The sequence below is a fragment of the Choristoneura fumiferana genome, chromosome 13 (genome assembly GCF_025370935.1).
Source record: "Choristoneura fumiferana chromosome 13, NRCan_CFum_1, whole genome shotgun sequence".
NCBI classification, from domain to species: domain Eukaryota; kingdom Metazoa; phylum Arthropoda; class Insecta; order Lepidoptera; family Tortricidae; genus Choristoneura; species Choristoneura fumiferana.
The window spans coordinates 18,791,757-18,863,845 of record NC_133484.1 but is presented as its reverse complement, the minus strand read 5'-3'; the positions used below and the strand labels follow the sequence as shown (position 1 = coordinate 18,863,845).

At 38.2% G+C, this 72,089-nt stretch overlaps 3 protein-coding genes across 4 annotated transcripts; 2 read left to right on the top strand and 1 right to left on the bottom strand.

The window, feature by feature from the left end:
* The first annotated feature begins 15,760 nt into the window (after positions 1-15,760).
* LOC141434243 (putative carbonic anhydrase 5) lies at positions 15,761-34,064 on the top strand. Its single transcript, XM_074096626.1, has 8 exons — positions 15,761-15,989; positions 22,723-22,755; positions 26,736-26,903; positions 27,070-27,193; positions 27,782-27,884; positions 28,514-28,623; positions 30,290-30,413; positions 33,035-34,064. Exons 1-8 carry the CDS (start codon positions 15,956-15,958, stop codon positions 33,296-33,298), a joined length of 960 nt encoding a protein of 319 aa, XP_073952727.1. The 5' UTR covers positions 15,761-15,955; the 3' UTR covers positions 33,299-34,064.
* An 8,659-nt stretch (positions 34,065-42,723) lies between these two features.
* Positions 42,724-55,329, top strand: LOC141434414 (carbonic anhydrase 1-like). 2 transcript variants are annotated; one of them, XM_074096834.1, is made up of 9 exons: positions 42,724-42,791; positions 43,989-44,045; positions 44,835-45,008; positions 46,838-46,964; positions 47,468-47,570; positions 48,719-48,834; positions 50,432-50,552; positions 52,289-52,458; positions 53,583-55,329. In XM_074096834.1, exons 1-9 carry the CDS (start codon positions 42,755-42,757, stop codon positions 53,611-53,613), a joined length of 936 nt encoding a protein of 311 aa, XP_073952935.1. In that variant the 5' UTR covers positions 42,724-42,754; the 3' UTR covers positions 53,614-55,329. The 2 variants fall into 2 exon arrangements, with proteins under 2 accessions (XP_073952935.1, XP_073952932.1); XM_074096831.1 differs by having other exon boundaries at positions 52,289-52,464.
* A 219-nt stretch (positions 55,330-55,548) lies between these two features.
* On the bottom strand, positions 55,549-66,914 carry LOC141434242 (FAST kinase domain-containing protein 4). The gene is made up of 11 exons (XM_074096625.1): positions 66,779-66,914; positions 66,407-66,575; positions 65,590-65,777; positions 64,988-65,215; positions 64,566-64,738; positions 63,860-64,085; positions 62,029-62,179; positions 61,260-61,487; positions 60,879-60,945; positions 60,489-60,594; positions 55,549-59,832 (listed from the first exon to the last, which is right to left on the bottom strand). Exons 2-11 carry the CDS (start codon positions 66,573-66,575, stop codon positions 59,713-59,715), a joined length of 1,656 nt encoding a protein of 551 aa, XP_073952726.1. The 5' UTR covers positions 66,779-66,914; the 3' UTR covers positions 55,549-59,712.
* Positions 66,915-72,089: the final 5,175 nt, after the last annotated feature.

The following is a 72,089-nucleotide window of genomic DNA, read 5'->3' as shown; positions in this document are numbered from 1 at the left end:
TAGGTCCTGGTCCAGGTCTGATGGTCCATCAGTGGTGTAGCGGTATAGCACGCGGAACGGATTACCGAGGACCTGGGTTCGATTCCCAGTGATGGTCTTATTTTTCTGTTTTTTCTGTGCATCTATATTTCAGTTTGTATTTTCAAAATAAACTTATTTAAAATGGGTGTATATATTGCGAATAAGTATTATATTAGAAGTTGTTATATATTATAATAGTACCTCTGGCCGAGCGTACTTTCAAGAATTTTCGACGTTTCGATATTCCGACTTTCATTCCTGCGCCTGCTGCCATTGATTATAATACTTGATCTTTTGAGCAAAAATTTGATCAGACATATGTGAACACGACTCTATTAGAAATGGCGTAGAAGAGTGTTCAGATATTTTTAATAGAATTTTTGCTCAGAAGTATACAAACTCGATTGTAAGTACGTTCGCATCAAACATACGTATGTTACGCTATCTTAGAAGTCGAAATGCTCGCATTAAATGATATCGTAATGGATAACTCACGTCTTAAATCAAGTTTAGTTCGACATGTTTCGGGCTATTCCGTAGCCCTTCTTCATAGGAGCACGCGACAGTTATCCATTACAATATCATTATGAGTGAGTCACACGTCACACGATAGTTTCATGTTCAAAATGCTCGCCATGACAGAAATCGATCGGATCAATCATATTCACTATTGTTTTTCAATTTCTGCTGAGGCGATAACACATCGAAAACATCAAAAAAACAAATTGGGTATGTGGACTGAAATCTATCCCTTAGTAAACAAAATAGATAAAAATAAAATAATAGAAATAATATAGAATACATATTTACAGCTTTTGCTGTTGAAACTTTGGGTCCATCGGACGCTCACAAACTTTTTTTTTTTTATTCGACTGGATGGCAAACGAGCAAGTGGGTCTCCTGATGATAAAAGATCACCACCGCCCATAAACATCTGCAACACCAGGGGTATTGCAGATGCGACGAATAAAAAAAAATATTCGAAATTACCAATGACCATAGAATCGATTAATGATCTTTAAGTTTTCCTTTCCTGTTTAGGTTAGCTTGAAAAGATCCCTTTTAGGGATAAGTTCACCTTTGTACTCTTTTGTTTTGTTGTTTTCTTTTTGTATTATTTTTGTGTTTTATGTACAATAAAGTATTTACATTCATACATACCATAGGGCTGGTGCATTTCTCGGCCAACGTATTGGAATCACGATCCAGCGCGAAAATGCAGCCAGCCTTATGGGCACTCTTCCTCAGGGACAAGACTTGGGGGAACTGTATATATAGTTAATTTATTTTTAGGATAGTTTAGTGTAACTTCAATTTTACCTTTTTAATTTAAAATAAATATACTTAAGTACATATAGAAATATAAATAGAAAACATTTATTCGCATTTCGCAAATTACATAAACACAAAATAAACAAATATAAAGTAGGTAAATATTAGTGAAAGTATTTGCGAAATCGCGAAACGGTCTCAGCTCAGCATAGTGCTGGGCGTAGAGGCCAACGCTGGTCTTCCGCTGAGACCGCTTGGCGACTTCACGGAAGGCGACATAAATTCACAAAAAGTAAATCTAAAAAGAAACAAACAAAAGTAATAGAATTTAGATAAAATAATAACAATAATGAAAACAAACAGAACACAAAACCAGACAAAAGACACGTGTACAATAATAATTTTTATCTACATGCATATCATAACTTCCCTATTATATGTTCAGAAACGACTATCAAATGGCCTTTATTAAGAAACCTGGTATCTGCGGGTGCATCTTAATGTTCACATTAAAGCACAGTGCATCTTAATGTTTACATTAAAGTATCAGTAATACTTTTTTTTAACAATGCATATCTGTACATATTGTAGAAAACTTATGACATGCATATAGATAATAATTATTATTATAAATAAAACTATGGTTTTTTATTATCTGTTTTATTTAAGCTAGGTACATCAAACTAGTTATCAGTAAAACTAACTCAAAAATACAGGCCATATCTGAACATATTATAGAAAACTTATGATATGCATGTAGGTAGATAAAGTTATGTATGCGGCTATACATAATTAGGCATTAAAACACTCGTGTGATCTTATTTTGAACTCGCCTTCGGCTCGTTTCATAAAACCACACTCGTACTTTAATGCCTCTCATTATGCACCAGCCACATAAATAACTAATAAACAACACAGTAAAACAGTCGACACACCACTCAACCATCCATATACCACAGACGTCGATATGCACAATCTGTCAGTTGTCATGTCATATCACATCTGTGGCCTATGCCGAAATAAACAAATAAATATAAAAACTTCGATGCTATTAATTCAATAATACCTTCATACTTGAATGAGATGTGAGAGTCTCTTATTTAATAAAATACAACCAGACAACTCACGTCTAAAATCGAATTTAGCTCGACATGTTTCGGGCTAACTCGTACTCCTTCCACCGTTTTTGCGTTTTGCAGCAGAGCCTCTATTTAAATCGTGTCGCGTACACTGTACACTTGTGAAGCTCCTGAAACATCGCGAGATAAGTACATCAGGCGCAACTTTTTAATATTCGTTTATTTATCACACAAGCGCCGAAGCTCGATAAGTCGATACTTTAAAGCTAGAACATGTTTATTTAAAATACATGTTTTTAATATATTGATTGGACGGAACTATTTGCTACTGCAGCTCTGTTCTTAAATTAGTCTAGTAATAATTATAAATTATACTCGGCTAACATAAGAACAGTTAACGAAAAACAATTGGGATGTCCCAATTTTTGACAACATAATAATAAATCGCGGAAAAAAATCATGTGCGGAATTACATTTGAAATTTACCACGAGCTTTACGGTGAAGGAAAACATCGTGAGGAAACCTGCACAACAAACCTGCGAAGCAATTCAACGTTTCTCAAGCCATAGGTACAATGTTTCTTTTTTTCATTGTGAATCGATAACTTATTTGTAATATTTTCTGTAAAATAACAGTAGGTCAACTAAACATCGAAGTTGAGTTATTCAAAGACTACGTCTAACAAATAAATTTAATGGGGGGGGGGTGATATGTCCAACAGTGGACGTCCTATGGCTGAGATGATGATGATGAACAAATGAACATAAGTGTTTATATTTAATAAAATTGTTTTCAATCAACCAATTTCGTTTCATCAAGACGTCGGCTTTTTAAGCAAAAACTTTGTGATGATTTTTATTTCAATTTATCAAGATGCATTTAAATATAAAGCCTTTATCTAAAGCCTACATTTTGATAATCTAGACATAAAGATTGATTGATTGCAAAAATGATCGGGTTATAACAGGAAATAGGAATAAACTGATTAATAGTCACATGTATTATTTAAGATTGTTTAACAAGTTTAAGATGTTAAAAAAGCAGTAGTAAAGAAGTTGATGGACGTACACCCTCAGATAAAGTACCTCAGATAAACTTGGTTCCCAGACGTTTAGCGTTTAGTGAAATTATCCTTACTTTTGTAAAATTATCACTTAAGTCTACGGAGATTATGAGTTTGCCTACCTATCTCTTTAAAAGCAGCTTTCGATTACAATTTATCTCGACTAAACACCTGTAAACTAAACAACAATGAAGTCAGCCGTGACTCAGGTAACAAATATAGCAAGAGAGAAGGAAAATAGGTTTCCAGAAATAGATTAATCGTATCAGTTTAAAAAAAAAAGATCCTATCTCGGATTACATTAGCAGTAGGTATAATTAAACAAGTATTATGATATGGATGTCGCATCTCTACAATTTTTTGATTGTCATTTATCTATAAATTATGGCGAAATTTCACTTGATATTCGCGTGATTATGCCGTGATATTGACATGGTAATTGCCATAGATACATTTTTATTTGGCGATACGAAGATAGTCGAAAGCTGAGCGCAATATTTACCAAAAAATATACAGCTGAAAGTTCATAGTAGTCGGCTTAACTTTGTATACTTACGAGTGTAATTTTTTTACAACAATGAGGGTTTCTGTAAGGTCCATTTGTCAACTTTGACATTTGTGCCACGTTTGTGATTGGCTACATAACTAAATGGGCCAATCGCGATCAAGACTAAACATTGGCGGAATCATCGATAGTACCTATCGATGGAGCTTTTTGAAATGAAATGAAATGAAATGAAATGAAATGAAACGAAACGAAACGAAACGAAACGAACGAAACGAAACTAAACTAAACTAAACGAAACGAAACGAACGAAACGAAACGAAACGAAACGAAACGAAACGAAACGAAACGAAACGAAACGAAACGAAATGAAATGAAATGAAATGAAATGAAATGAAATGAAATGAAATGAAATGAAATTTATTGCGTATGAATTAAGGTTTTAGATTGCAGTTACATATGCTTAAACTTAAGCATATTTTTGCTTTTTTTGCTTTACTTTCAAGAATTGAATTGAATTGAACAAGACTAACATCAAGCTGACCTTACGACAGTAAAGCCATCTAAACTTGGTTTGGATAGGTATTTAACTAAATGTGACAAACTTCATCGGCCAGATTTGGTACATTCAAGTTTTTTATACATTTTACTTATCATCATCATCAGGCCTACGCGTCTGTTCCAGCCGAATTTTGGCGTGTTGCCTGTGCACAACGTCTTTGGTGGCTGACTAGAGTAGACCGATGCGAGAGCCCATCGCCCACAGACCAGACAGGAGAAGTCTCAGTCAGTGGTCGGATTGACTTAAAATTGGTCATATTGATGTCAATCTGGTAGTGGCATCCTAGTAGTCCAGCCAGGATTGCCTCCGCAGGACGGAGCTCCTCAACGGTTAATATGGCATCGACTTGAAATTTGATAAAGAAATGTAATTTAGATTACAATGCTAGTACAGTCAGCAAAAAAGCTTGTATTAAAACGAATTTCTCAACAAAAACGTATTAAAAAACATCTTGCAGAATTTATAAAAATACGTAATGTTCAGTCAATACGTAAATCTATATGTATATCAATACGTATCTCTGGCACAATTAAAACTACACCCGTCCACTGGCTGCCTACGTTGAGCCACATAGCTCCGCCGTCACTCCGCCGAAGCCAGGCCCTGAAGAAGGAAGCCCCAAAAATCACCAGTAACCCAGCGATGCCGGCTCACGATGAATTTTTCCATCCGCCCCCGCAGTGGTTGAAGTCTCGAGCCCCCCCGTTTATCGCAGCCCAAAGCCTTGACACGTTTGACCTTGTGGATAGCTGGAAAAAACAATGGGCTGTGGACTGGACACAGCAGGAAGAAGTGCCCGGAACATTGATCCGACCGCCAAACCGCCGCCACAGCCTTAACAGGCTGAGAACTGGGCACGGCCGCTGCAACTATCACCTGCACAAGTGGGGGTGGCGGGAGTCTCCACTCTGCGAGTGCGGGGAAGAGGAACAGACAATGGAACACATCATCATGCGCTGCCCCTTACACTCCTATCCTGGACCCGCCGAATACTTGGATTCACTAACGCCTGATGCAGTCGCGTGGCTTAGTAGTTTAAGTGTTTTGCTCTAATGCCTATATTTGTAATATGCCATACGATTAAATAAATAAATAATACGTAAATACGTCATGATGTGTCTCGTGTCCAAGTCACATGTATCGAATAAAACTTATCGGGTGTTTGAGCGATTAAGATCGCATTTATCCAACTCATTAACCTGCAGATATCACGTAACACGAAACACTAAGCTCATATAGATTTTAGGATAACGAGGGATGTTCTTAAAATTGGTTGTAACTTTAATTAACAACGAACCCAACACATGCTGTTTGGTCAAGTGCTCATTTTAGCTTTGAAATTGTAGTTTCAAGATGTTCGCATTTCGTTTTTGTGATATTTTAGTTGGATTTGTCAGTCAAAGTTACAATTTATATCTTTATTCATTTAGGCTAAGTATTGCAAGCATGTGTAAATGTCCCATTAGGTTTCTACAAACCTGTGTCGAGAAGAATCCAGCGAAACTCAACAAGGTATACTTTTTATCTACAACAATAAAAAGTAAGTACTTAAACTTAAATAAAACTGTCGTTAAATATAAAAGATAATTACTTAACTAATAACTAAACAAAAACTAGAAAAAAATAGCTTATCATCAGCAATTTTGTAATATTCTTCTTGACAATTAATTTGAATGTGTATCAAATTATATCGAATTGGAGGCGGGAGGGGGTCTCTTACGGAAAGCACGTAGGTAATTGAGTATTTTTTTTTATACGACTGTATGGCAAACGAGCAAGTGGGTCTCCTTATGGTAAGAGATCACCACCGCCCATTAACATCGTCAACACCAGGGGTATTGCAGACGCGTTGCCAACCTAGAGCCCTAAGATGGGATACCTCAAGTGCCAGTAATTTCACCGGCTGTCTTACTCTCCACGCCGAAACACAACAGTGCAAGCACTGCTGCTTTACGGCAGGATTAGCGAGCAAGATGGTGGTAGCAATCCGGGCGGACCTTGCACAAGGTCCTACCACCTGCAAAACAAATTGTGAGGAACAAATTGTAATTTCGTAACTACATCGAAACTTTCTATTGGATCCAACAACAAAGATTATCTGACTTTTTATCACCTTTACGAAAAAGTTTTGTATATATTTAAACACAATTATTACTTACTTTTGTGTTGAAATAGCGTCAGGAAATATATTTTTTTATAAGTGGACAACTGAAAATTGAAAACTTCTTGAGAAATAGTCAATTATATCTGATAAAAGCGTAGCTAGCTGTCTTGCTTGTGAGGTAGCGGCAAAGTCTTACACTGTGGTAGCGGAGAATCACGATAAGGGTACCTGTCCACTGAAGCGAAGCGAGGCAGTGCGTAATGGCAGGGGGTAATGCGGAGCGAGGTTGCGGACTGTCTCTCTCCACAGGCGCGGAGCTAGAATAGCAGAGCGGGACAAGAAATTAAGGAGTAGCGGACTGTTTCGGCAGACTGTTTGGACAGGTTCTGGCAGAATATCGGCGTTGCGAATTTGTGACATTGTGCTGGGCCAGATTCCCTTTCTGTGTCCATTTTGATCTTTCCGCTTTTGCTTTGTTTGTTTTTGTATGTATAAATGTGACCAAATAAATATATTTTCTTTCTTTCTTTCTTTTTCTATTCGTGGAGCTTCCTCACTTCCCCACTCCCCTTCTTCGCTCCGCATCGTTGCTCTTTTTCCCAGTTTTGTATGATTTTTAAAGCTAATCACCAACTTCCTGTCCACAGAGTAGAAGCGGAGATTTCATGCAATTGTGTTAATAATAATATCTTGGGACAAATCACACCAATCGACCTAGCCACCAACTAAGCAAAGCTTGTACTATGAGTGCTAGACAACAGATAGATATAGATAAATATACAGCGTGTATTTCTGATACTACCTCAAACTGTAACCAGTCGAAGATTTAAGTGCCGTGAACCGATATCAAAACAAATTGTTAATTTAAAATTAACTAGTACCAGAGCGTAATTAATTTTTGAAATATTTTCGAGCAGCAATGTCATGCGTATAATAATTTGATACGAGAGAGAAGCGTTCTGTGACAGCTGTCACGTCAACAAGTGCGACGTTTTGAATAAAAAACAAAGTAGTATCACGTAGTGATACATTGCGTGCTAATTAATTTTATAAGGAAAATGATATGTTTAATTTTTTTACTAAAACATAATAAGGGCCTTCACTAACTACCCTTAAAGGTAGTATCAAAAATACACGCATACTTAATTAATTACATACAAACATTCAAGACTCAAGTACAAATATTCATATTCATCATACAAATATTGCCCTATCGTGGATTTTTATCTCGCTTACCAATCTGCTGCCTCGCTCCGTTCCAGTGGACAGGCAGCCTAAAAGGTACAATACAATACAATACAAATACTCATTATTGTAAACCAGAAATAGTAAGCGATACAGAAAACAGATACACAGAGAAAAAAATTACAATGTAAACAATAGGCAGCCTTATCGCAATTTGCAATTTTTAAGATAATTCGTAGATTCGCAACATCCAGAATTAACACTTGTAAGAATCCTGTCTGCGTGCACAGACCTTAATGCAACAACGACGAATACTTCGCGAGGTTAAGTACCAATTAGTTGTCCATTTCACTAGCTTCTATCCACTTTGATCCACTTATAACTACCAAGTTAAACCAGTAGTTATTCCTGGCTTTGTGGTGGAGGAATTGTACGTAAGTTAGCGCTAGTTGACTGTAAAGATAATTTTGTGAAGGTGTATAATCAGACTCGTCCGGTGCGATGCGGATAGATTTGCTTAATACCATGCTAACATTGTTGAGTTCGATGCACGGTTCTTTGTCTATGGAAAAAGGTGAAATAGGAGTCTAACATGTCTGGAGTATTAGAAGATAAATCAAAAACAATAAATCGTCACTACTTCGAAAAAATCTCGTATCTAAAATCAACATGTCAACAAAATTGAACCTTGACATAATGTGCATAAAGTTCACTTGGAAAAATTATCTATTTTGAGTTACGAGTTTTTTTTAAAGTAGTGACGAAATAAATAAATAATAATAAATATCATGGGACACTTGACACCAATTGACCTAGTCCCAAACTAAGCAAAGCTTGTAATATGGTTAGGTACACTAGGCAACGGATAAACATACTTAGGTATATTATATAGATAAATACATACTTAAATACGAGTACATATTAAACATCCATGACCCGAGAACAAACATTCGTATTATTCATACAAATATCTGCCCCGGCCGGGAATCGAACCCAGAACCTCAAGCTTCGTAGTCAGGTTCTCTAATCACTTGGCCATCCGGTCGTCAATATGCGAAAATGGTAGCCAAGTTAAGCCGTGGTGGCCTAGTGGTTTTACCTATCGCCTCTCAAGCAGAGGGTCGTGGGTTCAAACCCCGGCTCGCACCTCTGAGTTTTTCGAAATTCATGTGCGGAATTACATTTGAAATTTACCACGAGCTTTACGGTGAAGGAAAACATCGTGAGGAAACCTGCACAACCTGCGAAGCAATTCAATGGTGTGTGTGAAGTTCCCAATCCGCACTGGGCCCGCGTGGGAACTACGGCCCTAGCCCTCTCATTCTGAGAGGAGGCCTGTGCCCAGCAGTGGGACGTATATAGGCTGGGATGATGATGGTAGATCTCGGGACACGTGTCACCAACCTCCCCCGATCAGGGATCGAATCCAAGACCTCAAGCTTCATAATCTCTCTAACCGCTGGGCTGTCTGGTCTAATCGTCTATTACTGCGCTGACAAAACGGTTAAGATCTGAATAGGTTTAAAGTTTTGTAGATAATCCTGACCCTATTTACAAGAGCATACAAATATGAAACTACCGTGAGACTCACTCATATTAAATATAATGACCCGGATAACTCACGTCTTAAAATGATGATGAAAACGCGGGTAGTTGTGTGCCGGTGTCAGTTTCGTCGGGTAGTCGCGCAGTGCGCGTGTTGCAGCAGCCGCTGAGTCGCGTTGCTACGAAGACGAAGGGCTACGGATTAGCCCGAAACATGTCGAGCTAAACTCGATTTAAGACGTGAGTTATAGGTTTAAAGTTTTTTAGATAATCCTGACCCTATTTATAAGAGCATACAAATATTCTAAAATTAATTTAAAACTGAATTTCTTCTTATTTTTTTCTTCTACAACCATTATATTACATGAAACTACCGTGAGATTCACTCATATTAAATATAATGACCCGGATAACTCACGTCTTAAATCGAGTTTAGCTCGACATGGTTCGGGCTAATCCGTAGCCCTTCGTCTTCGGAGCAACGCCCCGAACACGATTAGAACGAAACATGTCGAGCTAAACTCGATTTAAGACGTGAGTTATCCGGGTCATTATATTTATTATATTACATGTTTGCTTTTTAAAAATATGTCTAAATAATGTTTAAAATAACTGAAAACCTGAAATTAGTTTGTTCAGAATCGAGAGGAATGTTGATTACACTGTACTTAACTAGGTTGCCTTTTTTTAAATCTCTCTTTTAACCCCCGACCCAAAAAGAGGGGTGTTATAAGTTTGACCGCTATGTGTGTCTGTCTGTGGCACCGTAGCTCTTAAACGGGTGGACCATTTGAATGCGGGTTTTTATTTGAAATCAGGTTTTCTAGCGGTGGTTCTTAGACATGTTTTGTTAGTTAAATACTTAATAAAAAAAACAGTTGGGATGGTACACAGACAGTTTAGTGGGTTAAACTGGAGGCAGGCTATATACATTAAATAGGTACCCTCTTGAGGCAGTCGGGTAAGTATCATAGTTCATCGGCATATTTAGCTTTGAACGATAAGTGATAAGGCTCACTGATATTCAAGTTATCATTTTGATTTATATAGTTTGTCACCGAAATTGTAAAACGCTTAGAGGCATTGACTTTGGAGTTACGAACAATTAACCTACGTGCATGCGTTTTTTCCAGAAAACCGTGATTTGACTGAAATATGTATTTACACATCTAATTGTTGTCATCATGTACCTACCATGGTAAAGTTTTTTTCATCACACTTGCTCGTAAACAGTGTCGTAACATGCAGGCTACCTTGGTTGCAACCTCCCAAATAAAACCCTCGACCTTAATGTGCTTGTCATGAAACCCGTGGTCGGTAAATGAGTCATTGCGCGTACAAATTTTCTTGTCATGAAGCCCAAGGTCGGTCAATGAGTCAATGTCCGTACTGATGGTGCTGCGCGCTGCTGCAGGACCACACGCACACGCACGTTGCGGCGGAGAGCGGCGCTACAAGACCCCAGCCTAAGGTATCGCCAATATTTGGAAGAATTATATTTTTTCTTTTAGAAGTATAAAATTTTACTCGCAAATGAGATGATAAACATTGTATGTCGCACGGGCGGTACTAGAATTACGAACATCGACTCATTAAAGCCCTCAGTCTTCGACTTCGGGCTTCTAATAAACTCTCGTTCGTAATTCCTTATTTACCGCCCTTAAGACACAAAATGTACTATTATATTTTAAAGAAGAAAGAAAAGAAAGATAATATTCGTGTCATTGACTTACAGTACAGACAATTACAAAAAACCGGCCAAGAGCGTGTTGGACACGCCCAAAATAGGGTTTCGTAGTACTTAATATTTTTCTAAGGATTTCGTATTTTATACGGAATCTTCCATAGTTTAGGTATATTTTATACCTTAGGCTGCTATTTAAACTACTAATAATTCTCAAGCAAACTTAGCCGTTATTTTTCCTTGTAAGTTTGATATACTTACTACACTCCTGAATTATTTCAATTTTTTTCAGTTTAGATTTTAGAGGGGGGGACGCTCGATTTTAATGAAAATTTGCACTTTAAAGTTAAATGTTTCGCAAACAAATCACTGAATCGAAAAATCGTCTTAGCAAACCCCTAATGGCTTTAAAAGACCTATTCAACGATACCCCACAGTATAGGGTTAGATGAGAAAAAAAATCACCCCCACTTTACGTCTATGGGAGGTACCCTAAGTTTTTATTTTATTTATTATAGTACCATTTTGTCGGCATAAGTAGTTTACATATATATCCGTGCAAAAATACAGCTTTATAGCATTGATAGTCCCTGAGAAAAGCCGCGGACGGACAGACAAACAGACAGACATAGCGAAACTATAAGGGTTCTGTTTTTGCCATTTTGGCTCCGGAACCCTAAAAAACTGTCGTTCTAGTACGAAGAATTATTGGTGTAAATATAGGACTTAAGCACGGTTTCCACCGCGAACGAACTTAACTAATCTAACTTACATCGACCAACTTCGTAGAGGTTCGGTTTACAAGTACCTACTTTCATGCAACCGATCGTCGTACAATAAACTGAGTCCATACCAGAGTCCGCTCCGCTCGCGGTGTAAATTGAGCTTTGGGCGCTCTACACTTAGTCGCGGATCACGGCGCGATTTCGCGGAGCGAACTTGCCGCGAATTTAACGACTCTACATCGCAATGGTTCGCGGTATTTTCACAGTTATGTTAAGAATTATTGGTTGTAAATAGGACTTAAGCACGGTTTCCACCGCGAACGAACTTAACTAATCTAACTTACATCGACCAACTTCGTAGAGGTTCGGTTTACAAGTACCTACTTTCATGCAACCGATCGTCGTACAATAAACTGAGTCCATACCAGAGTCCGCTCCGCTCGCGGTGTAAATTGAGCTTTAAGGTGATTTTCCACCGGCAAGACGAGGCGAGACGAGAATTGAAATTTGTATGGCACCGCCCGCGGCGGCTCGCGGCGGGCGCGCGAGAATGCATACAAATTTCAATTCTCGTCTCGCCTCGCCGGTGGAAAATCACCACTAAAGTCTCGTTAGCTTGAGGCTCAGGCTACCTATACGAAATTCGAAAATCGAAGTTCGCCTAGTACCGTCCCTATCACTCTCGTATTAAATAATAATAATAATAATACGGCACGACACGACCTTCGATTTTCGAATTTCGTAGTAGCCCCTCAGGTTACGGTCGTCAGTGAAACACCACCGCGTATGAGCGTTGACCGGCATTGTGACAATTATTCTATAAAAAGCTCGTATTCGTTACTGGCAGGAATCACGTCCTTACAGGAGGGTAAAGTGCCCTGTTATTGACACTTTAATATTTATTTCTTTATTAAAGTCTGAGACTGTAGTGTCTCTTATGCTGTAGATAAGAAAAAGTTCTCGAATGGAGACCACAGCGTAGAACGTCTACCAACAAGATGAACGGTTACCTAGTTAAACCGGCTGGTTCACGGTGGATGCAACCCGCTTCCAATCGAAGCAACTGGAGGTCTATTTGGGGAGGCCATGTCCAACAGTGGACGTCCTACTGCTGAGATGATGATGGATGATGATACTGAAGATAAGCCGCGTTCACACTTAGCGATGTGTAAGGGCGCTTTCACACTATCCGATCCGACATCGGTGTCGGGCTTAATACGGTGTTGGCGCAAGTATCGGATCCGATTTCTTCTATGCGATCGGATATCTGAGAGGCAGTTATATAATTAGTACATTTTACTTGCTCCAGCATTGTATAATGTCCGTGTTCAAACTGGTATTTGTCAGATAATGTAATTACGCTCAAATATCAAGTTAGTATTATAATTTCCGAACTTTTTAATTAAGTCGCGCTTTGTGGTCGCGATCAATTATATCATCAAAATATCTTTAAAATAGGTTTAATATTTTAATAATATTTAGCCCCTTTCAGTGCAGATAATGAAAGATGGTTTTGTAAGTTGAAAAAAATATATAAACACGCAACCACCTTACTTTCTTTTTGGGTAAAAAGCTATTGTAGTAGGTTTAAATTTTCCTTAGTCCAATCAATACGCACGTGATTGGTTTTTAATTACAATTTTTTATTTATCATATACTAATGAACATGAATGAAGATAATTCGTAGGGGTGTGACTTATCTGTACAGCTTAGACGTTGGTCATTTCTATTTATATAGGTACTTAATGACATTACGTAACTATTAGCAATTTCTTTTACTTTTAGAGGGTAAGATGTTAACTTATAATTAAACCGAGCTATATCTCTTATGTCAAAATATACGCTATGAACGGTTGTATCTGTAGAGCCTTGATTCTAAGTAAAACCTACGCAATGTGAGATAATTCTATATTTTGATTGTTTGACGCCCCTAAATTATCATTTTATTTTTATTTTATTCTTTTAGTTGTAGCGATGATAGAAATACATACATGTTATTTATTTTTAACATGAAACTACCGTGAGACTCACTCATATTATATGATATTCTAACGGTTAACTCACGTCTTAAATCGAGTTTAATCGTAGCCTTTCCTCCTAGGAGGTAAGGTATTGCTCCTAGGAGGAAGGACTACGAATTAGCCCGAAACATGTCGAGCTAAACTTGATTTAAGACGTGAGTGATCAATATCATTTAATATGTTATTAATTTTCAGCTGTTTATCTACGGACCTATAACGGTGCTTGAGATATTATCCTGTGACAAACGGACAGTGTAATGATACGTTTCACTTTGGGTACGGAATTCTAAAAAGACAAACTTAAAAAAAAACGATTTACTAAAATAAAAACCTGAATAGGCTGGCAATAAATATCACAAAAAAAACAATTATCCGAGATTTTTTAACAGCTATTTTTGTATGTAGTATTTTTTGTAGCTTCTACAGGCTATGTCTTTAAACCTTAGTGAATTATCGTACAAGATTTTTGTTATACACAATATAACTACATAAGTTTTAAGGTCCATATTCGCGACAGTTACCCTAACTTCCTGAATATGATCTTTATTTATAAATTAGATCCTGCGCGCGCCGCTGCATGCGAACAACGCGCACGCCACGTTCGACGAACAGAAGACAGCAATGAACTAAAAATAATTACTTTGCTTACCCGCGACCTTATGAATCTTATGATAGCTGCGTCTATAAAACAAATTTAAACGAAGTTATTGTTTTGAACATGAAACTACCGTGAGACTCACGCATAAGTCGGTAGGCCTCCAACAAGATGGAGCGACGACCTGGTTAAGATCACAAGACCGGTCTGAGTGGAGAGCCTTGGGGAATGCCTATGTCCAGCAGTGGACGTCTTTCGGCTGACATGATGATGATGATGATGATGTCGAGCTAAACTCGATTTAAGACGTGAGTTATTTATTCGTTACTATCATTTAATATGAAGTTATTGTTTTTAGTTCATTGATACCGACCTCCGCAAAGTAACGCCTGGCCCTATACTACAAAGTGCAAAATTCTAACTTCGTATCGTATCTCGCCGTCCCGCTGTCACATATTATTTAAATAAATAAATAAATAAAATCACGGGACAATTCACACCAAATTGACCTAGTCCCAAAGTAAGCTTAGCAAAGCTTGTGTTATGGGTACTAAGCAACGGATAAATTATAATTATATGGATAGATACATACTGAAATACATATTAAACACCCAAGACCCGAGAACAAACATTCGTATTTTTCATACAAATATCTGCCCCGACGCGGGAATCGAACCCGGGACCTCAAGCTTCGTAGTCAGGTTCTCTAACCACTAGGCCATCTGGTCGTCAAATTTAATACAAGAGTGAGAGGGACGGTACGATACGAACTTCGATTTTCGAATTGCGTAGTAGCCCCCCAGTTATGATGGGAGACGGTCATCCATACGAAAGAGTAGAAAACAGTAGAAAGAAATATATAGAAATATTATATTAAGAAATATTTTATTATAATTATGTATGGATTATTTTGACCCTTTTTGACCTCGTACACATTCATTTTTTTCAATTAGATACAGTTAAGTACATATTGTAAACAACAGCACAACTTAGACCTTACAGAAATAAAATGAGGATGTCCACGTACAGCACAATTACACAACACAGAATTTTTATGTACACCATAATTACTCTTATTGCTTAATTTCTAATTACGAACTTGTATACAGCATATGTAAGGGCATTAGGATTTGCCGGTCTCCCCTCTCCTCTTGTTAGGTAGAATTTTATATGGTTTTAGAAAAATAACAATTGCAAATAAGCTCATTGATATCCCCCGACATCTTTGTTCTTCGTCACTCTCTTAATATCTTAGCGAGACAGCTGTATACGCTGTCAGCTCTTCATCCATGGCTATAGCACTCACGCTATTGTAAGACCCAACCTAATTCTGCTCGGTGCGTACAAAACCATCATTGTGTGACGCTCTACGCGCCTGTATGTCTCCATACAACAAATTCTCTGCTATCTTCGCGCAGACTACAGCGCGCGTAGCCGCCTGCGATAGACTTTAAAAAAACACATAAAATGTATAAAAAGTTGACAGTGTTTTGTGACACCTCAGTTGGTGTGGACCCGTGTCCATATGTGCATGTGCGAATTCTGATTTAAATATAGTAACGTGTGTGAATAGTTTTGTTTTTTTTTTTCAAAATGAAGGCGGTTTTTTTAATTGTTTGTTTGATCGGTAAGTGTTATTAAAATATTTTCTTAATTAGAATTTAATTATTGGTATCAAAAATACTTCACAAAACAATGTAAAACAAAACTTTAAATAAACATAACAAACCATTGTAAAATATAAACAATTAATAAGTACCTATAAGCTAAATATTTTTGTAAACCTAGGTTCGAATCTAAAGCTGTCTATATTCATTCAGATCCGGTTATCTTTTTATTTATTTCATGCTCTATTCAATGCGCCTAACTTGAAAACATAGGTTCTAAGTTTAACTGTAAAAGTTAATAATCCTAAGAGTAATTTTACTGAATATTAAATGTTTTACAATATTTTTAATTTGTGCACATTGAAAGTAAACAATTTTTAAAAAAGAGTACCTCTTGCCCACAACTTTGTCGGCGAAGAATTTGAATTTTGGTATCTCGCTCTCGCAGAAACTATTTATTTTCCAGGATAAAAACTATCCTATTCCCTTTCCTTTAAACTGTCTCCACCAAATTTCGTATAAACGGTTCCGACGTTATTAAATGAGTAACAAACGTAAAAATATAAGTAAAAAAAAAATTTTCTCCACCATAAAGTACAGTAACATGCAATTTGACAAATCAATTCAACTAATGTAGATAGAGGAACTGTGTGGCGGGGACCGGTGCCTGAACTAGGGGAACCTGTATCAGGTCACCAGGCCACCGACCCCCAGACTATAACTACAGTAAATTATTTACTATCACATTTGCGGATAATTTAAGTGTCTCTACAATCTGTCTCATTTTTAATATTAGTAGGATATTTATGTCGCCCATGTTAAGAGTAAAAGAAATAAATGTAGAGATAATAAATTATAAGTAGGTATAAAAAATAACACAGCTAAATAGGTAGAAAGAAAAGAAACATTGTTCGGAAAGAAGCAAAAAGAGCCATACTTGCCATAACTTAACCTTTTAATTTAAAACTAAACTTAAGAAAGCAATATATTACTAAGCAAGATTCCTATAAGCTGCTTGCGTATCCTCATTCTATGGGAATCCTAAGACGTCGGACGAGGTAAGAGCTTGCCCTATGGTCACCTGTGCACCAAACCAGCTTTCTTTGTATCAATTTAAAAGCATTTTAAACTTCAAATCGATAGAATACAAGTAAAGTAGCTTCCCTTGTAATAATCGTTTTTGGTGACGATATTTGCTATTGCATTATCATTTCTTAATTATATTCCTTCAGTCAAAAGCAAAAACATGTAGCTATTCAAACCACTCAAAAATACATTACCGCGACCTTATTATGTAAGTCTGTGGTACAAATTTTGAAGTGTAGGATATGTTCTTATTTTACACTCAACTGTACAAAATTTCAAGCCAATCGGACCAAAGTTAACTTATAAATTTTTATATCTTTATTTATTAAAAACCAAAACACAAACAGGTACAAAATATGTGTTAATCCTTAATTGTAACAAATTTGGAAAAGTTAATGAAAAGTACGTGATTGATATCTAAATTGCACCAACTGCTAAAGTGTATACCTAACTTCTTTCTATTGTAAAGGTTGACTATTAAAAGATAATAGCTCTGAGGCGATAAGGCCACACACTGGAAATACCTTGGGAACGTAGGAAATTCTTCTCTATGTGTCTCTGTTTCCTGTGCTGCTTACCATATTGTGGGGTTAAATAAAGTGACAATCTTCGTATTGACACATGACTATTGCCAAGGTAATAAGAGACTGTGTAGATCATTTGAGCACCACAACTGTCCATCTACTTTTTGACTGTACAAGCATGTAAACCATGTTCTATATTCAGTTTTAGCCTATTTACATAAAATATCTTATTTCTTATTAGTTTTAACCACAATTACTACCTGGAAAGACAACTTTTATATCTAAACCAAACGGGTTATAGGTATTATTATAAATAAATCTTCTTAAATTACCAAATCGATAATATGAATATTATTGATGTTCACATAAAACAATTAATTCAATCATGATAATTGACCGAAGTCTATACTCCTACCTACGAAGAAAACCAATTTTTCTTGCTTGCTAATTATTAAATTATTTGTACTAATGAGCACTATGAACACTAGCTGAGACAAATAAAAAATCGATGTACCGTAAACTGCTTCAACTTTGCCCTCTGGCCCCAACATTGCCCGAGTTGATTTAGAGTCGATAACTTAGCACTCTTATAGGTTTTAAACTTTTATCTACACGGGAATTATTATTACGGGGGGATAAGTTTTAAAACCTAAAGGGTGCTAAGTTATCGACTCTAAATGGAATCAGGCAATGTTGGGGCCAGAGGGCAAAGTTGAAGCAGTTTACGGTATGTAGCGTTTCTCAAACTTTAGAAGAGTCAAAATGTGCAGTTTAAGAATAGGACAGAACTTAATTCTCTTCCCGTAGATGTCGTAAAAGGCAAGTAGGGACCTGATGTAGGAGCGGCACTCACTATTGCCAACTACGAACTCCGGGCTCCAGCTCTGCGGTGTTGAAGGCCAGGGAAGATCACCACTATTTTCCTAAGAAAATCGGCATGAATGTTCTTTACCGATCCTCAAGCAATCACGACTTCTTTATCAATCAATCTTTTTTTTCGAATTCCCAAAGATATTCGCAAACTTTTTAAAGTGCACTTGCATAACAAAAATTGACAATAATGTCATTGAATTAGGCAGTTCCAAGCAAATAAACAATTTACAAACTGAAACCAAATATTGTGTATCCATGTATGCTGCGCGTATTTATTTAAAGAAAACAATTCAAAGTAGCAACATTGAAAAATTAAATTCATACAAATAATAAATCAGTGTAATCAAGGCGCCTTATCAGAAGCCAAATATTTAGGAGACACCTTTAGGAATCTTTTATTATTGATATAAATTCGCCTTGAAAGTTACGTAGAACTCTATACCTAACCTAGTTAGAACTGGTAATAATCATTAAACTGCTATTTAAAGGAAAATTATTTGTAATAAGTGAAAATATTAAGAATGAATGACATGACACGGACAAAGTTGCAAAAATATGTATCCACGACCTTAAAGTGCATAGTCGTGTATACATATTTTTGTAACTTTGGCCGTGTCGATATTTTTGCCCTTGACTGTACATACACATCCAGTAAATAATGTTTTGCGATCGTAACTCTTATTTATCTTACTTTCTAACTTTGGTAAGGTAGATGTTCGGACAAAATACGTGTTGGACATATAGGATCATAAGCTTCCTTTACAGTGTCTCAAACGACTTAAGTGACATTGATTGATAGAGTATCTGTCAATTTTTATTTTATTAATTTGGTACTTCGCTTCCGCCTCTCTTCCCTTATGGACGCTGCTCGCTACCGTACGTGTGCTTTAGACTGTTGATAAACCTATTTTCATCTCTAGTATATAAGTAATATTCATTGTGTACTATATGCTGAGACATTATACAGCGGTGAATATAAACGTGTGGAGTTTAATTTCAATCCAATCAAGAAATCCTGTTGGCAATAACTTCTTACATCTACTGCACCGATCCAGGCTCTAACAATACGATGGTGAAACATTATTTACTGTCATTTAATGATTTATTTACTGGTTGACTGGTAGAGATCCCTTAAAGGGATAAGTCCGCCTTTGTACGAGCATCTCAAAGTTTGTCAATTGTATTTTGTTTATTTTCTTTTGTACAATAAACAGTTTACATACATACATTACACATTATTCACAATAACTGTAAGTGACTTGAATAGTAAATCGAAGTGACTTTATATTTCACTTTTGTGCATTATTTTATACATTCTCATAAAGATGATATTCTACTATCATAATATTATACATGCGAAAGTTTGTGAGTGATTGAGTGAGTATGTTTGTTACTCCTTCACGCTGAAACGGCTGGACGGATTTGGATGAAATTTGGTATGTAGATAGCTGGACATCTGGAATAAAGCATAGGCTACTTTTTATCCCGATATTCCCACGGGATAGGGATAAAATCTCGAAATAACAACCGCTGAGATTAGAGTAATGAAATTTGAGATGGTTGTTTTTAATGCAACGTCAATGAAAACCACAACGTAATTTTCGGGAATTCCCGCGGGAATTTTGTTAAATCCCAGAATCTCAATTCAACCGCTGTATCTAATGATTTACTCGTGCGAAGTGATAAATATTCGAACTAAATAACTTGCATGCTTGCTTGCATGCTTGCTTGCATGCTTGCTTGCATCCTTGCTTGAATGCTTGCTTGCATGCTTGCTTGCAAGCTTGATTGCAAGCTTGATTACAGTCTTGAATGCATGCTTGCTTGCGCTATTTCTTGCATAATTACATGCTCACTTGCATGCTTGCTTAATTGCTTGCTTCTTTGAAATGTTTATGGTTCACGCGAGCAAAGCCGCGGGTAAAAGCTAGTCATAATAATAAATTAATAAGGTTAAAGTAATTAAGCGATAATATAAACATTAATAATACTTAAGGCAGGTAAGTAGTGTACGGACCTACCTGGTCATTGCACTATGCAGGCCTATACCACAAACGTTACAAAGGCTACAATCCTACTTCCTACTATCTATCTATCTTCTAATACCTTTAAAGGAGCAGTTCTTGTATTATATATATTTCGGGGATTTCGGAAATAACTCCAACGATTTTGATGAAATTTTCGGGGACGAAAAATCGATTTAGCTTGGTCGATATTTGTATTAATAATACGAATCTTTGTTCTCGGGTCTTGGATGTCTAATATGTATTTAAGTATGTATGTATCTATATAATTACCTATGTTAATCCATTGCCTTGTATCCATAGTACAAGCTTTGCTTAGTTTGGAACTAGGTCAATGTGGTGCCAGTGCCCCATGATATTTATTTGTTATTTATGTATTTATTTATTATTTTTCATGGATTTAACGATCCATTAAAAAACATGTGCCATTTAGGAAACTATATTTATATTATATCTACTTACCCATCATCCCATTTCCTATATTTATTTTAGACGTGTATAATAATAATATGTACGATAATGTGTAGATTGTTAATGCACCACCTGCTGTGAACTAGTCCTTCCTTCTTTCTGTAAAAAGTTTGCCTAGAAGAGATCATCATAAGATCATTGTAATTTTCTCCGTGTACCTGCTTTCTGTATCGCTTACTATTTCTGGTGTACAATAAAGAGTAATTGTATTGTATTGTATTGTAAGTTACATAACTGAATCGCTTTAATCAATGAAGTATAATGCACTATTGTGACCAACGGACAACCTTGATACTCGTCTCTTTGATGTATGATGTATAGAGTTGGCATAATAGAGATTGATACTATTAACGTCTGTCTGTACGGTTACTAGCTTAAGCAGAGGCGTAGAGGCAAAATAATAATTGAGTATAAAAATCCTAGGTAAAAAAAAATATTTAGCTCGATAGTTTCATTTTCAGATAATATGGAACAAGTATTTTTTTACCCGACTGCCCGAAGGAGGGTTACGTGTTTCGAGCGTATGTATGTATGTCCATTTCTTTGGTCCTCGTTGCAGCCTAAACGGCAGAACGGATTTAAACATATGATATGAGGTATCATCCGTGTCATTGGATTCGTCCTAACTGTCGGAGTGACATAAGGTATATATAAGATATTTCAATATGGCGCCTGCGAAAAAAAATATGGCGGAGGAATGAAAAAAAAATGTATTGTAACAATAAGGGTATCAAATGAAAGCTAATAATTAGTCCATTCTGATTATTTATATATGGGTTATAATACTTTTAATCAACCATTTTCACAAAAATATCAAAGCAAAATATGAACTAAATTCGGGTTTTGTTCCGCATACCTTGATTTTACCGAAGCTCGATATTTCGGCATGCATGCGCTATGATCACGAGACCACACGAGACGACTGGGGAATTGCGGGTATGCTGGTACAACTGTCAGTAAAAAAAAAATCGGACGTTATTGTTTAATATCAAAAAAGTTTAAAATAAAACATTACATTTTAAAAAACAAAAAAACCGACTGCCTCAAAAACTAAAAGGAAGAAAATAAGTCTATTGGTCTAGGACCCTGTTAAGTACGTTATTTAAAGTTCAACAGTCGGGACCCCATTTAAATCGTGACCAGCTCAAAAAATTGGGTCCATATCGGCTCGCTTACTCATTGAAAGTCCGAATGTAATGTTTATCAGAATGATCGTTTGTCATAACACTTTTTTCTCAGAATTCAATAATTGTTCACATTTGTTATAAAACAAACGTAACCTAATACCTACCTAGTTTTCTATACCTAGTTTTCTATAGGATGACCATTTAAAATTTTCAGAAAAATTTAAGGTTTCAGTGGGAAAAAAATTATGACAAACGATGATTCGGACAAAAATTACGGTATGACTGCGAAGAGCATGCGAACTTTGGCGCTCCCCAAAAAATTCATAGCAAAGGGTCCCGACTGATGAACTTTAAATCAGCTACTTCTGGACCACTAGACTTATTTTCTTCCTTTTAGTGTTTAAGGCAGTCGGGATTTTAGATATTTAAATTTTGTTTCGTTTAATTTTTTTTTGTTCAATTGATAAAATAAAAATATATATTCGATACTTTTTGAAATCTAGCGTATTGTATCTTGGAGAATTGTCCAATTTTGGCTAACTTTTACAAGACAAGTATTAAAATTTATTTCAAATGGTCGGTGAGGAAAAATTTGAAAGGTCTTGATGTTCATTTATGTAATGTTAATAAAGTATACTTTTGTTACAGGTTCGAGCTACCAGGCTGAATGGGCTTATGATAGTGAGTATCCTACTAAAATTATACTTAAATGTGAAAGTTTGTGAGTGAATGAGTATGTTTGTTACTTCTTCACGCTGAAACTGAAATTTGGATGAAATATGGTAAAAAGTTAGTGTTGGTATATCCTGGATCAATTGTTATGCTGATATTCCCGCGGGATAGGGATACAATTTCTAAATAACATCCGCTGGGCTTAGTCATGAAATTTGGTATGTAGGTAGCTGGACGTGTGGAATAACACATAGGCTACTTTTTATCCCGATATTCTCACGGGATAAAGTCAAATTCAAAGTCAAAATATCTTTATTCAATTTAGGCTATAACAAGCACTTATGAATGTCAAAAAAAATCTACCACCGGTACCTACCGATAGGGATAAAATCTCGAAATAACAACCGCTGGGCATAGATACATGAAATTTGGAATGTTTTTTTTTATTTAACGTCAATGAAAACCACGATGTAATTTTAGGGATTTCCCACGAGAATTTAATAAAATCCCGGACTTTCAATTCAACCGCTGTATCTAATGATTAACGCGTGCGAAGCCGCGGGTAAACGCTAGTTATTAAATTATTTGTTGAATCAGGCGTTACTTTGCGGAGGTCCATATTAAGTAAAGAAGAGAAGAAGCAGAAGTGAAGTGACGAAGTGTGAAGTGGCAGTGGGCGGGGCACATTGCTCGCAGGACTGATGGCCGATGGGGTCAAAAGGTTCTCGAATGGCGTCCGCGGACCGGGAGACGAGCTGTCGGCAGGCCTCCAACAAGATGGAGCGACGACCTGGTTAAGATCGCGGGATCGCGGTGGATCCGAAAAGCACAAGACCGGTCTAAGGGAGAGCCTTGGGCCTATGTCCAGCAGTGGACGTCTTTCGGCTGACATGATGATGATGATGATATTAAGTAAAAACAATTAGTGCTCACCCGCGAGCTTACGATAGCTACGTATATGGAATAAAGTGTGTTCATGCAGCTCCTCCGCCTCCACACTGTAAGAACACACAGACCACACAAACCCAGCTATCACCACCACCACAATACACTGACGCGTTTCAAACAAATTGTGTATAATAATATTTTACAATAAAAAAAAACGTTGACGGAGAATGGTTATACTCGTAGATTATTACATCTTGCACTATTACCTAGTTAATCACTCTGGACTCAAAGAGATGCAAGAAAGCTCTTAACCTTAAACCTGGTTTAGGCAGAGGCAAGAAAAATTATGTAAGTTGCATTACATTGCGAGGCCGTAAAGCCAACGAGTTTGTAGAGGTCAACCGCAATGTAGTTAATGCAATTTGCACGATTTTGGTCTAAACTGGGCTTTCGATAAGCCTAAAAAAACCCGACTGCCTTAAAAAAACTAAAAAATAGGAAAAGACCTCTCAGTTAAGTAACTTACTCCCAAGTAAAATGAACACGAATAACCTGGCTGATCATTGATAAGCTTTTACAGCTTTCTAGATACAATTGAAGTCTAAATATAACTTGATCGCGATAAAATTTATCGTTGATTAAATGATAGAACAGTAGTCCTTGATTAAGGTACAAGATTAAGTTCAATGCTACATTTATCATGGTTGTAATCTTCCCGAATAAAAAGTATCCTATGTATTTATCTAGATTGTAAACTATGTGCAAAATTTCATTAAAATCTACACGGAAAAAAGGATGTCTTAAAGATTAAGACAATATACCCTTGGTCAAGAGTCTTGACTTGTCTTGACTCACGGCAAGGCAATAATAGGTATTTCGTATATAGCCGGACGCTATATTGGATGAAGACAAATTGTCTTGGGTTAAAACTATTATCTTACTTAAAAAATAAATACTTGGATTTAAACAATATTCCTGAGACAATGAAAATGATTGGTCAAAGAATTCCTTTTTTCATTGATGGAGTATCAAACATCAAAAGATTCAAACATTCGCAATTTCTAATTTTAGTTCATGTTACGTTGAACTATGTATTGGACACGTATTTTTCTTTTTTTCAATTAAATAAAAAGAAATGGAGATACAGAGAGATACAGCCAGTTAAAGTTCCGCGTAACTTCCCGCCGTGCCACACGTTTTAACACGACGTGACGCACATACCTTATCGATATACACGAAAAGAGCGCTTTAAAGCGCATCGCGCATTTAGGTCCGACAAAACTTTGACCGTGGATCAAACTTTTTACACGCAAGGTAGGTAAACTCTTAAGGTCTATCTCGATATAAAGTCTGTGGACGTGACGTCACGCGGTATTACTCCCGAACTTTGAAGCGCTTCATTGATATTTTTGTTTGATTAACAAAAGAAAAAGACGTATCTGGGGGCAAGCAAAACAAAAACAAAGGCACGGCCGTACGATACTTTTCTCGAAGCCATTCAGGCTATAAATAGAAAATTTTCATCATCCATTTTTTTCTGATATATGTAACTGGCGGACTAAATAGTATTTATATTTTTTTCCAGGAATCTACCTAATTATAAATTAGGTAGTATTAAGCCGAGTTTAGACTTGCAAGAAAAATCGTGCAAGTTTCATTACATTGCAGCGCTCGATGGACCACTACAAACTCGTTGGCTTTACGGCCAAGTAATGTAAGTCTAAACTCGGCTTTAGGTTCAATTAACTTGTAGTGTAGCTTGACGTCGTAACGTCGCCTGAGTTACGGGACAGGGTTACATACAGTTAAAAGTTGATTGACCCATTAGGATAGGATTCATCATCGCAGCCTATATACGTCCCACTGCTGGGCACAGGCCTCCTCTCAGATGAGAGCTTGGGCAGTAGTTCCCACGCGGGCCCATTGCGGATTGGGAACTTCACACACACCATTGAATTGCTGTACAGGTTTCCTCACGATGTTTTCCTTCACCGTAAAGCTTGTGGTAAATTCCAAAAGTAGTTCCGCACACGAATTTTGCAAAACTCAGTGGTGCGAGCTGGGGTTTAAACCCACGATCCTCTGCTTGAGAGGCCATAGGACAAACCACCCGGCCACCACGGCTTGTCACGGCTGGGGCTTAGGATAGGATTATTTTGGATTAAAAGTAGACACTGGTTTCATGGTACAAAAAATGTATAATAAAATAAAGTCAGAAATCCCAAGGGCGGATATCCACCGTTGTTGGCACAATGGGCAAGATCATAACCCTAATAGACTGTGATAACACACTTTCCCGGTCTATTGAGATGCTAGGATGGCCTGTCTTGATTTTTTTTATACGACTGGATGGCAAACGATCAAGTGGGTCTCCTGATGGTAAGAGATCACCACCGCCCATAAACATCTGCAACACCAGGGGTATTGCCGACGCGTTGCCAACCAAGAGGCCAAAGATGTCCTCACGTGCCAGTAATTTCACCGGCTGTCTTACTCTCCACGCCGAAACACAACAGTGCAAGCACTGCTGCTTCACGGCAGGATTAGCGAGCAAGATGGTGGTAGCAATCCGGGCGGGCCTTGCACAAGGCCCTAGTCCTACCACCTGCAGAATGAATGATGCGCGGAAAAAGGGAAATCAAATTCAAAAGTCGTTCATGCACGAGTTCGTGATTGTTCATGGGCGAGTTCATGCTCCGACTCACACTTGACCGATTTTCGGGTGGCTGCAACCACCACCTTTTTTGAGGGCTGGATCCGCGCCTGAAATCCATACACAATAAAAAAATATGAAAAACTAAGGGGCTGTTTCATGGTGTTGTTGTGACATATAACTGTTAGTTAACACTAATCAGTTAACTGACAGTTATATGTGATGCCGTCTCCGTCTATTCGAACAAAACAAATACGACATCACATTTAACCGTCAGTTAACACTAATCAATGGATGGTGAAACAGCCCCTAAGACTCTAAAAAATTGTGCAATCTTGCACAAGGATAGTAGGATCATCTATGACTTGAGGTGGTTTCTATTGTGAATTTTAGTTCAGCTTGAATATCACTTAACAAAATACCTATCTAACTTGGCCCTCTTCCTCAGTGGAGTACCGGTGGCCAGGGGTCTGCAGTTCTGGCACCCAGCAGTCCCCCATAGACATCAACACTCGACAGGCAGTCCTGGACAGGCACCATGCCCACATCAGAGGACCTCTGGTGTTCCGAGGGTACGGCCACGTCACTGTCACTGCTGAAAACAACGGGCACACTTGTGAGTACATTGATAAAAATTCTGTTGTAACAGATAGTAGAGGAAATAGAGTTACTAGGTAGGAACTTATAAAAAAATACACTTTCTCTTTTTTTAGGTCTGGGCTGGTCTCTTTTTCTGGTTTTTCTGTGCATCTTCATTCAGTTGGTATTTTCTTTGTTCACAGTAAGATGGAGCAAAGTCCTCGGCGTGCAGGCGCCCACGTTGTCCGGAGGCCCTCTCAGAGGCAACTACAGCTTCCTCCAGTTCCATCTCCATTGGCTCTCGGAGCATGCCATTGATGGTTACAAGTGAGTTACATTATCTAGTGGAAAATAAGGGGCTGTTTCAATGTGATGCCGTCTCCGTTTATTCGAACAAAACAAACAAAGACGGCATCACATTTATCCGTCAGTTAAAATTAATCAATGGATGGTGAAACAGCCCCTCTCTCTCATCATCATCATCATCATATCACCCGTAGGACGTCCACTGTTGAGCATAGGCCTCCCCCTCAAATTACTTCGGTTGGAAGCTGCCTCCATCCACCGTTTCTGGTGAAAACTTAATTGCCAGTAATTTCACCGGCTGTCTTACGCTCCACGCCGAAACACAACATTGCAAGCACTGCTGCAGGATTAGCGAGCAAGATGGTCTTCTGGTGTTTTTCCTTTCTTTGTAACCATTTTCGATATTGATAAAGTACCTATTCATGCGAAAATGAATGACCTAGCTTTACATTTGTCGTAATTCAATTTTGATTTACATTGCTGCTTGCCGAACTGATTTTTAGGGTTGCCAGAACGACATTTGCTTTACATTGCTGCCAGGACTCGCAGTCCTACTCTATCTTAAATATGCGACAGACGTTATCATTACTCTATTAACTTTCAACTAAGGTATCCTCTGGAAATCCACATGGTGCACGTGAAGACAGGTCTGACCCTGAATGAGGCCTTGGCACGGCCTGATGGGCTGGCTGTCGTGGGAGTTATGGCGACGGTACGTATTATAGCCTGATTCTCTACTTTTTCCCATAAGATTCGTTTCCCAACAGTCTCACGATTTTATGATTTTTATTTATTGTTATAACTATACCCAATATAACTTATAGGACTCTACAGGATAGTCCTGAAATATAACCTGAATTTTCCGTTTCAGAAAAAAAATCGTTTGTCCAAATGAATCAGTTGGATTTATCATTCGGGAAAAATATTTTCGGCGAAAAGTCAGAATCCCATTAAATTTAGCCTTTTTATGTAGTACCTATAATTAGCTTATGTATAAAGTAAAATGAAATGATATAACACTTTTAGAAAATTTTAGACGACTCAAAACATTTTCCTAGTGGTATTGCGTGAGTTCGCCTTTGTACATCTTATTATCCTGTGTTATGTTATTTTCATGTGTTTTTATGTACAATAAAGAGTTTTACAATACAATACAATACAATACTTCTCCACCGGTCCTCAATGTTTATTATGAATTTCTTTTATCCTCAGTTTTTTATGTTACCAATCACCATGAACCGCTCGAAAATACAGCGAGATACACTTCATGTGTATCACTCAAGTTTTCATGGAAAACTAAATTTCGAGGCTTCGGCATTTGAAAAGGAAAGTTTTCTTTAGCTCAAGAGTGGACCAGAGGCTGAGCATGCATTGGAGCAGCTTATGCCGGCACTTCCTGAACTGATGCACCGCGATGACAACCACACGCAGCCGGAAGTCATCGATCTCACGTAAGTTCTGAAGTATATTTATTTTCAAGTTGTGGGTAGGTAGCATTAACCAGAGGCAGTATTGCCTAACTTTTCTGACGCTCTGGTATTCTTAAGACGCGGATCCGTGTCAAATTTAAGGCTATCTTTTTATTTTTTGATTTATGGCAGCGGAATTTGCGCTGATTAAACAGTTGAGACTAGAATGCGGTACTTGTTTTTAGTTCCCGCATACGAGGGGATGAGTGACTTTTTTTTTCAAAAATGAGCTGAGTTTTTCCTACTTCACTGATATTGAGAATTTGAGAGGTTATAGTAATTATAAGCTTTCTTTCTGGGTATGCGAGGTTTGAGAGGTTGAATATTTTACAACTTCAAAACTTGCTTCACAGTCTATAAAGCACCTATACACTACGTGTTTCAACAATTTTGCTTTTATACATATCAATAGAAGTGAAATAACTACGAATCTTCCTTGTTATCTTTTTTAATTAAAAACATTTTTTAAACAATTTAATACGCAAGAAATCACATATATGTAGAACCATAATAATAAATAAGAATGGCTAAGTACTGCCCATCATAATTTAATTATTACATGCTGTAATGAAAGTATATTTCTATAGAAAGATAATTGCCTTGTTTACCACATTATTATTGCTAAAGAACTGAACTATAATGTCAATAACACGCAGCAAAAATGTCTAAAACGATCAACAAATCAGATTATCGGATTTAGGTTGGCGTAAACTTCTTTTGTTTATCTAATTAACGGTAGTTGGTGTTACCGTAGAGGAGATTCAGTTTTACAATGAAGGTGCATCAAGGGTGACGCCAAAGAGTGTACCTTGTAAAATGAAACAATTGCAAGACGAATCGACTGACAAAGACAGGCGGCTTTCGACGCGGGCTATTCAGTAATCAGGAGATATTGCCTTGGATGCTCTCGATGGTACTTACACACAGTATAGTCAGGCTCAGTTGTCTCATCCATTATCATCAATGTGTCTAACGTATAATTATATAGGTGACTACAAAAATGGCCCTTCGTATAGATCTCATCTGATCTCTAAGATATACTGATCGGCAAAAAATCTGGCCCTCAAATGTATGCAGAAATAGATAATTTTGTACGTAGAGTGGGCCAAATTTTGTGCCGCTGAGTATACCTAGTACTATCCACGAAGAAGCGTGATTTTGTCAAAATCAGACATTCATCATCATCATCATCATCCCAGCCTATATGCGTCCCACTGCTGGGCACAGGCCTCCTCTCAGAACAAGAGGGCTTGGGCCATAGTTCCCACGCGGTCAGACATTAATGACATTGTAATAAGAACCACGGCACGCGTCATCGTGAATGACTCTACCTATATATCTATAATTATTGAACTAAGGGAGCCCTACATCACTGTAAAAACTGGGTATTAAGTTACACTTAATGAGATATTTCCATACCCTTATCTTTTCTGTGTTTTCTATGTGTATTTTTTAACTTGGATGAATAATTAAGAGAATTTTAATACAATTTTCACTTTGGAATTACTTTCTGCCCAGTTTCTTGCGGCGCAATTTTCTCGAAAGCACTGATACCAATTAAAAGGTTACTTGTAAAAGAGCCGTTTATACTTACAGATTGTTTTTACTTACAGAATTAGCATTTTAATTTTGATTTTGCTACGTCTAGGCGCCTGCTGAGTCCAGAACCGCAGTCCTTCTACACGTACCACGGGTCCCTGACCACTCCAGAGTGCCAGGAAGTCGTCACTTGGATTGTGATGGACAAGCCGATCGCCATATCCGACAATCAGGTAATTATGGGCAGGTCACATTACTCCTAGAACAGACGGTCAATAACAGTAAGATTCTGAAGTGACAACCACGAACCGTATGTCATGGTGTTACGCATTCAATTTGGCAAATATGACGTCGCTCAAATATTCTGTCGCTTGCTGATTGGTACGTACATAATTATAAATATGTGTAACGTCCATGCCGTGGGGTGCCGGCGTAAGAATGTTCTCCCCTCTTCTCCATAATACCAGAAGACGGGCAGCAGCGTCTTCCTGGCTACTTTTACATCCTATACGGCGCTCGCCAACCCGCTTACCAAGCGTGGCGAGTATTAGCAACCCCCTCTCATAAACCTCAAAATGCAGCGTAGGACGTCCACCAACGAGATGGACGGATGACCTGGGTAAAGTCGCGGGTTTACGGTGGATGCAAGCTGCTGCCAACCGAGGCAACTGGAGGTCTATGGGGGAGGCCTATGTTCAACAGTGGACTTCCCATGGATGATATGACCTTCAAGTTTTCAAGAAAAGAGCGTACTCCTACCTTAAAGGCCGGCAACGCACTTGTGACTCTTCTGGCGTTGCAGGTGTCCATGGGCGACGGTAATCGCTTACCATCAGGCGATCCGCCTGCTCGTTTGCCCCCTATACCATAAAAAAAAAAAAAAAAAGGATATGATGATGAACGTCTATAGCTCAAGTTGATCCATTCATATTCATCATACAAATCTTGGGGATCAAACCGGAAACCTCTAGCTTCACAGTAAAGATCTCTACTACCACAAGTCTATCTAGTATAATAAATAATCTTCTTTTACTTGTACCAATAAGAAAACTATTGAACTAATACGAAGAACAATAAATAATAGTCCTTTTAGAATATGTCCTTCTGTTTATGAATGCCACTTCCGTTAATGCGTTTAGCTGTTATAAAATAATTCATGCTCTGTTAATTATCACACACATTAGGTCGTAAAATGTTGTAATGCTAAATACCCGTGAATATTACTTAACAATAACTTAACCTTTATGTTTTTTTTATTCGACTGGATGGCAAACGAGCACGTGGGTCTCCTGATGGTAAGAGATTACCACCGCCCATAAACATCTGCAACACCAGGGGTATTGCAGATGCGTTGCCAACCTAGAGGCCTAAGATGGGATACCTCAAGTGCCAGTAATTTCACCGGCTGCCTTACTCTCCACGCCGAATCACAACAGTGCAAGCCAAGCACTGCTGCTTCACGGCAGGATTAGCGAGCAAGATGGTGGTAACAATCCGGGCGGACCTTGCACAAGGTCCTAACACCTACTGCTAAAAGAAATCTATGCTTTCCGACAAACTAAAAGACTGGCCATGAAGTCAAAGCCGAAGCATATCTATTCAATCCTTTGCCGTTGGAAAAACGTACATTAATAATATCCGCTACACTAGCTTTGTCTCCCATTTGGGCTGGACACGTCTGTCGCATGCACCCCCAAAGGTTGGTTCACTCAGTTACTTCGTGGGTGCCGGAGAACAGCCAGCGAAATCGAGGCAGACCCAGAAGGAGATGGCGGGACGATCTGGACACGTACGCAATGGACTGGCCTGACATTGCGTCAGAACGAGAGTTGTGGAGGTCAAGAGTCCAGTCCCCTGAATTATTGTAAAAAGCGCAAGCGCTCACGATCACGTTTACCATTATTCTACCCTCATTTTATGGCATGAAGGAAAGAAGTAGAGAAAGCAATTTTACTTCAACGACAATTTGCAGCGACGTTTTGCAGGTGGTAGGACCTTGTGCAAGGTCCGCCCGGATTGCTACCACCATCCTGCTCGCTAATCCTGCCGTGAAACAGCAGTGCTTGCATTGTTGTGTTTCGGCGTGGAGAGTAAGACAGCCGGTGAAATAACTGGCACGTGAGGTATCCCATCTTAGGCCTCTAGGTTGGCAACGCGTCTGCAATACCCCTGGTGTGGCAGATGTTTATGGACGGTGGTGATATCTTACCATCAGGAGACCCACTTGCTCGTTTGCCTTCCAGTCGTATAAAAAAAAATATGGCCTCCTGATCTAAAAACTATAACCATACTATAACAGCTAAACTACACACAAAACCTGCGCAAAGCGACGATTGTATTTTATCATGATATTTTGAATTTAAAATTAATTCTAAATAATAATAATATAATAGTTTTAACTAAAACACTACTTCCTAAATAGGTACAACCTCTGCTTTAGGATAAGCAGCGCTTTTCCCCTATTGAGTTACATAGCAAATAAAGTTTTAGACTTAATCTATATTATCTTATAATCTATGGTGTATGTGTAAAAAAGTTTTAAATTAATCTGAACCTTCGTGACGACTTTTTTGGGAAAGAAGGTATGGTGGATTCTCCTTGCTTTCCATACCACAGAGCTGGAGTCCAGAGTTCGTAGCTATCAATAGAGAGCGCTGTTGCTCACTCTCACATCAGATCCCTTAGTCGCCTGTTACATCACTTATGGGAAGAAAAGGGTCCGCACTATTCTAAAACGGCCCTAGTCATCAGAGACAAATATCTTGAAGAGATTTCCATTGTCCTTGTTTATTAGTCTTATAACTTATAGAGCAAGATCTAGAGATAACAATTCTAAACGCCCTTCTCTTTTCAGTACAAGTACTTCAGCAAGATAGACATCGGCAATGCCGTCTACAACTACCGCAGTCTCCACCCCACCAACCGCATAGTGTATCGGTCCATGGCCTCTTGCGCCTCTATTGCCTCTCCAACCTTCCTCGGCTTCTTGGTAATATTAATAGGCTGCGCCACTTCCACCTTGGCCTCCAGCATTGGCGATGGTCTTTGTATGGTATTGGATATGAAAAGGAAGATCTTCGGAGAAAGTGTTAAGGCGTGTAGTAAATTGTTAAATTGATTGTTGATCTAAAAATTGGATGATAATGTTCAATTTGTTACCGGAAAGATATTATTACTTGTAGTGGCCATCGTTTCGTTGCCGCATGGTAATATTATTAATTTATTATCATCTGTAGATGTCGCTAAACCTGAGGCATATTGTAAGAGAACACGTCTGAGATGATTATATGTTTAGAAATTAAATGGCTGTCTTCATGGGACTGTCAAGAAGCGTAGAAAGCCACTACGCACGAAAAGTAGCCAATGAAGCTGCAGTAAAGCATAACATATTATCATCTAAGTAGCTTTAGAAGTTCAAACTGCTGTGTGCCAATTTATATTAAGGCTATAATTAGTTTGACTAAACAAGCCTGTAAAGATTTTAGTTGTTGAATGAGTTGAAATAATTTACTAATACGTATTTACGTCGCTCTTTTCTTTATAATATAAATATTATGTATTTATAATATATTATGTATCACTTACTTGGTTTTGTGTTTTGTTTATTTTCTTTTGTACAATAAAGAGTTTACATACATACATACATGCAAAAACCATTGTAAAGTTAATTCAAGAGAGTAACCCAATTGAATTAATTGTTATGAAACTCACCACCGATACATATTGATCGAGGTAGTTTTAGAATTCTTTATAGAGAATTGAAAAACTGTTTTGTTGATTTAAGAACATTATAATCATAAGGTATTATACAACATTGTTCGTAGTTAGAGAAATTCTTTGAATTTAAGATAAAATCATGATTATGACTGGGTGATGTCACTCTCTATATTCTCAGAAATTTTCATCGGGATATCTAATTTAGATATTTGGCTATAAAAATCTATTGACGTAAGTAATAATCTTATCGTAAATTTAAATATATGATCCTCAATACTGTCAATTGCATGTCATAAATAATGTTTGTCGTGTATGAGTAATTAATCTAATACTTTTATTGGTAGATAACTTATCACCGGATATTAAGTAGGGCTGCAGAAACAATTACATGACTAGATCGGTTTTTTATAATGCAGATGTCGCGAAAAAATCCTATTTCAAACGTTAATCTAGTAATCAAACTTTTAAAGCTAAAGTATAGTTATCGATCATGTAAATGCTTCACTACTTTTAGAAAAATGAAATTTCAATGATCGGCTTCGAGTAGGACTTTATCGTGCTGTCAAGTAGTTTTTAGAGTGAATTAACTTATATAAGGTTCTAGAAATTATATAATATTTTCAGTCTGTTGTCAATATCCAAAGGACCAATAAAAATGGAAATTATTATATAGGTAACATCCTTCTTTTTGCGTCAGAGTAAAAGCATTTAATATTTAAAGCAAATAAAGAAAATGAAATATTTTGAACTAATTTTTTTTAGTGGAAGTATCGTGGGAAGCCTTTGCTCAGGAGTGGGATAGAATAGGCTAATATAATAATTATTATAATAGTAATAAAAAAATAGCACCTGTGTTTAACTTTATTAATGACATGTGCAATTTGCACGCAGCATCCGCATGCCATGACACCACATAATTTAATAGGTATAATTAGATTAAAAGTAATCTAAAAAGCTGCATAAATTATTATTTACGATTGATTATAAAGATGCAATCTATAACTAGATTAAGATTATGATTTGAATAAAGTCTGGAGATACAAATTTATCTAATTTATGCTGCCTTTAATTCCTATTATTATTTTTATTGTGTTAAAAAAGTTTTATCTTAATGTTGTATCATTTACTGTTGATATAATAGTGTGGAATTAGGTATAAATATTTTAGTTACCGTTATGGCTGTGACATTGTATGTATACTATCTAGATCTAGATTTGTGATAGTTACTAGGTAAGTACCCGAAAGCTATGTATAAACATCTATGTAATACATAACGAGTTACATTATTAATTAGACGATTAAATTTTGTTTTAAGCTATGAATATTTAAAAAAATATATTTAAAGGTTGTGTTTTATACGTACGTTATCATGAGAATGAGTCAATAAATTATTATCAAAACACTGTCGTATTAATATGTCTGTACGTTTATAATGGATTTTTCCAGACTGCACGCCCCCATTCCTATAAACCATCCTAGCCTATATAAGTCTCACTGCTGGGCACAGGCCTCCTCTCAGAACAAGACGGCTCCTATAAAGCCTTATATAAAATTCATCATCATCATCCCAGCCTTTAGACGTCCCACTGCTCAGAATAAAATTAAAAAATAAAGCAAAGCAAGGACCGAGAGTGTCTTTGGTCCGTATTGCACCGCAACTAAAAACAAAACCGGCCAAGAGCGTGTCGGACACGCCCAAGATAGGGTTCCGTAGCCTTTACGTAAAACATCAAGTAATATTATGTGCGTTATAACACAATTAAAACACTTACTACAGTCTTAAAATCTATTACCAGAAAAGAGAGTATCTTCACGGCACTTACGTCCTTTTGTTGAGAAGCGCAGTTTTTCGGCAATAACTCAAAAACAGTATATCCGATCATGTTGAAACCAATTTTCGTTTACAAGATAGGGGGGGGGGGTCACAATTTTTGCTACTTTAGAAGCAATTTTTTCCGGAAATCGTCACTTAATCAAAAAAGTTTTTTGAGAAACCTTACTATCTTTTCAAAAGAGCTGTCGAACTATGTGCCACACGTTGATGCGAGTTAAAAAAATTTTTTTTCAACTTCTGTTACCTGTATGGAGTACCCCCCCCCCTATAAATATTTATTTTTGTAATTTAACTACAAAACTAAATAGCAACTTTGACAAGATATCTGTACTCCAAATTTCATTGATATACATCTTGTAGTTTTTGAGTTTAATGCCTGTGACATACGGACGGATGAACAGACAGACAGACAGGCAGACGGACTTGACGAAACTATGAGGGTTCCGTTTTTGCCATTTTGGCTCCGGAACCCTAAAAAAAGAGTATGATTATTTTAAAATTAGCTCAAAGAGGTATATTAAAAACTACCTGATATACAAGTACATTTTGTTGAAACTTAATTAACATTAATTGGTTGTCTACTCAGTAATTAGAAAAAATAACCGGTCAAGTGTGTGTCGAGCCATTCGACTGTAGAATTCCGTACTAACATGCGACAAATTACTCAATACTAGTTGTTTCCTGCGACTCTGTCCGCGTAGAATTGGTTTATCACTATCCCACGGGAACTATGCAATTTTCCGGGATAAAAATTATTCTACGCTCTTCTCCGGGACTCAAACTATCTATACCTATACCGAATTTCATCTAAACCATTCAGCGGTTTAGACGCAAAAAGGTAACAAACAAATAAACTTACAAACTTTCGCATTTATAATATTAGTCGCATTCAGTTTGATCAACTTTTACTCTTATTTTCAAGCAAACGGTTAAGTTAGTAGATGGACAGGCCTTGACTTTAATTTTAATATTTTGTTAATAAGTTTATAAATCGAAAAATTAACTTAGAAAAACTTTCTTTTTTTGAAAAGTTCTCGAATCATCCTACACAGTGGATCCAGAAGATAAAAAATTAATCATCGCTTTACGCGTAGGGGAGTTGCCATATATTTAGGGTTCCGGAGCCAAAATGGCAAAAACAGAACCCTTACAGTTTCGCCATGTCTGTCTGTCTGTCTGTCCGTCCGCGGCTTTGCTCAGGGACTATCAGTGCTAGAAAGCTGTAATTTTGCACGGATATATATGTAAACTATGCCAACAAAATGGTACAATACTCATAGACGTAAAGTGGGGGTGATTTTTTTTTCTCATCCAACCCTATAGTGTGGGGTATCGTTGGATAGGTCTTTTAAAATCATTAGGGGTTTGCTAAAATGATTTATCGATTCAGTGATCTATTTGCGAAATTTTCAACTTTAAAGTACGAATTTTCATTAAAATCGAGAGTCCCCTCCCCCTCTAAAAATTCAGGATGTAGTAAGTACATCAATCTTTCAAGGAAAACTATATCGGCTAAGTTTGCTTGAGAATTATTAGTAGTTAATGATAAAATAGCAGCCTAAGGTATAAAATATACCTAAACTTGGAAGATTCCGTAAAAATAGTTACGAAATCCTTTGAAAAATATATTACTAATTTTTTCGTAATGACTACGGAACCCTATTTTGGGCGTGTCCGACACGCTCTTGGCCGTTTTTTTTTTTCAAAGTTAAGTTATAATTCCTTGTCATCGAAGTTATTTATAATTTAATTTACGCATGTAAAATTACGGTATCCTAGCACTAACAATCTCTTATTTAGCTAAGCCTCAGATGGAAGTAAATACAGACGGCCGGACATGACGGAACTATGAGGGTTCCCTGCAGGGCTACAGAACCTTAAAAAGTACCACTAAGTCAATTAAAAATGAAGTACTTTGAAAATTTCAATTACCTTCTCGTCATTTTATGATCTACTATCGAGTAAAAAACGATAATCGAATGGTACTTTTCCGATAGCAGTCCTTATACGTCCTTTGTATTGCTCTGAACAAGCGACTTCTCTACCGAGTACCTGTACTGTAACGCATTATTATCTAGGTAAACTGGCAACAACCCGTGACTTCGATAGCTTTGCAATTAGATCTGATATTTAAATTGAAATTCCGGGATTCCGCTAAGTAGGTAAATAAACAATGTTATAATCCATCATGGTATTCACTAACGTTGCATGAAATAACCCATAGAATTTTGAAATATTACAATACAATTACACTTTATTATACTCGCAGGTACAGTCGAGTTCAAAAATATAGATTTATCTTACCCTTCAAAAATACTACAGACTCTTATTCTGATAATAAATAAGGCTGTGGTAACATATTTTTGAACCCCCAACGCAAAAAGAGGGGTGTTATAAGTTTGACCGCTATGTGTGTCTGTATACGTCTCTGTGTTTGTGTATGTCTGTCTGTGCACCGTAGATCTTAAACGGGTGGACCGATTTAAATGCGGTTTTCTAGCGATGTTTCTTAGACATGTTTTATCAAATTCGGTTCAGCCGTTTTTGAGATATTGAACTTTGAAATGACAAAGTCGGGGTTCTCCAACTTTTTGTTGGTTAGGTTATGAGTGGTTCGAATAGATCAGGGGTGGCAACGCGCGGTCCGCGGGCCGCATGCCCATGCGGCCTGAGACCTATCTCCTTGCGGCCACCGACTGTTTTGTAATACCACTTCTATAACCAACCTACAATATGTAGGTAACTAGGTAGATATCTATTAGGTAACAAAATTATCTTACAAGTGCGGCCCGCCTTTATCTATTATTGTCACTATGTGGCCCATTTGGAATAGATACATATTTTTGCACTTGATCATCATCATCTCAGCCGTAGGACGTCCACTGTTGGACATAGGCCTCCCCCATAGCCCTCCACTTGCTCCGGTTGGCAGCGGCTTGCATTCACCGTGACCCCGTGGCTTTAACCAGTTCATCCGTCCAGCTCGTTGGTGGACGTTCTACGCTGCGCTTGCCGATCCGCGGTCCCCACTGGAGAATTTTTCGGCCCCAACGGCCATCTGTTCTCCGTGCAATTATATCCTACATTGCCACTTCAACTAGCTAATTCGCTTGGCTATGTCGGTGACCCTACCAAGCCTAGCCAGCCAGACCTAGTCCTTTCCATTCCAGAAGCTTGAAGGCGTCTTCCAAAGCGGCAGTAAACAGTTTCGGAGATATGACATCTCTCTGTCGCCTCTTTTCAAGGGAATCGCCTTCAAGGGAATTTTGCACTTGATTGTACATACATAATTTATTTAAGCCTAAGGTAAGCAATGCGCGGATTTTGCTTAAAAAACGCATAAATCAATTTTAGCAATAAAGTTATTGAACTAGGCGAGAATAGTTAACCTACATAGTCTAGTCATAGTTCGGTCGTATTTAATTGTATAGATAGATACTTGTCACTAATAAATAACTAGGTTTACGATATTACCTATTTTTGTAAATATTTTCTAATTCATTTTGTCCGTTCATTATATCGCCGACTGAGTTGAGGTCTACACGGAATTACAATAGTAGATTGTTCAACAAGGGACAAAACAAGCCATAATGACACGACATTATGGTTGTTTAGTCTCGAGTTGAACACTACTTTTTGCACTTTGAATGCGAGAAAAAAAACAATATTCTATTCAAAATTACAATATTACTTTTTAAAATGTAGGCTCGACTAATGGATAGGACATCTGTTCAAAATTCAAATCGCAAAAAAAAATTGTTTGCTCGGTATTTTCTTTTCTTTTATTGTTTCTGAAACGACACTTAAAACTAATTGGACTATGCATATTAAAATGAATTAATCCTTAATATAATTGAATAGATTCATATTCGTAATCATTAACTGTTTCATGAAACTAAATCATGTTTTTTTAAATATTTTTTGCACAGTTGACATTTTGAGGTTATTTCCACGCCCTAAAAATCCTCAATTCCCAAACATCGTGTTTTCTGTTTAGGAGTTTCCAACGTGAATTTAAAAAAAATACTTTAATCCCTAGAGAATAAAAAGGAGCTTTAGTCCCGATATGCAGAGACTAAAGTAACATTTTAAGAGCATGAGAAGTGAAAAATTATATAAATCGTTTATAATGTTCTCAGAAAATAGGCATGCAGTTTGCTGTTAATTATGCATTTCGTTTATAATAAAATCTTTTATCTATACTTATATTATAAAGAGGTAAGTTTGTGAGGTTGTAGGGGGAAATCTCTGGGGAAAATTGTGCAGTTCACACGGGATAGCGATAAACGAGGTCTACGCGGCATTGATACTATACAATACAATACAATAACTCTTTATTGCACACCAATACAGTAAACAGTACAGAGAACACAAGTATATACATAGAGATTTTCTAAGGTAAGCAATAGGCGGCCTTATCGCTTCAGAGCGATCTCTTCCAGGCAACCTTTACAATGGACATAAATAAGGAATACATTTTAGCAGGTGGTGAAATTTACTGTATATTAGAGCTGTATCAAGAATACATAAAACTAACACATACAATACACATACACAACAAATCTAAACAGATAGATAGGTAGATAGATACCATAACAACACATAAACTAACTATAACATTCATACGCAAGATACTATGGATGATTCTATCAATTTAGTTAGGCAAATTGTTAGATATACACTCGTTTAGTCGCTGCCTTATCAATGGGCTACACAATATCACAGCAATCATTTAAATCGAGTCGAAGTAACAACACAATACTGACCCTTGTCATCACCTTGAGTATAGGAAGTGTGGCCTAGAATCTAAACGCTACACAGCAAGTCTAGATTGCTAGAGAACCATTATCTAATAGACTGTATCACGATACAGCACGGCTTGGGACTTGATAGTTCTAAATATAACGCGTTAAGTGTATAGGCCAGCTACACTCAATCTTTTTAGGGTTCCGTACCTTAAAAGGAATAAAACGAACCCTTCTCAAATCAAACCTAATTAATTTGTGTAACCGTATTTTAGCTTTTTGGTATCCTGCCGTGTCACCAAGTAACATAGTTTTAGTGCTAGTTCTAGTCTTAGTTTTAGGTGGTACTTTTGGAGCCAAAATAAACCTATCTTTTTTTCTTTCTTTCAAATAAATTAATAAGGTAGAGCCTTACTGTAACCACTTGCTGGCTGCAGTACGAATGGGCCGGCTCGACCGGGTTAGTACCACACTCCCACAGAATACCGGCGCGAAATAGTAGTTTTGCTACTGTGTTTCGTACGGTGAGTGGAAGATCTGGAGGCCCAACTCTTTTACTCCCCTCTCCCTTCCCCCCTCCTCTGTCCCTCTCCCCTTTAGGCCGGCAACGCACCCGCAGGTCTAATAATGCTGTAGGTGTCCATGGGTGGCGGTTGTCGCTTACCATCAGGTGACCCACATGCTCGTTTGCCAGCTATTTGATAGGTAAAAAAATCAGTATCTCAGAAACAATTAGGTACTTTTGAGTTTATACCATTGTACGAGTAGGAATATTTCTTACTAGCTTTTGGCCGCGACTCCGTCTGAGGAAAATTCGTTTATTGCTATCTCGCGCAATTACATGCTATAAATAACTCAAAAATGTTTTTTGAGATACCGCCTTTTGCCTCAAGAGGGCAGTATAAGTCATAGCAACATTACATGAACTGTATACGAGGTAAACTGGTCTTGACATTGTCGAGACAGTATAAATCACAGTCAGGTGACCGCTGCAGAAGCCGGGCCGGATGCCGGTGGCGGACGACACTATTGGCTTATCATCTAATCAAACTAGTGTGTAGCCAATGAAACAAAATATGTACATTTGATTGCGTCCCGGTCAAAAGTTTGGTCAATGTCAAGGTTATTCAAGATTAGACTACTCACCTGTTAGCTGTATGTAGTTATTTTTAAACCCTCAACGCAAAAAGAGGGGTGTTATTAGTTTGACGTCAATATCTGCTGTGGCAGAAGACACTAAAAACAATGTGAAAGATTTATCTACCCGTGACTCAGGTGACCCCACCAGGACTTACCTCATCTCAGAGACTAGCAACAGCAGTTCAGAGATAATGCGGCCAGTGTTCTGGAGTCGATGCCTGTAGCAAAAAATCTCGATGACGACACGTGTTTATTTTGCAGTTTTGGTTGTAGTCTATACCTAGGTATTTTATAATGTTTATACCATTGTTGATATTCTTGTCTTGAATAAAAAAAAGGAACACTATCAAAACCCATTTCAAGCAAAACTGACGGAATAATCAGGGCCGGATTAAGAGGTCCGGAGGCCTTGGGGCATTTAAGATAATAATAAAATGAGGGCCATTTGAGATATTGATTTTTTTTATAGCCCGATTGAAGAGAACCAATATAGATGAATAGTTGTATATACCCATACATCTCTGTATTATTATTATTTTTAATTTTTGTATTTTCTTTTATTTAATTGTATACTGTAGTTTTTAAGTATTTTATTTGTAATTATTTTATGTTGAAAAAATGACTTTCTGCCAAGTTTCTTGCGGCGCATTCTTCTTCGCAATGATGGTCTTTCCGAAAGCGCTGGTAGTTTAAAAAATGACGTGTAAAAGTGCCCATTGCGGCCTATTTACTGAATAAATAATTTCAGACATTTCAGACATTACCTAGTGTTTACTCGTCGGAGTTTGAAAAAAAAACAATGTCTCTTTTGTGGAGGCCCAGGGCTGTTGCCCCGCTCCTCCAAATCCGGCCCTGGGAATAATTATATTTCTTTAGGAATCTAGTCTTTTCTAACAAATTCCACTGGCCCAGCTCATCGTGCACTGAATCAATTTTTTATTCACAGCTCACCTAGTCATTGCATCTAAACTCACACAGGTATATTCAGCATTCATGCACCCAAACTTAAAACAATATCTAGAGAACAATCAACAATCGATACAATAGTAAATTACTAAAAACAAACATGATGCTTGGATGCCTGACGGGTGCTAAAGTCAGTCAGTGTGTTGTTCCGGCAAACGAAGGTTAGCCGACCATGATTCTGCTGTTCTCGTTGATTGTAGGAGCGACAGGTATGTTAGTGTTTTGTAGAACTTAGAGAAGAGTTCGAAAATTTGAATTTAACACCGTTAAGTACAGTCACCAACACCGATGTCGTGACATAAAGCGTGCATAGATATCTAATACGACTCTATGTCTATATGTGGGTCGGTAGGACCTGTCAGATATTTTTGCACGCGCCGCTGTGGCAGATATTAATGCAGGTAACTGTACCTATAGGTGACAAACTTAAGCCACGGCCCTTTGATTTACCTAGTTGTGGCCCCGTTACTAGTTCCATATCACGTAGACCCGGGTCTCTAAACCAGGGGCGGCAATCTTTTGGCAGACATGTGCTCAATAGCGAAAAAATAAGTTTTTGATAAAAATTTCATTTTTAATGCAAGCTTTTTTTGCTGACTAATTTTTGTTGATTGTACTTGTATTGTCACCCAAACTACATTTGCATACCAAATTTCAAGTCGATGCCATTAACCGTTGAAGAATTCCGTCCTGTGGAGACGTTCCTGGGACCTGGCCGTACTGCCAGGATGTCACTACCAGATTATTATATTGTCACGCAATTTACATACATAAAAATACCAAAATTCAAGTCAATCCAACTACTGGATGTTGGTCGAATTTAACTTGCAAGATTTGATTACAGACATTCAGACTTACAGAGAGAGATTGCGGTGAAGGAAAACATCGTGAGGAAACCTGCACATACCTGCGAAGCAATTCAATGGTGTTTGTGAAGTTCCCAATCCGCACTGGGCCCGCGTGGGAACTATGGCCCGAGCCCTCTTGTTCTGGGACGTATATAGGCTGGGATGATGATGATTCAGACAGACAGACAACGGGACAGGTGAAACTAAATAAAAGCTTGTAAAATAGATAAAGGCGGGCCACACTCGCAAGATAATTTTGTACCTAATAAATATCTACCTAGTTACCTATTGTAGGTAAGTACTACGAGTATAAGTGATATTACAAAACAGTCGCGGGCCGCAAGGATAGGTCTCGGGCCGCGCGTTGCCGGCCCCTGCAGGACTACTCCGAAACTCGAAACTCGAAGTTTGTGTCGTGCGGTCCCTCTCGCTCTCGTATTAAATAGTATAAGTGTCAGAGGGACCGCACGACACGAACTTCGAGTTTCGAGTTACGGAGTAGCCCTGCTGCTCTAAACCAACAGGTATTAATGTATGTTGAACCGTCAATGTTTTCAGGTATTCTACCCAGCCCAACGGTGCGTCCTGCATTCGCACCTATGTGGCGTTATGATGGTATGTATGAGCTAGAATATTTCAACCATGCTTCTCCGTTATATCATGCACCATAAGTAGCACAACTACGTTTGTGCGACACGTATAGGTACACTAGTGATGGCACTCGTAAATCATTAGATCCAGCAGCTGAATTGAAATTTAGCGATTTTTAATAATTCCCGTGGGAATTCCCGATAATTAAATCGTGATTTTCATTGACGTTATATTAAAAACAATCATGGTCAAATTTCATGACTAAGCCCAGGGGTTGTTATTTCGAGATTTTATCCCTATCCTATGGAAATAACATATCGGAATAAAAACCAGCCTGTGTTTTATTTCAGATGTCCAGCTATTACCAAATTTCATCCAAATACATCCAGCCGTTTCAGAGAAAAAGAGTAACAATCATACTCATCACTCACAAACTTTCGCATTTATAATATTAGTAGGATAGTAGGATTAACATGCAGAACCTTCCTCTTCTTCCCTCTTGCTAATGGATTTCAATCGATGATTATGTATGGTCAATCAAGTGTGCGTTTTTGAAGCAATAACCCTCCTGTTGACAGCAGCCACGGTCTAAATCTCAACCGCTTGTTTTAAACTGTTAACTCTTTGTACGAAATAAGTAAACAAAAACAATTGACAAACATATAATTTGGCACCTATATTGTTTATGCAAAGTTTATGAAGACTTCTCTGGGAATTCCCACAAGATGTTTTTGAAATCCCGTAATTTAAATTCAAATTGTTAATAGCCAAAGCCGCGGGAAAGGCCAATTCTAATCAGTTTACGTTTGTTAGATGAAACGACGTGGCCGGGAACCCTGTGCCATTCGGGGCAGCGGCAATCTCCCATAAACATCCGCACAGCCGCCGTCGAAATGGACTTCGACCGAAGGTTCATCAGAAACGGGAAGCTACAGCTCAGCGGGTACAACGGAGTGCTGGTCTCCGGGCAAAATAACGGGCATACCAGTAAGAATTACAGAACTAATAGAGAAGGTAGCCGTGGTGGCCTAGTGGTTTGACCTATCGCCTCTCAAGCAGAGGGTCGTGGGTTCAAACCCCGGCTTGCACCTCTGAGTTTTTCGAAATTCATGTGCGGAATTACATTCACATTTGAAATTTACCACGAGGTTTGCGGTGAAGGAAAACATCGTGAGGAAACCTGCACAACCTGCGAAGAATTCAATTGTGCGTGTGAAGTTCCAATCCCCACTGGCCCGCGTGGGAACTATGGCCCAAGCCCTCTTGTTCTTTTTGTGTTATTTTTTGTGTTTTTTCTTTATAATCTAGTTTCCATAACGTTTAAACATAACTACAAACCTCAAATTCAAAATGTTCCATAAAAAGGACTCAGTTTGCTCATTATTTAATTTAATCGCCACGTGCTTCAAAGTTTAAGTAGCAATTAGTTTCTTGCGTCGCATACTTGTGGCAATGATGATTATTCCGAGAGCGATGGTGGAAACACAAGTTTCGATTTTGATTCATTTTGGTTCTAAAGCTTCCTGTATATTGCAGACCACAAATATACCTTTTCACACCTCTCCTTCAGAAATATAACTTTTCCTCCCTGACGAGAGGGAGCAAAGTGCAACTTTTCTGTTCAAGGCTTTTCTAAGTATTTTATTGCAAATGCCATTTTTTGAACTTGATAATTGTAAAGCCACGCCATTTTCTATGCTGGTTGTTCTTTAATGATATTTAAAATTTGTTTTTTTTTTCAAGTTTCTTAATGCTCGGTGTGAAAAGTTGTATGAGCCACTCGGGAGCAAAATTATTTTCATCTGGGGCGTTAACACTTGAATCCCTCATTACGCTCAGGATTCTACTTTAGAATCCCTCGCTACGCTCAGGATTCTATTGTAGAATCCTTCGCTACATTCTGGATTCAATGTACGCCCTCGCCGTAAATACACCATTTTGCTCCCTTGTGACACAAATAATTATTTCCGCTGGAGCAATTTTCCGTTCCACTAACGTCAGAAGGGGGAGCGGCACGATGCGCTTACGCAGGTGCATCTAAATAGGTTTCATCACATCAAACAGGAACTGATAACAGGCAGTTTCTGACCATTTAGATATATCTTACCTAATGAAAATTTATAGACCGAACAGAAGTAGGTACAGCCGAGGATACTGAATCATTTTTTTGGCAGATGTAGGGATGTCAACATGACATTAGTAGCACAAAATGTTCCACCCTGGTACAGTCGAGGAAACTTAATCACGTACCAGAATGGAACCTTTTCATAATCATATCCAATGTCGCTATGATTTATTTGGCAAATATATGGGATGTCAACGTGACATTAGTAGCTCAAAGACTCCACCCTGGTACGTGATTCAGTTTCCTTGACTGTGATTCAGTTCTTTGTTACGTAATTTAGTTTTGAAATTATGCTTTTAAAGCTATAATCTAAAACGACATTCGAACGTCAGATTTTGTAACTAAGTATGTTTAAAATAGGAGCAGGACTGTATTAGCAAGAAAATAACTGTAAAAGGTTTTCGTAACCACTCCAAGCTTTTAATTATAAAACTACAAGATTAAACGTAGATACCGTTGAATTTTTAAGTAGGCTTTCGTACTTCAAAAGTAACAAATGGAACCCTTATTAGGATCACTGTCTTGTCCGTCTGGTATCATCAGGTCAGCAATATAAAGGTTTTGAACATGACACTACCGTGACCGTACGCTACGAATTAGCCCGAAACATCTCAAGCTAAACTCAATTTAAGACGTGAGTTATCTGGTTCTATTTCATTAAATATAAAGGTTCACTTCCACCGTCTTTCAGTCCAGTTTACGATGGAGGGCGACGAGGCGATGCACCCGACGCTGACCGGTGGACCCCTGAAGCATCTCTACCGGCTCGAACAGCTGCACTTCCACTGGCTGTCAGAGCACGCCGTCGATGGATTCAAGTAAGGGTGTCGCTGCTTAAGTGGCTAAGAAAGGAAAGAAGCGAGCTGAAATGTATGGTGCATGGGAGAAATTTGTGTCTGGACTCCTGTCCTGTGGTGGTGTAGGGGTATATAGCACGCAGCACGGAATGCTGAGGACCTCGGTTCGATTGCCAGCGCTGGTCTCTTTTTCTGGGTTTTTTTCTGTGCAACCATGTTTCAGTTTGTATTTTCGTTGGTTTTCACGGGATGACCGTAAAAGTAACAAATTTGGAGTTGAAATAAATAATACAAAAAGACTCCAAAAAACAATCTTAATTCAAGTAATTTATCTAACTCTGTTTCCAGACAACTATGGCTTCAAGAAAAGGGCTTATGCTTTCTTTAAAGGCCGCCAAGAGAACAATGACCCTCATTGAGTTATTGGTACTCAGGGGCAGTGGTGATCATTCCCACCAGATGACCCGCTTCCTCGTTTGCCTCCCTCTCATAATAAAAAAATCAAAGGTAACCTTTCTGTTTAGGTACCCTATGGAGATCCACTTCGTCCACATAAGGACCGACCTCAGCGTGGCCGGTGCTCTGGACGTAAAGGACGGCCTGGCGATCATAGCTGTGTTTTGCAACGTAAGTCCACGTGGCTGTTACCACCGAGTCCTCCCTTCTTCTTCTTTAAAAAAATATGGCTCTGTCCATCGGAGGACAATTTTGCCAGTGTCTAGTAGTTTTTTGCCGTTGTACGGTAAAAAAAATCTAGAAACGAAATATGAGAGGTAATGGTGGATGAACGAACCGTGCTCAAAAATCTACCACCGAGTCATTAAGGGTTTGCTCCTGGTTAGCTCATGAGCAATGTCCCGTTAGATGGCGCTGTTATCAATAGTTCCTTTTTTCAGGTTTTTTTAAATTGTGAAGAATTATTTCACCAAAAACTAATGGCGGGAGTATCTAAGCGTAACTGATTTTTTGACCCCACACTCGAAATGAATCAATAAGGGCTATCGCGAATGAATTCGCCGCTAGAGGCGCTAGTGTAGCGTGAGGTCTCCGAAATGTCAAATCTCATAGTTTTTGGGTGAGCTACGCGGGTTTATTTATAATTAGAATAATTTTGTGAATATTTTGCATGACCTGAAATTAATTATGGCAATTATGCGTTACGGGGCAATGAATGTCTGTGTTTTGAGACAGTTTTGTCTTTCGGAAACTTTTCTCCTCCCTTTTTTTCCGAACAAAACGGGACTAAGCAACACTGTGGTTGCTGGATATTTTTATGGTACAGTTTTAAGGTGTATTAAATATGATTTTAATCTAAACTTTGTTTTAACGCCCGTAATAACAGACTCTGAAAGCCACACTTAAAAACCTCACGCAACAGTGCGCCATCTAGTGAGACAAAAAACGATAGCCCTCATTGCGGCCGTATACGGACACTAGGAGCTCACGCACACACTCAAATAGACAGCGCCAGCGTCATTGTCAACGTCAACTTGTGTCGGTCAACGTCTCATATGGCAAGCCATTATTTAATAGCATGGATTCGCGCTGTCATCGTTCATCCACCATTACCTCTAATATTTCGTTTTCTAGATTTTTTTTTACCGTACAACGGCAAAAACTAATAGACACTGGCAAAATTGTCCTCCTATGGACAGAGCCATATTTTTTAAAGAAACAACAACAACAATAGCATCATTTTGTTAATCATTTGAGGTCATGAGGGGGGGCGCTTGGCAAGCGGGTTGGCTTCTTAACTTAACGATCTTCTTTTCCAGATTCATCCAGAAGCTGAGATTGCAGATCCCAAGTCAGACATGGAGGAGGTGATGCACGAAGTGCCCAAGCTCAAAACCCTAGGAAGTCGAGTCAGCGGGGTAATCCTTGACATGACGTAAGTATTAAAATTAAAATAGATAATCATCATGGGACAATTTGACACCAATTGACCTAATATCAAACTAAGCATAGCTTGTACTTACTATGGGTAATGTACCGGGCACCGGATTAACATATTAAACATCCAAGACTCCAGAACAAACATACGCATTATTCATACTTAAATACCTACCTATAAATACCTACTTTTTATTTCACCCATTTTTGTTAAAATTTAGTGATTTAATCAAATCAATTGTTTGTACCCCGAAACAGGTTTCCACGTGACACGCTTAGCCTAGTGTGGAACCAACGGAAACCCTTCTTGTAATTTGTTTTTGCTTTTAATAAACCATATTGATTTTTGTTTTTTGAAATATATGCCCCGACCTGGGAACGAGCCCGGACCTCAAGCTTCATAGTCAGGTTCTCTAACCACTTGGCTACATCTCATTTTTGTGCCTGCCCTTCTAGCAGTGCCCTATTTCACGAAGCTATAAGTTACAATTTACAAGTGATAGTCTTTGTTTAACAGCATGCATTGAAAAGAGACTACCGCTTGTAGATTGTAACTAGTAGCTTCGTGGAATAGGGCACATCGCCCTCTCTCCCGTAAGATGTTTTTGGACGGATTGGAAGAAATCCATCCTAATGTTCCAATAATAGGCAGACTACTTAAATCTAATGGAACAATGAGGTCCAAAATTGAAGACAATCGTCTCTAAGTAGTACGAGTATTCGGCGTAGAATTAACTAATTAAGATCAATTTCCTTATTTCGTATACTTGGTTGGTAGGGAATCACAATAATCCAACGGAAGTGTAGATGATTGCTGGGAAAAAGTACTTTGAACAGTTTTCACGACAAGGGCATCGTCAAGGGGGGTAAAGAGGGGCAGCAGCAACAAGTTGCCAAAATGTAAAGCAACCAAACCAAAAAAGGCCTGTACCAAAGTTCATGTGCTCTACAATTCATACTTTCATACGACGCCCTTGGTTTACAATTTTTATGAAATAGTGAAGGTACGAATAAAGTAGTTATAATGATAAGTTATTTTTTTATGAAAAGTTAGTCTGGCCGCTTTTACGCCTGATAGTACAGTCACCAGCACCAATATCTGACACAACAAGCGTGCATAAATATCTGATACAACTCTATTTCTAGGGCCGGAAGGACGTGTCAGATATTTTTGCACGCTCCGCTGTGGCAGATATTAATGCTAGTTGTTACATAGTATCTACGAGTATGTTCCGGGTGTTCTTCATAAAATTGTTGACTCGCCACAACATCATGCCGAATGTGGGCCATTATTTGTTATTTTCGGCACCAATGAGAATGAAATCTGTTTTACTTTTTTTGGTATTTTTATAGATGTTATTATAGTTTACTTTATTTTATTGCATTTAGTGCCGAATTTTGTCCAAATTAATCTTTCTTCTTGATATAGGGCGTTATAAAGTTCCTGGCGAGCCTCGCGCCTTCTTGGCCTAATCACGGTACAATGAATTTAAGAAGCCTTATTATGTAACCCTAACACTATTAGAATTTCAAACTAACACTTGAAATAAGTTTTTCATATTAATGATGATAATGATGTGGTAATAACACCGTAGGAGGCTCTTGAAGACCCCGCAGAATTACGTGACGTACTCGGGTTCCCTGACGTCGCCGGAGTGCAACGAAGCCGTCACCTGGATCATCCTGGAAGACCCCATCTTCATGACAGATGCACAGGTCAGTACCGACATGCAATGAATAACTTGACCATTCAAGAAGTCAAGTCTTTCTTAATAGAGGTAATACCGGTGGCAGAAGTGGGATAGAATACAGACAGTCAGCTTCTAACGCGTTATGTTTTCCGAGTTTATTAAAAAGTCGCTACGCTTATATTTATGACGAATAACATGTTCTGATATTATTAACCTTATCTAATGTAACGAATTTATTGAAATAAAATATAACCGCTCATCCAACTTCTCCTGCTGACTAAGTAGGTACCTACCTGCAAAGGAAAAATGTCAAGCGACCTCTTTGAAGTCCCAGCGGACGTCTCGTTCTAACTCGACCATTCACCAATAACCTTTTGGTCGCTTAACCTGTCATGTTTTGGCCCGGATCAGTCCGAAATTTAAGGTTATCTTTTGTACTTTTATCTTAATCCGCGTTGTTAATATTACTTGGAATAAAGGAGGCATACGACAGGGCTTACGCAGCTGCAGGGCTACTACGAAACTCGAAACTCGCAAGTTCGTGTCGTGCGGTCCCTCTGACACTTATACTATTTAATACGAGAGCGAGAGGGACGCGTTACAAACTTCGAGTTTCGTAGTAGCCCTGCTGGCGCGGGTGCACGGAGCAGGCGTACGCGGGTGCAAGTTGGTAAAATCTGTCACACGCGGCGCGTGCAGTTAGAGTTAGCGCTGCTCATTCTATTTTTCAATAGGCGTCCACCCACTCCGTGCAAACCAGGGATGTTACGGAGCCGTTTTACGTTGAATCGGAACTTCCGTTTGATATTAAACATCCGTTTCTGGTTCCGGTTCCGTTACTTTTGCAACGGAAGTTATATCGGATGTCAATGCTTACCGCGGCGACTGGACATGAGCGGCGTACATTAAAAACTAACAGAAGGCTAATTATGTAACGTTTCTGACAATCGCGATCACAATCTAATGACAGTTTTTGTATGCGAAAACTATCATTTGATTGTGATCGCGAGTGTCAGAAACGTTACGCAATGACTCTCAGGTTTAGAAGACCTACCCTTAACATCTCGTCAACCTATCACTCAGGCGCAAAGTCAAAGTCAAAAGTATTTTATTTGTGAAACAGGTGATGGCTGCATAAATACAGCAGGGCTACTACGAAACTCAAAACTCGAAGTTCGTATCGTACCTATCGTCCCTCTCGCTCTCGTATTAAATAGTATACTTAAGTGTCAGAGGGACCGCACGACACGAACTTCGAGTTTCGAGTTTCGTAGTAGCCCTGCAGAGATGTAAATTTATTCGTGTTGCACTAGGTATGTTTTGCCAGTTGGCGTACAAAACATTGGCTATTAAGCCAGATATTAACCTATTATATTTATATTCTGAACGTTACATTAGTTAGGTATACGAGAAAAAAACAAATCAAATTATAAAATAATTACAAACAATTTAAGTCATCATTTAAAATAATCGAGAACATAATAGCATGTATTCGTAAGCAGGGTTAATAATTTACGTCTCAGAAGTGGTATTGGTAATTTTTTATAAAATCCTTGTCGCAAGAGAACATACACTTTTACGACTTTTTACTTTTACTCCGATTCCGGTTCCGTTTTCGGTTCCAATTCCGTTTCTGGTTCCAATAAACCTAAATTAAAAACATCTGGTTCCGCTTTCGGTTCCGATAAAGCCACATCCGTTACATCCCTGGTGCAAACCGCGTCAGCTAGCGTACGCCCTGATTCATGAACTGTCTTACAGTACCGTCTCTTCAGCGACATCGGCGTCGGCCGTCACAACTTCCGCAGCCTGCAGGCGAGCAACCGCTCTCTGTGGCGGCCGCCGCGCGCGCGCTTCTACACCCCGTATCTGGTCCAAGTGCTGCATGAACTGCTCTCGACTGCGGCCAGCTTCGTGCGCAACATCACTGGGTGCGAGTACGAGCTATTGCATCCATTCTAACTAACCCTTAGTTCTACGAGCGTTTTAACCGCTATCAGTTTCCTGTCGCGTATACTGAAGAAATGAGTCGCGTAGGTAGGATCTTATTAAAGGATATATGGTGTGCATTAGAACCGGAAGACGAAGCGTTGGCAGGCCTCCCACCAGGTGGACTGACGACATCGTGAGAGTTGCGGGAAACCGGTGGATGCAAGTGGCGAGTTGTCGCTCGTTGTGGCGTTCTAAGGGGGAGGCCTTTGTTCAGCAGTGGACGTCTTCCGGCCGATGATGATGATGATTACCTGATGTTAAGTGCAGATGAGGCCAAAGGTGTATCTCACTGGTTCAGTCACAGCCTATTCACTCCAACCTTAAAGAGCCCCAAGGTTTTATTTATCAGGAAATACAAATCTTTTCTTTTGTATATTAAAGTATTTACATAGTTACATAACATACATGCCTAGGTACTATCAAACAGACTGCTTTAAAAGGTTCAAATAAAGACTAAAAAGGAAAAACAAGTATAGTAATAAATCTGTTAAACCTTAACAAATAAGTAAAACTTTTAAGCTTTTAAGTTTGTATTTTGTTTATTTTCTTTTGTACAGTTTTGTTGAGTTTACATACATACATACGAGTACATACTTTACTTGAGAGTCTAATCACATTCAAAGTCATGTTTAGCTCACAAATTCCCAGTACCTAATGAATCCCAACTGTTAAACTTTAAGTTAATTACTTTTCTAAACTACTACACTTTCCCTTTTTAGTTCTAGGGGCTGTTTCACCATCCATTGATTAGCGTTAACCGACGGCACCCGACGGTTAGGTGTGATGCCGTCTCTATTTGTTTTGTTCGAATAGACGGAGACGGCATCACATTTAACCGTCGGTTAACGCTAATCAGTGGATGTTGAAACAGCCCCTTAATGTTAAGTAAGGCAGTCAGGTATTTAGGCAGGCATGGATGTGTATATTTCAGTGTTTCTGTATGTGTATCTATTTTATCAGCCAATAAACCATTCTTATTCTTATTTAAAACACTAAATTTATTCACTCACGTAATATATGAAAAGAGCAAGTGAAAAGCAGTGATTCTTTTTTTCACTTTCAGCATGGTGGAGGAAACAAAAAAGGCGATGTGATTCGAAGGAATGCTAGAAGTTCTCACGCGAAGTGCACTGGAAGTAACAAGCGGCAAGGTGTTTGCAGTGCACAATGCAGTTATGAAATGGGTCGTACACAAAATAGTCCAGAGGCCGTATTGCCTCAAGTTTCTGGCGCTCGCAGTCGCAATCAAATCACGGTTTTTTGCTTGCGGTCACGAGCGTCAGACATGTAGGCAATGGGTGACACTCTTTCCCGGCCCGGATAATACCGACATGGAAATACCAACCCCGTTTTTCGTGTACACGCCCATAGAAGCTCCTGTCAGTTTCTATGGGCGTGTACACAAAAAACAGGGACGGTATTTCCATGTCGGTGTTATTCGGGCCGGGAATGAGTGTCACCCTAGGCAATAGGTACGGCGTTAGGAGCTGGTAGATAGTTTAGAGTAGGTATTTGATACAGTATTATAAAAACTTGTACCTGGCTGGAGGATCATTTTTTAACATGTAGGTACCTAGTAACTTTTGCCCAAAAAATGTTCTAAAGGCAAGTTCAACTTTTTTATACCGGGTGTGGCCTGCAATATGAGCAAATAATTAAAACATCGACCACAGCTTTCGTTGTTACCCAAGTTTCTGCTCTGTTTCGTTAGCTGTGGTCGAAAAGCTCCGAGTTGCCCAAAGAGCAATGAAGAGGAAACTGGTCGGAGTCACAAGGAGGGACAGGAAAATTAACAAATGGCTTAGAAAGCAAAGTAAAGTCGCCGACATTGGTAGAAGGATAGCGAAGCTCAAGTGGCAATGGGCGGGTCATATTGCCCGAAAAACCGATTCGTGGTGTAGAGTTGTTCTGGATTGGAGACCATGGGAACAGAAAAGACCAGTGGGCAGACCGCAAATGAGATGGAAAGATGATATAAAAAGGGTGGCGAGTAGCAACTGGACTCTAACTGCCCAAAATAGATCGGAGTGGAAGAGGTTGAAGGAGGCCTACACCAAAAATTTGGTAGAAGAAGGCTGAGAAGAAGGAGAGGAGAATTAAAACATAGATCATACTCGTCAAACTGAACAACATTAGTTAAGCAACTTTTAAAAATAATTAGTTTTTTGAATTTACACTTTTAAGTTTATCCGAAGAAGCAATGTAACGCAAAACGCTTGATGTTTGTAGCGTGACAGGCGACGTCAGTTGTGTTCTAGGATGGCGTACATTGATAGCATTATTTAATTAGCATTGATAGCATATTTTTAAAAGTCGCTGAACTAATGTTGTTCAGATTGACGAGGACGACCTATGTTTTAATTTTTTGCTCGTATTACAGGTCACACCCGGTATTTTTAAATTTAATTTCTTACCTACTAGTAAAAATGAACAAGTCAGATTATTTTGCTAGACTTCTAACCGAAGCAAGTGTTTCCAAAATTGTAAAAAAAAATTAGACGCATTAAAATTTTAGTGACAGCTGTTTACTACGTCCAGTCAGCAAGAAAGATAAGAATACGGCTAAAGTGCAAAAAATATGTATACACGACCTTAATGTTCAGGCAATCAAGTCCTGTATACATATTTTTGGCACTTCAAACGTATGTAGGTATATTTTTGTTGCTGACTGTACAAAATTCTGTGTATGATCCAAATACAAAAAGTAATTTAAATAATGAAGTTATTTTACATTAGTTTTAGATTATATATGATCAATTAAAGCCATCAAACTAGTATGTGCAATAGAAATAAATTTGATTTTTATTTGTCTTTTGATTTTCATCCTAATCTTAAAATGAGGTCACCTAGTAATTTACAGCGAGGAGATCATGTCGAGAGAGTGCACCTGTCATAATGCGTTTGCTTTGTACACAAGTAGAACAAATCTCAGATTAGACTAGTTCAATATAAAACTACAATGACCACATCAAAACTTGTGAATCAAATCGACCAAAGGTACCTACTAAAAATACTCCAAAAAAAAAACATTTAAATTAAACCGCATTTATTACATTATTTTACACGTTACATACATTTAACATTCATTTAAGTAGTCTATATCCCTTCATACAGTCACCAGCAGAAGCGAAAGTGCTGCGGTGCTCAAAAGCGACTCTACCATCCATTCAGTCACTTCTGCTGATGACTGTATGTATAACCTTCATTGCTTATCACATGTACACTCGCCATCAAAACCACCAGAACTGACTACATCGTCAAAATTATTTGAACACGTATTTACGCGATCGATATTACTTATGGTCTTATCCAGATATTTATGACGACGGCTGTACATTCACTTAAATATAGTCATATTTTACAAAAGCTCGTATCTTAAAATCCGTAGGTAGTCATTCTACGTGAACTTTATGACACGTGATTTAAGGTTCAATTTAGTTGACGTATTGAATTGAGATACGAGGTTTTTTTATAGTGACGTTCGGGTTCATGTTCATATCAGCGGCGAAGTGTCTATAGAATTCTATTCCCATCGGCTCGCCCAATATTTACAAAATAGGACTACAGGACGTACATGACGCTACGCCATTGGTGTCTTTGTAGTTGATTGTACCTACATAATCACGACACGAGAAATGTCTAATAGAAAAAAATTGCGCGCGCCGAACCGACCGTCAGACAGACCACATTTCTAATATAGTTTGTTTTTTATTAGCAACAAAACAAGTGTTTATTTCCTCAACGCAAGTTCGATAGATGGCGGTAGTATCGAGACTTCCTTTTGACGTTAAGGGGCGGCCACATGCAGTCGCTCGTCACTCGTTTGCAGCGATAAATCTGGTCACGTGACCCCATTTCGAATGTGATTTTGAATGAGGGCTATCGCGTATGAATTCGCCACTAGAGGCGCTAGTGTACCGTGAGGTATCCGAAATGTCAAATCTCATAGTTTTTGGGTGAGCTACGCGGGTTTATTTATAAATAGAATAATTTTGTGAATATTTTGCAATATCTGAAATTAATTATGGCAAATATGCGTTCCGGGGCAATGAATGTCTGTGTTTTGAGACAGTATTGTCTTTCGGAAACATCTGTCCTCCGCTTTTTTCCGAACAAAACGGGGACTATGCAACACTGTGGCATGCTCGATATTTTAAGGTGTATTAAATATGATTTTAATCTAAACTGTTTTCACGCCCGTAATAACAGACTTTTAAAGCCATACTTAAAAACCTCACGCAACAGTGCGCCATCAAGTGAGACAAAAAACGATAGCCCTCATTGCGTTGAGCAGCAGCGACAAGATGGCTGCTTGCAGGAATGATCTTGGTCTTAGAAGCTGATTTCTTAATCTCAAAAATAAGAGATTGGATAGAATTAAAAAAATAACAGTGTTTTTGCCGAAATTGAAGAGGTTTTTTTTTCTAGCGATGAAGCTCAACATTTTCAGCTTTATCGCTATATGTCACGTGACCAGATTTGACGATGGAAACGAGCGTCGAGTTCGCGTGTGGCCGCGCCTTTACAGTCCTGCTGCGATTGGCTCGTTTAGTTATGTAACCAATCATAAACGTGATACAAGTGTCAAAGTTGTCAAACGGACCTCGCGATACTAGCGCCACCTAGCCTGTCACAGAAACCCTCAAGTTTTTTTTTATTCGACTGGATGGCAAACGAGCAAGTGGGTCTCCTGATGGTAAGAGATCACCACCGCCCATAAACATCTGCAACACCAGGGGTATTAAGATTGGTTTTTTGGAATCTTTTTGTATTTTTTTTTCCAAAAAACCAATCTTAATTTGATTGCTTAGTAACGATATCTCTTGTCCGGGTGAGCGGTTAGTTCCAATGGAGTGCCGAAAAAGTTTCTCGATGAGGGCTACGGCATAGATGTCGCTAGCGTCACTGCTTAAGTGGCTAAATAAGAAACAAACAAGCTGAGATATGAGGTGCATAGGGGAAATTCGTGTCGGTACCGTTGACCATCAGTGGTGTAGCGGTATAGCACGCGGTACGGAATACCGAGGACCTGGGTTCGATTCCCAGTGATGGTCTTATTTTTCTGGTTTTTCTGTGCATCTATATTTCAGTTTGTATTTTCAACCAGGGGTATTGCAGATGAGTTGCCAACCTAGAGGCCTAAGATGGAATACCTCAAGTGCCAGTAATTTCACCGGCTAACGTAGCCGTTAGTTTACGTAGATTCACAAATCATAGGTAGTCATTCACGATGACGCGTGCCGTGGTTCTTATTACAATGTCATTAATGTCTAATTTTGACAAAATCACGCGTCTTCGTGGGTGGCACTAGGTATACAAGCTTTTCTTTGAACCGTATTTTACCAAGAATTACAAGGTTTCATTCGTGCGTTGTCAATTTACACTACTGATGTGCCAAAGGAAACTTTCCAAAATTGCAAAATTTTACATAATAATAATTTCGGAAAATTCTCACAATTTTTGTACGGGAATTTAAACTTTCCGTTTTTTTTATTTAAATTTAAATTTCCCATATTTCTTGTGAACTTTTCCAACACTTTTGGAAACTTTCTGCAACTTGCGCATCTGTAATTTGCACTGGTCAATAAAATAACTAAACTAAATTGAATTCTATAATAAGCCTAGTGTCAATGCAATATAGATACTAATGCTACTACGGTAAAGATGATTTTGTACATATGATCAAATAATAATTCACAGCGTTACCTACTTGATGGTTACTTGAAAATGTAAAAAAATCACAGATTGTCAAAAAACTTGCGATTTATTTTCAATTTGATCGGTCGATTCCCGAATCTAAGAAACAAATAACTTAAAAAAATAACTCAATAACGAATGCTAGGTTTTGCAAGCCCATACACATTTTAAACAGTAACCGGCGGAAGCTAAGACTTCGGCCGCATTCAGCCAATTTTTCCGTTAAATTAGCAGAAGCTTCGGCCAAAATTAAAACAGAAACAAAGCTATTCTTCGGTTTTGTCTATGGTTTCATAAACATCAGTATAGGCTTGCAAAACTTACCAACCTACGTGCTAAGCCCGTGAAATTTAGTCAACAATAAGTTAAGTTAAACATCATACCAAACAGCATAGAAGTAATAAATCCAGTTTTCTACATTTATTACTTTTATACCACCAATATCTGACACAACAAACCGTGCATAAATATCTGACACGCCTCTTTTTCTAGGGCCTGTAGGACGTGTCAGATATTTTTGCACGCTCCTCTGAGGCAGATATTAATGCAGGTGACTGTATATACAATAGTAACATCGACGTTCTTTTTCACTATTTACTGTACACAAGTCAAAACCGTATTGGATTAAAACTTAGTTCATTTATGTGTTCTAAAGATAATACACAAGTTTTTTTTATTTTCACCTAGATTATTTATTGAATTTTTCTCAAAAATGTCCGTAAAAGTTGACATTATTCTTTACATATCAGAAGGTGAAGTGCATAGTTTATGGTCAGCGAAAAATAAAAAGTTAAAAAGATTGCAGGCGCGCTAGCTCGACAATAATGAATTAGCGCGCCTGCAATCAGTCACAATTTTTTTTAAAGTTAATAAGGCCATGGAAATGTTGGCACAAGTCGTATACAGCCAAGTCTAATGGCCGGTATCATATATTTTGTTGGAACTCCGGACTTTTTTTATTGGGTCTGAAATAGCTTGTTGTGTTTTCGGTGGAAAAAGGCGGGAAAGCATAAGAAAAATAGTGGAATAAAATTAAATCTATAAGATATACATGTTTATTCTATTTCAGCATTATTCACCATTTTTGAGAAAAGGTTTATATTAGTCTCGGCTGGAATAGCAATTGCTGGCTTCGTATTAGTTAAACGGACTCGCAAGCTCGTCCGTTTAATACTCATACTCGGCCAGCAATTCCCTACTTCTAGGCCACGACAATAATCTACTATTCATGTTTACCCGCGGCTTCGCACGCGCAGATTTAATCAAACAGTTGAATTAAAATTCGAGGATTTTTCAAGATTTGTTCGAATATTTATAATAACTGTTACAAGACAAGCTATCGATTTTTTCAAGTGTATGATCCCTAATCTTTAAAATCCATCGCTTTTTTGACAAGTATACATCTATCCTCTTCTCTCGCTTCACTTTAGCTAAGGAGGAAAAGAGGGCACTCGCTTAACACACCTGTACACCATTTACACATTGTCTAGCCAGCTCTATGAGGCGGACTTATTGCTAATAATCTCCTTCAGTCGCTTCTCGATGTATTGCACTCGTGTCACCAGTTTGTCTCGCGGGTTAAACTCGGTGTATGGAATTTGTAGTACTTTGAAACCCTGAAAGTTAAGTTATATTTTTAATGATTTATTATTATACTAGCTTTTGCCCGCGGCTTCGCCCGCATGGAATTCGGTTATCGCGCGCTGTTCCCTCGGGAATTGTGCATTTTTTTCGGTATAAAAAGTAGCCTATGTCACTCTCGGGCCCATAAACTATCTCTATGCCAAAAATCACGACGATCCGTCGCTCCGTTTCGACGTGAAAGACGGACAAACGTACAAACACACACATTTATAATATTAGTATGGATATAAAAGTATGGATAATTTATAAAACTTGCATTTTCCAGTTATAACGGTTCTATATATCTATTTTTGTATAAATTTTACGCGCTAAAGGTTATCGTCATCAGCTTAGTGGTTCAATTCTAGGTCGAATGCGAAATGGTTTTTCATATTTTTCTAGTTATTTATGTTTATTTAGTTAACGTTTATTTAAAAGCTTATGTTTTCAAAAAAAACACACAAAAAAACGCATTCTTTTTTTAACAATTTATATCCAGAACATGTTAGTTTGGTTCCAGTCAAAAGGTTTGTATAGACCAGTGTTGCTGGACATGCTGACTTTCGTACACTTCAAAATCTTGGCGATCATTGGTCATATCTTCTAATCTAAAAAAAAACTTCTGAACCATATGATTCAATGCTCTTACCTTGAGCTGTAGCATTCTGGTGTACAGCTCGTAGACGCCGAGGGGCGCGGCAGTTTTGCGCGTCAAGTCGTGATAGTCCAACCCTAGCACCGCTATCCTGAACACGCTGCCATCAGAAACGTCGAAACATTAAGTCAACAACTTTAATAATACAGTGTGACAAATCAAGGAAATATAAAGCTGTGTGATGGTCTAAATACGATCTCATTTCGAGAGAGATATTCAGTTTTTGCGAACACCACTATGATTTGCACGTTAGTATTACACGTAAAACAAAAAAAAATGTCCTATTCACATCCACATTAATTTCAGCTCAAATATAAATAATGTTACATTACACTTGTTCGTCTAAGTTGTTAGTCAACTGTATATTTATGTTCAATTGGGTACCTTTTGTCATTTGCTGCTTTTTCTAAAGGAACTGGATGACATTTGGAGTCTACTGCGAATTCCGCATCTGCAAATAAACCCAGCATTAAGACAGACACATTCGCCGTTATTGTTTGATGTGACTTTTGCAGATCATTTACTTACATACTATAAGATTAAAACGAGTCAAAAAACACTACCCTGTGGAACCACTTATTATACCGAAGACATCCCCTTCTAAACGGTAGCACACCTGCATCTACAGGTATTGGAAAACTTTAACATATATGTCGGTCTATTTAGCAGAGGACCAAGTTACTCTGCATCTTTTAATCCGTGGTTTTCAAGAAAATATCACGACGCATCACTATCAAAGGCTTTGTCGACTTCAAAATAACGTACCATACAGGAACCCCATCCCGCTGTTGCACTCTCGCCGCATAAACGCATCCGCAGACACTAGACTCTTGAAAGTGTCCATGATACTTTGAATGTATAGTGTCTTCTCTTTTGTGTACACAAGCGGCACGCCCACAGCGACGTCGGCCGGCAACCGCGCCGCGCCGGGAGACGTTAGCTGTATGTACGCGTCGATTGTCATTAGCTTGCGGCGGGAGGGGATTAGAATTTCTGAAAAGAGAAGGTAAATTAGCAATTAGTACGTGGCTTGTTTGGCACAGATATAGTATTAGTATATAAGCTTGAAACGCACTGACAGCGGTGGGCGGTGCGGCGCGGCGCGGATGCGGTACCGGTTGTAATATTCGAGCTAACATGAAAGAGTCCGAATAGAAAACCGCACCACAATTTAGCGCGAATTCACCGCTCCGCCACCGCTGTCAGTGCATTTCAAGCTTACATATTGGGTATACAAGATATTCGACAGGTCGTGTGCCAAATAACTAGGGTGGGAAAGTAAGGTCATTTTTTAATACAATTTGGGCCAATTAACACAAATCCTTTTATCCCATCACTCATCCGGAACCTTCCAATTCTAAAAAAAAACAAGCATCATCATCATTATCAATCGGAAGACGTCCACAGCTGAACAAAGGCCTCCCTCTTAAAACGCTACAATGAACGACAACTCGCCACTTGAAATCCAGGTACGGCATAAAAAAAGCCTATTACGTTTTTTAGATAGTATTAAGACTAATTAAATCGAACTTACCTCCCAAAGATAACAATTTGTCGATAAACTCCGGCTTCATAGTGGAAGTCAATTGGTGTGGCTGCGCCTTGTTAAGGGTTAGCAGAGCGAACACCAGGTCCAGCCAAGCTGAGGACTTGGCCATCTCTTCTTCCTTTAAAGTTTCTACTACCTGGGAATAAAGGTGAAAAGTCATGATCAGCATATCTAATTTTACCAATAGACAAACGATATTAAATCGCAGATTTCAAATTAGTTGCTACATAACAGATTCGATTGTTTGTAGCGTTCATAGTGTTAATTTTGGAGGGACAACTGCCAAAGAGAATAGAAACGATAGGGTGCAACCTCATGCAGCCGCTCGTCGCTCGTGTGCAGCGATAAATGTGACCCTGTTTTGAATTTTCCGCGACTCAAAAAAGCAGCGTCAAGTCGCCGCGTCGAACAGCAGCGTCAAGCAAGATGGCTGCTTGCAGGAATGATCTTGGTCTTGGAAGCTGATTTCTTAACCTCCTTTAGTGGCAGTCGTAGCAGTGGTACAAATAAAAGAAATTGGAGTGAATGAAAACAAAAAATAAGTGTTTTTTCCGAAATAAAAGAGGGTTTTTTTTAAAATACAGACTGAAATATAGATGCACAGAAAAAACAGAAAAATAAGACCATCACTGGGAATCGAACCCAGGTCCTCGGTAATCCGTACCGCGTGCTATACCGCTACACCACTGATGGTCAACGGTACCGACACGAATTTCCCTATGCACCTCATATCTCAGCTTGTTTTTGTTTCTTAGTCACTTAAGCAGCGACGCTAGCGACATCTATGCCGTAGCCCTCATCGAGAAACTTTTTCGGCATTCCATCGGAACTAACCGCTCACCCGGACAAGAGATATCGTTACTAAGCAATCAAATTAAGATTGGTTTTTTGGAATCTTTTTGTATTATCTTAGGGTTACCAATCTTACGGTTTTTTTTTTCAGTGATAAAGTTCAACATTTTCAGCTTTGTCGCTATATGTCACGTGACCAGATTTGTCGCTGCGAACGAGCGTCGAGCGGCTATATAAAGCCTCACCTTTACACGAGATTCGAGAGAAACTATAGGTAACCCCGTAAGGCTTGTCTTGTACTGTTGAATGGGGAGCATAGATTTTCAATGCATTTCTTATTGCATCCACTTCTAGATATAGAGAGATCATGGGACAACTACTACTAAATGACAGGGTATGTCCATGTTATGCAAACTCTCAAACCAGATTACCTTTTCCGATGTCTGGTAATGACAGCGGATCACACATGCCTATCTATTTATATTTTTAAAAAAGCTCGTACCTCAAAATCGATAATTTTTCTGAGTGGAATATGTGAACATTATTTCAATTTGAGTTTTTTTTTTCCAAATCTGCAATCAGCTATGCTACAGCCATAATCAGATAATGTATGAGTTCAATTAACTTTTAGAGGGGTACTCCATCGAGCACACTCCTCTTTCTTGAAGAGTAGACTTCATTTTCTCTCGTCTAGCTTGAGTATTTGCCAGCGTTTTAGAGTTGTCACTTCATCTTTGCCGCTCAACAGGTCCCTGGCAAGCTCGTTTATGTGTGTTTGTAGTCTCTCTTTGTATCTCTTGCAGTACCTGACAACTTCTTCTTTCATGGTTGGTGTGTTTAAATATTCGTGTATCTCCGAGTTCGCAAGAACCATGGTGCCTTACTTATTGTTCTTAGGACATTATTTTGGAACCTTTGCAGTATTTTAAGGTTTGAGAGATGATACTTTTTTTAAGTAGAGTTGCTAGTGAGTTTGTATCTACTGTGTTATAGCGGTAAGTGTTAACCCTACAATTAGACATACCTTGAACAACTTCTCGCTGTACGGAGGTACGAAGTTGACAGTGGCCAGTGTTATGACAGCGGAGGCTAGATCGCTCGCGCGGCACGTGTCTATATGTGTCTGCATCCATTCAGTTAGCGCGCTGAGGGCTGGCTCGTGTCTGTATTTGAGGAGGCCCAGAGATACCACTATGGAGGTCACAACCGATGGCTTGTCTTTGTTGGCTGGTAAGCATTCGATTACGTCTCTGAAAAAAATAATGAAACATGTTAAAGAAAGATGGTTTATAGCTACTAACACCCCAGGGACTTGATTGAAAAGTTAAGGTATGTACATTGAGATATACGCTCAGTCGAGGGCATAAACACAACCATAGCATCTAAATTATGTAAACATCGACCTTATGGTTTGTGGCATAAAACTGTAGATATTTTGAGGTGATTAAATTTATATAGGCGAAAGGAAGTGATTTCACTTGTCATTCCGTATAAAATATATAAAAATTGACTTTCATTAGTATAACGAATTTGAGGTGCAATTATACACCTTTACTATCTGCCAAAGCCACCGCTACCCAAATTTCATAGTTGAATATCGCTCTTACCTGTGTTAGGGACATTATATAAAAAACTTTCAGCTTTTATAAAATAACGAAGGTCTGGTTGTCGCGGGCTCTTGGTTCAATAAGATAGAGGTAGAAAGTATAGTGAAGACGACGGAGTCTCACTTGCATATCCGGTCCAGCAGTACAGGATCAGGGAAATTCAGTGTGACCATGGAAAAGAGGAGATCAGCTGACTTCTTGAGATCGATGACGTCGGCTTGCCGAGTTATGTTGAAGGACAAAGCGCGGAGCAGGGGCGTGCTGCGGCGGCCTTTCTGATGCAGGGCGCGCATTACCTGGAGGAAACATCAGGCTTTAAGGTTTCTTGGCTCAGTAGGCAACCCTTAAGGAGACACTACACCAGAGAGGCGTGGCGAGACGAGGTGGGACGAGAAGTAAAAAATTGCTGACTTTCTTATTTTGAAATAAAAAATACAGTAAATAAAGTATAGACAATTTTGATAGTAATTCTAACATCAACATCAAAATCACCGGAACAACAACAAGGCTAGTTTTTTTATCTCCATTAACTAAAAACAATATACCTTAACCATCTGCGGTAATGTGAGGTTAGTAATCAACCGGGCAGCCTCATCGTCCCCAGTGATCCCCAGGACGGTGCTCAGGTCTTCGGCCATGTTGAGAGAGCTCATCGCTTGGGTGGTGGTGGTGCGAGCCAGGATCCGGCAGAGCTTGAGGAATCGGGGGTCTTTCTCGAAGTCTGTGATCTTGGCTCTGTTGCTTGATGACCAGTCTGATAGGATTGATACCATCTGTAAGGATATTGATTTACAAATAAATAAAAAGTTATCCCTAAGAAAATTTACATCATTGTAAAACTCCTAAATTTGACTAAAATGAGGTATGAAAATAGTTTGTTCAAACAGCCAAAGGAAAAAAAATTGGTTGAAAATTGAATTTCTGATGAAATTTTGAAAAATCTATATATCTGTATCTTTCTAAAATGCTTTTCTCTATGCAGTAGGTATGGTGCATTTATTATTATTTGCCATCATTTGCAAGACTGTAATCAGATCATTTGAGGGAGAAGGTGGTGTTTGTAGAAAGGTGGACCATCAACCAGCGCTCATGTCTTCAAGGGCATATGTTTAAAATCAATTAACTATGATATTACATTCATACATACTTTCAATGCATGCCTCCGCGACACAACCGGGTTTTCAGCAACAAGTAGCAAAGAATTAACATCCATGGCCTTGACAATTTGCATATCTATCTGTTGGGCCCGGCCCTGCTTGGCCGACTTGTGGCTGGGCCGCTTCGAGTCCTCTGTCTCTGGTGTATTAAGGGTTGCAAATGCTGCCGCTACCAGACCTGGTAAAAGTTAAAAATAAGTTTAACCCCTCATATGCGAGAACTAAAAAAAAATTACATTCAAGTCTCATCTGTTCTATCAAGCACATCTTATGCTGATTTACAAAAAGAAAGCAAAAAGGTAGCCATGAATTTGGCACAGATAAGCATACCAGGGGTTTACTAATATTGCAGGGGCAAAAGGATTGTCATAATCTCTTACAATAGTGGGTATTGTTATTTTTAACACCAAGCCATATTTTACTTACTCTTCCCGCAACCAACAACTTGTTTGAGTAATCAAAACTAATAACAAAAATTAGGCTGACCAAATAACAAATAGTTTGTTGTGAGTAGTTAGCACTATTGTGGCGAGCGGGGTATCCTACAGTTAATCTTGGTCATCATAAAGAGTCAAGACAAAAATAATAGAAATTTGATATACAAACACACTTTTAAGATTGTTCCCCGTTTTCTCCATGATATATATATCACACAAGTTAATAGCCAGTTTTGCTATCTGTTCATTATCAATATAGTAAATTCCAATAAGGAAAACTGAGTGAATAAAGGATAATTGATCCACCGACAAGAGTATAACTCTTAAGTTGAAGAAGAAAGAAGAAAGGATAATTAAAAGTGATTCTTACCGGATTTATTCTCGCCGTCAGTCTCCGCATCTGCTGCATTCTTATCGGCTATATTTCCAGCGGCTGATAACTTCTCTGGCTTCACCACCGTGGCTCCAGCGCTGGAATACTGCCTCAGGGTCGCTCTCGTACCTAACCTCCAAATCACACTCGCACTGAATTTCAGCATCTACGGCAAAAAATAGGACTTTTCAGTATAAATAGGTAAGTAAATAGTGCAGCAGGAATTATCTATTTACAGTTTTGTTACTAATTTGCGTGAAAATAATGCAAAAATTAAGAAATAATACCGTCTTACATCACGGCTTAGACATCAATATTTGAATTGTGAATAAACTCAAAATTGAAGTTGGGATAAAATATGGTATATACCTTAGTTTGAAATAGTTTCTCAAGAATTTATTATAATGATTTCATAGGTTTTCTACAACATTTGAAAATTCAAAATTTTGAGTGTTTTTGACAGATATGTCACGACTGTCAGAGCGGCAGCCATAGACGAACGAAACAAGACGAGGGCCATTTTCTAATGTTGCAATTGCAATGACTAAATTTGTGGAAATCTTAGCTGTGGGAGTGGAAACATCTTGTAAGTAAACAGTAGTAAATCATCAATGTTAGAAAAAAATAAAACAAAATGAAAACAAGGTCAAAAATATATCTTAAATCAATTTTGATCCTTGATTTTGATTTGATATGAGGATAATCTATCGAAACGAAATCAAAAGAATATTAATATAAAAATGTAGTAACTAAACGCAGCAGTAGTGTTGTACACCACTTTTCGATTCAGTTAAGAATGTTTTTAATCGATATTGAGCACACATTTAAAATAACGATCCTGAAAATAAATAAAAAAATGGTTAAGTATTAAACAAAAAACTTTTTTAATATTATTGCTTCATCATAACACCCAATCAACTTCTTTTTTTAGCAAAGTTTAGATCGTTTTCATTAATTTAAAATTAAGCTTATTTTTAGGGTTCCGTACCTCAAAAGGAAAAAACGGAACCACTTTAGGATCACTTTTTGTCCCTCTGTCTGTCTGTCTGTCAAGACCCTTTTTCTCGGGAACGCGTGGAGGTATCAAGCTGAAATTTATATCATATACTGAGGTCTAGTGTCCCTTAGAGCTGTAAAAAAATCAAAACTCGCAAGGGAATCAAAACCTACAGGGTACTTCCCTACTTCCCGTGAACTCAGAATCTTGAAATTTGGTATAAAGGTAGCTATTATAGGACACCCAACTAAAAGTCTAAAAATCTTGATTTTTTTGTCTGTGTAAATATCAATGAACAATATAATCTAAGGTCCGACCGAGACTGCTTTTTTAATCTCGGCCGAGACCGAGAAAAAAATATATTCTCGGCCGAGACCGAGACCGAGACAAAAAATAAGTGCTTTTTTCTATATTATCATTTTATTATCTAAAAAAAAACCGGCCAAGAGCGTGTCGGACACGTGTGGTAAATTTGATATCGTAACTATACCTAGTGCCATTCACGAAGACGCGTGATTTTGACAAAATTAGACATTGTAATAAGAACCACGGCACGCGTCATCGTGAATGACTCTACCTTTACCATCCTGATTTTTTTTTTTAAATCCACTCAACAGATAAGATTTTAAGTTGAATATTTCGCAGAAACAGATCACTGAATCGAAAAATCGTCCTGGCGACCCCCTCAATGGTTTTAAAAGACCTATCCAACGATACCCATAACTATAGTGTTAGTCGAGAAAAAAAAATCACCCCCACTTACGTCTTCTATGGGATGGGGTACCCTAAAAATATATGTTTTATTTAACCACTGTCATCGTGACTGATATGCATATTCATGGCAAATTACAGCTCTCTAGTACTAACGGTCTCTGAGCTTAGCCGCGGACAAACAGATGGACAGACATGGCGAAATTATTAAGATTCCTAGTTGACTACGGAACCCAAAAAATACGCGTTATGAATGAAAAAAAAATGTTTTATTATGGATTAATTAAACGTTCCACCGGGTCCTACAAACAAACTTAATTATCATCACGTAAATCAAACTACAGTATTACCTACCAATAATAATCGTTATCGAAAAAAAAAGAACGAGGTGTCGCTTGTTACTCTAGTAAGCAAGTAGGTACTATACGCGCGAGCCCGGGAGGGGCGACCAATCAAAATCCCACAGAAAGCTCATGCCACCGCGGACATCGCGGTAAACCGCGCGCCAATATTTAAATTCAGTGCCGTCGCGGAGTCTCGGTCGCGGCCGAGAATCTCGGCTGTTTTGGGCCGAGACCGAGACCGAGATCTCGCCCGATTTTTGGCCGAGATTTGTCGAAACCGAGACCGAGACCGAGATCTCGGTCGGACCTTAATATAATCTGACCCCACACTGCGTACATTTTGCTTAAGAGTAGGGCTCTTCATACACTGGATGTATTAAATCACTCGGAAAAGCGAGAAATATCTGCAAGACACGATTCCCGTTTACTTACATACCTATAGATGTGTACGGAACCTTTGGTGCGTGAGTCCGACTCGCACTTATCGATTCGATTCATAGTGACAGCCAATAACGACTAGCTTTTGTCGCAACACTACTTCCCATTTAATTTGCAAGCGGTTGTGGGTGGGAGATTTGTTGATATTTTTGTGACTTTGTATGTAAATTATTGAGAAACAATAAGACCGGTAATGATTTTCGAGAAAATGGTACGTATCTTTCAGTATTCATAAATTAAACGTTATATTTTACGAATGCATTGCGTTGTAATCGAAAGGTGATTGGCTTACGATTTTGATATATTTGAGCAGGCTTTATTCTTTCTCACCCTGTTTTTTTGTTTAAAGGTTCATCTTTGATGTTTATTTTGTGATTAGAAGGACAAACACGTTGATAACATATAAAAAATGCATGCAATCTCTTTCGCTATACGTAGGTATACGAAAGTTGTTCTACTCTACCTGCCAATTTTGATAAATTGCTACCGCATGTTAGCAGATCATTATCTTGTAGGTGTATTGCTCTAGAACCTAAAACGACTTTCATGTTATGCATGATGGAGAAATAACTTAATTGAAATTTGAATTATCTGTTTGAAATAGTGGGGTTATATTTATTAAAATCCCCTTACCAAATCTTAACCAAAGGTTTTCTGATGTAAGTCTGTATACATCTATGTTGATTATGTAGGCAACTTAGCTTCAATCAGATGGATCTAAATTAAGTACCTGTTTTGTTATTTATTTTTCTGGTTTCCTTTGCTTTTTATTAAAAGTAGAATATGGTTATTGCCAGTTAAGGCTTGCTGTAGTATAAACTTCCTCTCATTATATAGTTCCCATTATTATTATTTATAGTCTTCAAAGTACTTATCATTGGGCCTACCATAATTTAATTTGGTATAGATTCCCTTCATATACCGGAAAGACCATTTAATCCAAATCTACCCTATTCATGCTTATAATATGTGTGTCCGTCTCTCCAGCGTTCAACATGTGTGTGGCAGGCATGAATAAGGCACCCAGAACCCCTTTTGTATGCAGATAGATGTCAAATTTAAGACTACATTTTTCTATTTAAAAAAAACACTAGTGCAGTTTTTTGCTTCTGACATATGAGGAGTTAAGTGTTGTTAATGTAGATAAAGCATACAAAGAGGTTTTTCAAAATTCTTATTGGATAAGATATTATCCTAGTAAGAATCCTCATAAACGCAGATGAAATGAAACTGGTAAATATTTACGCACAACTTTTGTGCATGGCTGTATTGGCTGTTCAACATTTTGGTTGATTTATTAATCTTTTGCACCACTGGCTGTTTATGTACCATCAGCCAAATAAGTGTCTATCAATTTTTAGAAAAGTTCCTATCAAATGAATAATTATGTTGCTAAAGTCGAACTTTCAAGTTGACAGACATGTCTATTGGCATTATTGTTTTATGACATGCAAACGATTATCAACTTTAGGGTGGTAGACCACATATTTGGCTGATACATTTTATATATGGCTCTGTCGCAAATTTTCCTTAGGCAGAGTGAGAGAAGCAAGAGTTAGGCATGTCTTTAGATGCAATGCCTTGCATTGGCAAGATAAATTTTGCAAGGCCCTATGATTTTTAAATGAGCAAACACACAAGTAACTTTTGAGGTGCCAGGCCTCGTGGACCGTGAGGCCATAGGCAGTGGCCTATCCTATGTACGCCTAGCACCACCTTCGCTCAATGAGGGCTATCGCGAATGAATTCGCCGCTAAAGGCGCTAGTATAGCGTGAGGTCTCCGAAATGTCAAATCTCATAGTTTTTGGGTGAGCTATGCGGGTTTATTCATAATAAGAATAATTTTGTAAATATTTTGCAGTATCTGAAATTAATTATGGCAAATAAGCGTTCCAGGGCAATGAATGTCTGTGTTTTGAGACAGTTTTGTCTTTGGAAACCTTTGTCCTCCCTTTTTTCCGAACAAAACGGGGACTATGCAACACTGTGGCATGCTTGATATTTTTGTGGTACGGTTTTAAGGTGTATTAAATATGATTTTAATCTAAACTCTGTTTTCACACCAGTAAAAACAAACTTTGAAAGCCATACTTAAAACCTCACACAACAGTGCGACATCTAGTGAGACAAAAAACGATAGCCCTCATTGTACTAATCACAGAAATATGTGTGAAACCATGCAAAGGTTTAAGGTTCACACAATTCTGTGTTCATCATAAAACTGACAACTTGGAAAATCCTTTCGGTCTCTCAAAGGGTTGGCAATGGTGGTACCCCTCATGTTCCAGTGTCCATGAGCGGCGATGATTGCTTCCCATCAGTTGACCCACATGTTATTGGCCCCCTCTTATATTGTTATAATAATAATAATAATAAGCTTCGTTTATTTCCAGAAAAAGTTGATTTTACATATAAATTGTTAGTAGGATTATTGTTTTTTGTAGTGGATCCCTAATGGGTAGAAGCCTCCTCTTCCATCATTTTCCATCTTTCTCTGTGCTGGGCGGTGTTAATCCAGTTTGTTCCTGCAATCTTTATTATGTCATCAGCCCATCGCTGCTTTGGTCTTCCTTTCGATCTTTTACAAACCGGTCCAGCCCATTTTGTAGATTCCAGTGCCCACCTTCTTTCATTTAATCTTGCAATGTGGCCTGCCCATCTCCATTTTAGACATAAAGCATGTTGTAGAGCATCAGTAATATTATTTCAATAATAATAATATAAGAGGGATAATAATATTAGCTCTTGGAGCTGATGCATGTATATCACTGCACTTGTGTATTTAGTTTTTTTTGTTTGTCTAGTCTGTTTATATTTTATATAAAAAAAAATGCATAAAGTTAGACAACCAGATGGCCTAGTGGTTAGAGAACCTGACTACAAAGCTTGAGGTCCCGGGTTGGATCCCTGTATCGGGGCAGATATTTGTATGAAAAATACGAATGTTTTTTCTTGGGTCTTGGGTGTTTAATATGTATTTAAGTATGTATCTATCTATATAATTATATTTATCCGTTGCTTAGTACCCATAGCACAAGCTTTGCTAAGCTTACTTTGGGACTAGGTCAATTGGTGTGAATTGTCCCGTGATATTTATTTATTTGCTAATCTTGTGAAGTTATATAAATGTAAACAAATGGCATAAGGAAACATGCATAACACATAATAGTTTTATTTCAAACAGTTAGG

What these genes read in the sequence shown, in the direction of transcription:
- LOC141434243 (XM_074096626.1), top strand. Translation starts at nt 15,956, where the DNA reads ATGAAGGCGGTTTTTTTAATTGTTTGTTTGATCG. An exon ending in TGAAAACAACGGGCACACTT is followed by an intron (nt 26,904 to 27,069) that starts GTGAGTACATTG and finishes CTTTGTTCACAG; the next exon opens with TAAGATGGAGCAAAGTCCTC. An exon ending in TCGCCATATCCGACAATCAG is followed by an intron (nt 30,414 to 33,034) that starts GTAATTATGGGC and finishes TTCTCTTTTCAG; the next exon opens with TACAAGTACTTCAGCAAGAT.
- LOC141434414 (XM_074096831.1), top strand. Translation starts at nt 42,755, where the DNA reads ATGATTCTGCTGTTCTCGTTGATTGTAGGAGCGACAG. An exon ending in TCATAGCTGTGTTTTGCAAC is followed by an intron (nt 47,571 to 48,718) that starts GTAAGTCCACGT and finishes CTTCTTTTCCAG; the next exon opens with ATTCATCCAGAAGCTGAGAT. An exon ending in TCTTCATGACAGATGCACAG is followed by an intron (nt 50,553 to 52,288) that starts GTCAGTACCGAC and finishes ACTGTCTTACAG; the next exon opens with TACCGTCTCTTCAGCGACAT.
- LOC141434242 (XM_074096625.1), bottom strand. Translation starts at nt 66,575, where the DNA reads ATGCTGAAATTCAGTGCGAGTGTGATTTGGAGGTTAGGTACGAGAGCG. An exon ending in CTGCTGGACCGGATATGCAA is followed by an intron (nt 64,086 to 64,565) that starts GTGAGACTCCGT and finishes TATTTTTTTCAG; the next exon opens with AGACGTAATCGAATGCTTAC. An exon ending in CGGGATGGGGTTCCTGTATG is followed by an intron (nt 60,946 to 61,259) that starts GTACGTTATTTT and finishes GTTTATTTGCAG; the next exon opens with ATGCGGAATTCGCAGTAGAC.